Source organism: Ziziphus jujuba, chromosome 5, assembly GCF_031755915.1.
Source record: "Ziziphus jujuba cultivar Dongzao chromosome 5, ASM3175591v1".
Lineage (NCBI taxonomy): Eukaryota > Viridiplantae > Streptophyta > Magnoliopsida > Rosales > Rhamnaceae > Ziziphus > Ziziphus jujuba.
Window position 1 is genome coordinate 10,834,367 of NC_083383.1, and position 72,089 is coordinate 10,906,455.

General features: G+C 32.2%; 6 protein-coding genes across 8 annotated transcripts; 3 read left to right on the forward strand and 3 right to left on the reverse strand.

Moving 5' to 3' along the window:
* Positions 1-396: 396 nt before the first annotated feature.
* Positions 397-4,125, forward strand: LOC107420747 (protein DETOXIFICATION 27-like). Of its 3 annotated transcripts, none has more exons than XM_048474997.2 (8): positions 397-838; positions 978-1,515; positions 1,605-1,691; positions 1,818-1,874; positions 2,709-2,947; positions 3,033-3,151; positions 3,442-3,528; positions 3,603-4,125. In XM_048474997.2, the coding sequence occupies exons 1-8, from the start codon at positions 664-666 to the stop codon at positions 3,651-3,653; spliced, it is 1,353 nt and encodes a 450-aa protein (XP_048330954.1). In that variant the 5' UTR covers positions 397-663; the 3' UTR covers positions 3,654-4,125. The 3 variants fall into 3 exon arrangements, with proteins under 3 accessions (XP_048330954.1, XP_048330953.2, XP_015885270.2); XM_016029784.4 differs by having other exon boundaries at positions 398-838; positions 974-1,515; XM_048474996.2 differs by lacking the exon at positions 1,605-1,691 and having other exon boundaries at positions 974-1,515.
* Positions 4,126-7,916: 3,791 nt separating this feature from the next.
* On the forward strand, positions 7,917-12,610 carry LOC107420765 (protein DETOXIFICATION 27-like). The gene is made up of 8 exons (XM_016029812.4): positions 7,917-8,326; positions 8,642-9,183; positions 9,369-9,455; positions 9,715-9,771; positions 11,207-11,445; positions 11,678-11,796; positions 12,071-12,160; positions 12,312-12,610. The coding sequence occupies exons 1-8, from the start codon at positions 8,027-8,029 to the stop codon at positions 12,357-12,359; spliced, it is 1,482 nt and encodes a 493-aa protein (XP_015885298.2). The 5' UTR covers positions 7,917-8,026; the 3' UTR covers positions 12,360-12,610.
* A 2,098-nt stretch (positions 12,611-14,708) lies between these two features.
* On the reverse strand, positions 14,709-16,153 carry LOC107420727 (putative clathrin assembly protein At4g40080). Its single transcript, XM_016029762.4, has one exon. It carries the CDS (start codon positions 15,981-15,983, stop codon positions 14,964-14,966), a length of 1,020 nt encoding a protein of 339 aa, XP_015885248.3. The 5' UTR covers positions 15,984-16,153; the 3' UTR covers positions 14,709-14,963.
* Positions 16,154-31,862: 15,709 nt separating this feature from the next.
* Positions 31,863-34,193, reverse strand: LOC107420749 (2-oxoglutarate-dependent dioxygenase 19). The gene is made up of 4 exons (XM_048476149.2): positions 33,898-34,193; positions 33,467-33,708; positions 32,546-32,876; positions 31,863-32,456 (listed from the first exon to the last, which is right to left on the reverse strand). The coding sequence occupies exons 1-4, from the start codon at positions 34,114-34,116 to the stop codon at positions 32,211-32,213; spliced, it is 1,038 nt and encodes a 345-aa protein (XP_048332106.2). The 5' UTR covers positions 34,117-34,193; the 3' UTR covers positions 31,863-32,210.
* Positions 34,194-39,442: 5,249 nt separating this feature from the next.
* On the reverse strand, positions 39,443-41,476 carry LOC107420735 (RING-H2 finger protein ATL11). The gene has a single exon (XM_016029769.4). The coding sequence runs from the start codon at positions 40,937-40,939 to the stop codon at positions 39,695-39,697; it is 1,245 nt and encodes a 414-aa protein (XP_015885255.1). The 5' UTR covers positions 40,940-41,476; the 3' UTR covers positions 39,443-39,694.
* A 26,814-nt stretch (positions 41,477-68,290) lies between these two features.
* Positions 68,291-70,536, forward strand: LOC107420746 (transcription factor bHLH94). The gene is made up of 3 exons (XM_016029783.4): positions 68,291-69,346; positions 69,597-70,043; positions 70,209-70,536. Exons 1-3 carry the CDS (start codon positions 68,771-68,773, stop codon positions 70,302-70,304), a joined length of 1,119 nt encoding a protein of 372 aa, XP_015885269.1. The 5' UTR covers positions 68,291-68,770; the 3' UTR covers positions 70,305-70,536.
* The last annotated feature ends 1,553 nt before the right edge of the window (positions 70,537-72,089 follow it).

The following is a 72,089-nucleotide window of genomic DNA, read 5'->3' on the forward strand; positions in this document are numbered from 1 at the left end:
TCAAATTAAAGAAAACATACCAACTTATGAAAATATTCTTTGAATTTATATATCAAATCCTTCTTTCAACTTTTGATTTCATTGTTTAAAAGTAACAATGCATAAGCCCCTTTAGAGATAGGAGATTTGTACATGAGGATTGGACATGCATAAGCCCCTTAAATAAGTTTACTTTTTAAATAATATATTCCAATCTTTGATATATTAACATAGAAATTTATTATTTTATTATCATTGATGATTATCGATGATTTACGTAAATTATTTAATTTTGTCAATTTGTATATTACAATTTTAAAAATAAATTTTTTAATTCCTATTATTTAAATCACATGAATCCTATCTAAAATTATTCATAATAATAATAAATAATATTTTTCATTAATTCGTGTAGCATTTCAGTTTAAAAAAATAAATAAAAACTGTGGCCGCAGAGTAAGCATGTGATGGTTGTCTTGGGACCTAATCAAAATTCTCTCACGGGTCGCTGTTGCATTTCCAATTTTTTTGGAGCAGAAAAACAAGTCCACGCTTCCAAGAGACCAAGACTCTGTTGGAAAAATCAGCAATGATTCAAGAAGAAGAAAATGATCCTCTGTTAATCTCCCATCGTCCACAGAAGCAACAAGATGAATCAGAGACTGAGAGGCTCATCATTCGAACATGGTTGGAATCAAAGAAAATCTGGCAAATAGCCGGACCCTCCATTTTCAGCCGTCTTGCCATGTTTTTCGTCACCGTCATCGTTCAATCTTTTGCCGGCCACCTCTCCGACCTCGATCTCGCCGCCATATCCATCGGCACTACCGTCATCATCTCCCTTACTTTCGGATTCTTGGTAAAAACAATTTAAAACTCTAGATCCCCTTCTCGTCTTTTTTCTCCTTTTTTTTGGGTTAAATCTTCAAACACATTATCTGCATTCTCCAAACTGATCGATTTCCGACAATCGGGTTGGATTGAACTGGTCTAGTTAGGCATGGCGAGTGTGCTGGAGACTCTGTGTGGCCAAGCTTACGGAGCCAAACAGTACCACATGCTCGGCATTTACATGCAAAGATCTTGGATTGTTCTGTTTTTTTGCGCCGTATTGCTATTGCCATTGTTCATATTTGCTACACCAATATTGAAATTCATTGGACAGCCTGACGAAGTGGCCGAGAGGACTGGTTTAGTGGCTCTATGGTTGATTCCATTTCACTTGAGCTTCCCATTTCAGTTCTCGTTGCAGAGGTTCTTGCAAAGCCAGCTACAGACAGGGGTTATAGCTTGGATGTCTGCTCTGGTTCTTGGGCTCCATGCTTTTGTGAGTTGGGTCGTTGTGTATAAGATGAGGGCTGGAATTGTAGGGAGTGCACTCACTATAGCTTTCGCTTGGTGGGTCTCGGCTTTGGGAATGTTTGGGTACACTGTTTGTGGTGGGTGTCATCAAACCTGGACTGGTTTTTCCACACAAGCTTTTGTTGGCCTTTGGGAGTTTTTCAAGCTCTCAGTAGCTTCTGGAGTCATGCTTGCGTATGTGATTAATCGCTTTGTCTTTCTTTTTGTCCTTTTTTCTCTCTTTTGACTGTTGTATCATTATTTGTGGTTTGTAAATATCTCAGGTTAGAGAATATTTATTATAGAATGTTGGTCTTATTGTCTGGGTATTTGCAAAACACTAAAAGTTCAATTGATGCCCTCTCCATCTGGTAATTAGTTCCTGCCCATTACATTTTTAGCCCTCTTTGCATGTTCTTTTTATTATTATAAATTATTATCAATATTATTATTTCAATAGTTTACTAAATTTCACCACTTTTTTCTTTCTTATCTAGCATAACTATCTACGGTTGGGAATCCATGATTCCCCTTGGATTTTTGGCTGCAACAGGGTACGTTACTGGTTGTAAGCTTATATCTCCATCTTTATCAGTGATTCAATTCATCATATAATTGTGCAATCTTTCATTTGTCCCTATATTTAAGAACTTGATACATGTACGTTTATGATGCTTTGATAGTTGTAATGTCCCCTCTCTATCAATGCGATAATAACACCATTAGTTTTTCCGGACAGTCAAGGTGGCAAATGACATTTGTTTTAGTATGAATCTTAAGTTTGATCCATGCAAGGGATTAGACGAAACTTATCTTAGAAGGAAAAAGAAAATGCACCTTCAAAAACTTGGAAGGATTTGCCTTTTGGTTTGATTCAGTTATATACCTATTATAGTGGCTATGAACCTTTTCAGTTGCCATGTTTTTAGACACAATTTTCATTCGCCTGGCCTCAAATTGGATAAAATTTTCAAATTGCTTCAGTGTCAAACTTATGGAGGTATGTTTATAAATTTTGGGCCTGACTAGCCTTTTTAACTTGACTAGATTCTTCTGAATTTGTTTGACCTTTTTTTCCTGAAAACCTGAAAATGTTTCCTAGTTTTGTTGAGATTTCATAAATCTTTGGTAGTATGTTGGAATCAGTACGTTTCCCGTAGAGATACTTTGCCCTTTTAGCAAAGTAGATTACATGCAAGAAGATACTTTCATCATTTTAGCTAAGTAGTGGTAGTTGAATAATATTAAGAGCTGTTTTCCTTGCTTCCTCAGTATTCTTGTTGATTGTAAATCAATAAGGAAATTGCCTTATTTCGTGCCATGATGACAACCTGAAGAAGACTTGTCTTTCTTTTCTGTTATAATCAATTGATAATTTCTTCGCTTAGGGTACGTGTAGCCAATGAGCTTGGAGCAGGCAATGCTAAAGGTGCCAAATTTTCAATCACAGTCTCAGTCTTTACTTCTCTAGCAGTTGGATTTCTATTTTGGTTAATAGTTATGGTCTTTCATGAGAAGCTCGCTATGATATTCACCTCCAGCATTCCTGTTATATCAATGGTAAATGAATTAGCAGTCATGCTGGCATTTACCATCCTCTCCAGTTGCATTCAACCAGTTCTTTTAGGTGAGGAACTTAAAACAAAGCATAATTTGCCCGATGTGAATTGCCTGTCTCATGATAAACTTGCTGGTTTTTTGTTTATTTTCAGGTGTTGCAGTAGGATCTGGTTGGCAAGTGATAGCGGCTTTTGTAAACATTGGTAGCTATTACCTTGTTGGTGTTCCTTTGGGGTTACTTCTGGGATGGTTGCTATCATTTGGTGTAAAGGTATGCATGTTTATATTTTAGTTTCCTGAATATAATGGTATGCATGTTTATATTTTAGTTTCCTTAATATAATGGTATGCATGTTTGTATTTTAGTTTCCCGAATAGTCCATTTCATCTTGCTCCTACATTGTTGGTGTTACTCTGTTGTTGTTAGCTACACTGCCATTAATGTGCCTTTCAAACAGATATATGAGAATGAAGACTACAAATTATATGACGCTTCATTTAAGTGTAATGCGTTTCTTCCAATATTGCCACTTGATTCAACATGCTATTATATGTAAGCAGGGCACGTGGACTGGACTTCTCAGTGGCACTATTGTTCAAACTTTAATATTAGCAGCAATCACTCTAAGATGCGAATGGGACAAAGAGGTAAAAGTTTAACTGGGAATACTCCGAAATACAGTGGTTATGTTTCTTAAAAGTTGTTAAAATTTCATTCACAGGTGCAAAAAGCTCGGATAAATATAACCAGGGAGATGGCTTCAAACCAGTAATAGTAAGCTCAAGAAGTGCTTAATTTGGGCTGCTTGAGAGAGTTTTGCGGTCGAAATGTTATAGAGTTGATTTCATGATAAACAAATGAGAAAAGAACAGATTCAAAGCGATTAATTACAAATTGACAATTTGTTACTGGTTTTAGCCTGGAGTTTGTATTAAAGTTGGATAAGAAACAACTTTGGTTTTTTTACTAATTGTTTTTAGCATGTGTTTTATTGATTTTGTGACTCCTTACAATAATTGGGATCATGAAAACGGTGTCAAATTCTAGAACGCTCAGATAAGCCTTCTAGAATCTGCAATACGCACGATTTTATTTTTTTATTTTATTTAATCAACCGTTAATATGTAGCAAATATAAGTCGACGTGAAACATGTGGAATGGAGAATGGGAGTTAGGGATGAAATTATGTACTCTGTACAGTATTATTATTATTTTTTGGTACGGTTTTAATTGTTTATGAGCAATTTCAAGGGTACTACTTTTGTATTAATTCTCTATATACGGAAAAGATATATCATTATCCAGTTAATTCCTCTTCTTTTTTTCTTTTTTTTCCCCTGAAATCGACGTTATAAAGTATTAGACTGAGATTATTTAGAAGATTTTTTTTGTCTTGTTTTACATAATGGCGATTTGAGGCAGCACCTAGCACTTATATAACATGTATATGCTTTTCACATTATATTACTCCTTCCTTAGTGCATAAATTTACTACTCTCTAATTCAATAATTAAATAAATCAATCAATCAATCAAATAGTCTAAAGTCAATTCAAATCAACGTAGACGTGTGTTTCATATGATAGAAGACTTATTGTTTTTGTATTTTTTTCGGGTCCCATATCCTTATCGCCTTTTTTCTTTTTCTTTTTTTCTTTTTTCTTTTTTTTTTTTTTTTTTTTTTTGCTAATAAAAAATTCAGCATGTATTGATTTTTTTTTTTTTTTTAAATCGTTGGATGGCATAATAATTGAATCACCTTTATTTTAACATGAATTGAATAGTCATCTTTCTTCTATAATTTGGAATAGTCACAAAAAATGGAGGTTGCAATGTAAGATCGGTAGATAGTGTGAAACACACATTCAACTAACATTCAAATATTACAGAGATCAATATCTGTTTTCTGACAATTGCAAAAAGAGCTTCACATGTATTTTTTTCTTTTCCTTTTTTTTGGTTTCTCTGGTCTGCTTTTACTTTCTATCAAATTGATTGTTCTGTTTTTACTTTCCCATATGTATCATATAGACGGTCCCCCTTCACTACCAAAAAAGAAAAATGGTCCCGTTGGAAATTAAAAAATGGCTTCGAAGTTAAAAAAATATTAAATTGTAATAAATTAAAAAGTTGAGGATTTATATTTTTGAATTGAAAAATTAATGGTATGAATTGTAAAATTTTAAAAATTAAAAATATCAAAATGTAATTAATTCTTTATATTTTATTTTTCATGTTGGAAAAATAATCATTCCAAATTAGTCATGTGGTTTCTGATTTTGAAAACCATATATTCTAGTGTTCCTTGTAACAATTTATTCTATGATGTTGAACTATGATGACAACCCGGTTCAATATTTATGTTTTATATATTAAAAATAAATTGATGAATTTTATTAGTGCATTAATACTATATTTATTATCCTGCATTACTAATTATTCACCCAAAAATATAAACATCTATGTGAAATTTAAACCCAACTGAATTGAAGAAATACTTTAAACCAAAAAAAAAAAAAACAGAGGATATATATACCAGACGCCACTTTATTTATTATTATTTTTTAAATGTAAGGGTGTGAATATTTAAATTTATAATTATTATACGATAATGTGTCCACGTCAACACTCCTGCACGGAAAATTCTACATTCGAGTAGTTTTTTTTTTTTTAATTGATAAATGAAATAATTATTATACGATAATTGTTTCTAAAGATGACATCACTCTATTCGTAAATTTTGTTAAAAAAAAACATTGAGCATGGTATATTATTTGTAATTTGTAAAATTCAATTTTATTTAAGCTTTTTTTTCTTTATTATTATATTATTACTGTTATTTTCTTATTTATTATTATTTTTTTTAAGAGCCGTGGACCTGAATTTTGAGCCCACATGGACATCCGTACTTTCCCGAACTTGGTAGACATAGGTGTTTTAGTAGCCACATGGTCCTGTTCAGTAAGATCAATCGTACATATTATAATTCATGAAGATCATATAAAAAATAAAAAAAAAAACTATCGGTATAAGAATTATCATTGAATATTGAAGGGTACACTTTTTTTGTTATTAAATGAGGTGATCAGCGCATTGATTATAAAAAAACCAAAAGCCCTTCATTCTAATTACACACTAAACTCGAAGACCATTACAAAGTAATCATACCAATTAGCATACCTTCCAAAAAGGACAAAATGTCAAATACGAACTTTATGGGATAAGGATATTAAATTAAGCACTACCAATCTTGGATTTCAAATAAAAAATTTAGGATTGTACCAAAATAAAAAAATAAACAAATAAATAAAAAGTTTAGGAAACTGTTATGAATACGTTCAGGTGACATCTGTCTACAATTTGGCACCTCTTATTCATGATATGATCAACTTTCATGGACAGCAGACAAAAAAGCTTCCACGTATGTAAGATTTCTCTCATCCACGCGTCAAAAAAGCATGGAAACAAGCATCTTTGTCGTATCTGTCTCTCCACCATTCAAACGAAAACTCTAGTTTAACCCCCATTCGTTTGAATTTTGGGTGCCAATGGATGAGATGATGATTGCTATTATCTATATAGGGATTCTTTTATGAGGAAATTATTCCTTTAAGTAGATGAGGATGCTTATCTAGCAAAGATTAATCACTAAATAGAATAATAATATATAACAATTTTTAGTAAGTGGTAAATAAATTATTCACATATTATTCATCATATAATTTAATAAATAAATTCAATAAATATTTTAATAATTCTAAGTTAGAAAAATAATGAATTTTCATATGTTAAGCAAAATTATTGTTACTAGACTAAAAAAACTTGGTCTATAAATTATTTTAAGTTCTAGATGTTCATAATTTGTATGTTTAGCCTAGTTGGTAAAAAAATAGAACTTTAACTCTATGCTTCTTATGATAGATATTTTTAAATAATAACTTTTATTAAAAAAAATAATGGATATTTGGTTGTAAGTAAAAAAAAAATTGCATTAAAAGATCATTAGGTTTTCAACATTAGCTAATAAAGAGTTTTGTTAAAGAATTTTAAAATTTAAATTTCTCTAAAATAATTATAAAAAAAAAACTCTTTTTAAACCATCAATTTAACTTTATGTGAACTTGATTTTATATATATATATATATATATATGTATGCATATGTATGTATATAAAGAGAAAATAAGTCTTTTATTCGAAATTCTGACTCCTTAAATTAGTAGTGCTTACATGGAAATATATAACCTCCTAAAAGACAAATAACATTTGAATTCAAGTTTAATATTTTAAATGGAATTTTACAAATTTTAACACTTATTATATAATAATTCTTTATTTATTAAATTCAGTTTTTATAAACAATAAAGCTGATTAATAATTCATTAAAAAAGAAGAAGAATATTATACATATATATGGACATAATTAATAGTGAAGAAGTAAAAGTTTTCCAGCAAAATCCAAGGTGACTATCGTTGGATAATCATGTTTGGTATGGACTTATATGCGGAGTGCAACAAATTCCAAAACCCCACGCGTTATGTAAGAGGCCGAGATGGTTCTTATCGCTTCCTAGTAAAGTACAAATTGAATACTCCATTATTCGTAAAAAAAAAAAAAAAAAAAAAAAAAGGGAGTACAAATTGAATACTTTGTATCACCAATTGAAAAAGAAAGTATTGAAAACGGGTTATAAAAAGCAATATGAGGTAATTGGCTTCTCAGTCAGCGGAAAAAGGGAATTTTACTAGGGAGATTAATTATTATGTTTTGAACTTGAAGTTGAGATTTAATACGATAAAAAACAGAAAAAAATCTCCTTATGTTCCTCGATTAGAAATAAAGAACTTGAGCTAAAAAATCCCTCTTAGAAAAAGGAAAAGAAAAAATAAAAAATTTGTTAACCTACAAGGAAATAAGTGGCAAAGATATACACGCTAGCTTTATGTACATTGTATCCACATCCGCGGTGCGACTAAGGAGGCTGATGTGTCACTCTGTGTTTCATATTAATGACGTGAGGACTCCATAAGCTCAATCCCACTAGTCACAAAGTAGTGATAAAATCCCATATCTCTCTCTCTTTTTTTTTCATTTCCAGTTTCCACCGAACCCATTTTCTTTGGCCCAATTAAAAGACTATTTCTTTAATGGGGAGCCTCACGGACGATGAAAATCAGGATCTGAACCAAACCCTTTTACCACAAATATCGCCGAAACATGAAGATACTGGTATTAAAGACGACGAACACAACGACGACTTGATTTCAAGGGTCTGGATTGAATCCAAGAAGCTATGGATCATTGTGGGTCCCGCTATCTTCAGCCGTGTGGCTTCCTTCACCATGAACGTCATAACTCAAGCCTTCGCCGGCCACCTTGGAGACGTCCAACTCGCCGCCATTTCCATTGCTAACACTGTAATCGTCGGATTCAATTTTGGCCTTCTCGTACGTAATCAAATCAAATCCAACGTTCATGTGTCTCCTTTTTCTTTATTTTTAATTTTCTCTCTCTAGTATTTATAGCGGTCTTCTTATCAACGAATTCTAGATAAATTTTTATCTTATCGTTCATCTTATTATCGATAAGAGCATATTTTTCTGTTCATTATCGATAGTAAGATGAACAAAAATTTATTAAAGATTCCTAAATAAGAGAATTTTTGAATATATATATATATATATATACACACAAAATTTATTATAATAGGCTTGCAGGGTCAGTACAGCAAAACTGATATGTGCTTGGGTTTTATAAATTAGTTAGGTATGGCAAGTGCATTAGAGACCCTTTGCGGACAAGCATTTGGGGCTAAAAAATACAACATGTTGGGAGTCTATATGCAAAGATCGTGGATTGTGCTGTTTCTGTGTTGTTTCTTGATGTTGCCATTCTACGTCTTCGCGACGCCGCTGCTGAAGCTTCTGGGTCAGCCGGAGGATGTGGCGGAGCAGTCGGGGGTGGTGGCGGTTTGGATGATACCGTTGCATTTCAGCTTCGCGTTTCAGTTCCCGCTGCAGAGGTTCTTGCAGAGCCAGCTGAAGGCCTCGGTGATTGCTTGGGTTTCTTTGGCGGGTTTGGTGGTTAATGCAGTTACTAGTTGGCTTTTTGTGTATGTTTTTGATTTTGGATTGATTGGTGCTGCGATTGCTTTGGATATTTCCTGGTGGGTTTTGGTATTTGGGTTGTTTGGATACACTGTTTTGGGTGGCTGCCCTCATACTTGGTCAGGATTTTCCATGGAAGCATTTTCACAGCTTTGGGAATTTGTTAAACTCTCTGCAGCTTCTGGGGTCATGCTTTGGTATAAAATAATATATTATAAATTCGAATCTTCTTTCTTTCTTTCTTTCTTTCCTTTTAAATACAAATTCGAATCCTCTTTTTGTCTCCCTTTTTATTTTTTTCCTTTTCATTTTTTTTATATTTTATATTTTGTTTTTACTTTTTTTTTTTTTTTTTTTTTTTGGGTTCTGATCACTAATGCAGCTTGGAGAATTGGTATTATAGAATATTGATTTTGATGACTGGGTTTTTGAAGAATGCTACTCTTGCTGTGGATGCTTTGTCAGTCTGGTATGGAACTTTTACCCATTCCACTGTTTTTTTTAATATATATAATATATATTATTTTGTAATCGAATAATATTTGGTAAGAAATCCTATTTTTGGAATTTACCTTCTATATATGGTGAAGTAAATGTTGACAAACTAGGACCACATATTTTCTTAATCAAAATAATTAATGTAATGATTTTTTTTCCCCCATATTTTAGCTGTCAAGCACCAATTTTAGTATACAGATTTACATTTTGAGTTTTGGAATGTTATGCAGCATGACTATAAATGGTTGGGAGATGATGATTCCTCTTGCATTCTTTGCCGGTGCCGGGTACATTTCTTAGCTAATATCTCTTTCTATTTTTATTTTTATTTTTACTATATATATACACACAAACACACACACACATATCAAAAGAGCTAGTGAAATTCGGATAACATGGAATCTGAGATTAAAGGACTAAAACCAATAAAATTCTACCAAAAAAAAGAAAGGAAAAAGGGACTAAGGATCCTTTGTATAACTGATGAAAATAATGTTTTAATATGAAGAATTTTGGTATAGTACATTTTTTTAAAAAATAACTATTAATAAATATTTTATTGTAAATAAAAAATTTATATTAAATGCTCAATGAGTTTCTATATAAGCTAAAAAATGTATACTAAATACTTATTGAGTTTCCATATAAACTAAAAAAATGAACTTTTCTAAAAAAGTATAAAATTTGATATTTTCTAAAACAGCTCAAAAAATTTTTTTTTTTTTTTATTAATAAGTACTTGTTGATTTTTGTCAAAAATTATTATTTTTAACAAAAGAGTTTTTAACCTTTAAATAAAACTTTTGACACAAAAAAAAATTCTATCAAACAGACACTAAACAGCAATTAAATTGAATATGCATAATATGTGAACGGACAAGGAATGTTATAGAAGCTAAGCATTGGATGCCTTAATTGACAAATGGAATTCTCTCCCATCTTTTACTTAATTAACCTTAATGTGCTGTAAACAGAATTAATTAATTTATTACTTATTTATTTTAATTATATTTACAATAGTTTTTCCTTCTATTTTGGTATTTTAAACCCACATCCTTCAAAATTGGATGTGAATTATATAACTAAATCAGTTTTACGTTACATTCATTAATTAAATCAAAAATGAAAAAGCAAACGTAAAATTTTCAAGCCTAGTGTTAAAATAAAAATGTTATTCACATTGAAAATGGATTTCACTTTCAATGTGAAACGAGAGCATCGAAGTTTTTCTTCTTAAACAGAATAATTTATGCTCATACTTTAATACCTAAAATTCAATGTGAAAATCCATAATGTTGTAAAGGAACGATAATAGTAAGTGATATCCAGTAATAATTTGATCCCCGACAACGATAATTTTCTATTTGTGCTAAAAGACATAATGATTAAATAAAGCTAGGTGTATTTTGGCATTACTTGGCCATTAATTTATGGCTTATCACATTTAATATTGGGTTGAAAACTTGCAACTAGTGGATTTGGGATGGATGAGTTTAATGAAGCTTTTGAATGAGGGTTAGGAAGTATAAAAATTTAGGCATGCGTGGATGCCTACATTATAGAAAATGATCAGGACAAAATTGATGTAAAACATGCTTAAAATTATCAATGTATAAGAGATAATATTACACATGAATGACGAGATTTGACGTACAAAAAGCAGTCTCCTAAAAGGCTAAATCTGATATAATCATGATTTCCATTTTTATTTATGTTTTACAGAGTAAGGGTAGCGAATGAGCTGGGAGCTGGAAACGGTAAAGGAGCAAAATTTGCTACTATAGTCTCGGTGGCGGAATCAACTGTGATCGGACTCATCTTCTGCACTCTCATCATGATTTTTCACAACAAGATCGCCTTCATTTTCTCCTCCAGCACCGACGTACTCGGTGCTGTTGATAAACTTGCTTTTCTATTGGCCATCACTATTCTCCTTAACAGTGTTCAACCTGTTTTATCAGGTTCATTTTCTTTCCTTTCCTTTCTTTTCATAATTAAAGCTTCTTTTTCTTCTCCTTTTTTTTTTTTTTTTTTTTTTTGTTTGAACCTGTTTTATCAGGTCAATTTTCTTTTTCTTTCCTTTCTTTTCATAAACAAAGCTTTCTTTTTTCCTTTTTTTTTAAAAAAAAAAAAAAACCAAAAAAATTATTTACATACATAGGAACTAAAACTTTCTAAATTTATGGTGGACAGGAGTTGCTGTTGGATCAGGATGGCAAGGATTAGTTGCGTACATAAACATAGGCTGCTATTACGTTATTGGGCTCCCACTTGGAATCGCAATGGGCTGGCTCTTCCACTTTGGTGTTTCGGTAATGTCAAACTTTTTCATTTGGGCTTTATTGAGCCATATTTGTTTAGAGTCCCATGATGATCTAAAGGGGATAGGGATAGTAGAAATTTGAAGATGTGTTTGGATAATTCAGAAAAATTATGCTCTATTTGCTAATCTGTTTATTGGAAAGAAGGCCAAGATGTCACTTCCTTTTTATTTTTATTTCATTTTAATAATTTAATGATGGATTTTTCTTCTTTTTTTTTTTTTTTTTTTTTTTGGGCTAAGAAGAACTGAAATTGTGGTTGCAGGGTGTCTGGGGTGGGATGATCTTTGGTGGGACCGCAACTCAGACAGTGATATTGGCCATCATAACAGTGCGATGCAATTGGGACAAAGAGGTATTTATATATATATATATATATAAAATGCTTATTTTCTTCATGAAACTTTTTCGTATATTTAAAAACTAACAATTACTGTTCCTCGGATAATAATTCCTATCTCAAAATCTCTAATGTGTTCCAAATCCACATGAATCTGTATATGCAGGCGGAGATTGCAAGCATGCGTGTAAACAAGTGGTCCAACGACAACTAATTAAAGAGTGCAAATAGCAGAGGATCAGCTTCATCCAGGAGATATGGTATAATTTTTACCATCCCAGCTTCGAAGTCAAATTTTTTTTATTTTATTTTATTATTAAACAACGTTGGAATTGGATGAGTTTAGAAGCAGCTGAAATCAGCAAACATTACAAAATTCTGTAGAAAAATAGGAACAATTGTTTTGACCGACATTATTGTTTTTGGCTGATATTTATTATTTCTCCGGTACTGTTGATTGTCTAATATTGTAATTTGTTCAATGCCCGTGATTATGCAAAAATTTCATTTGCTATGATCAATATGGTCATGAAGCAATGAAATAAAGGTAAGGTGATCGATTTATGACCAATTAGTGAGAGTTTAGTTATAAAAAATTGAAGAGAGAAGAGATAAGAAGCATTCAAATTTTAATAGCTTGATTAATACAGTTAAACTAACACGTCTGCTTTTTTGCCTTTCTCATTATTGCATTAAGATTAGACGGGTGTTTGTTTCAATCGAAAACGACAATGACTTTGCTAATATGGATTTTCTTAACATTTTTGGGACACGTACAAGTAAATACAAAAAAGAAAGCACACATTAATTTCTCGTTTAAGAATTTGGGCAAGGGCTTATGTCAGCCTAACCTATAAAATAATTGATAATTCATTGTTATAATTGTTATTATTATTACCATGGTCTAAGAAAGTAATTAGAAACTTAATCTATTAATAGATGCTCGTACATGCCACTGGTTCAATTAATTTATTTAATTAAAATGGTACGATTGAATATTATTTCTTCTTCCATAAGAAAAATGTTATTTCTTGTTGGTTTCCTTTCAAAAATAAAGAATATCAATGACGTTCACATCCAAAGAAAAAAGACATTATCCACGGCATTAATACAATGGTGGTATGCAAGGAATACTTCCAGTTCACACAACATTCAAAACAAAATTACTAAGTTGAACCACCAAAAAGTAATTAACAGGAAAAAAAAAAAAAAAAACCGACTCAATTTTTACTTTAATTTCTGTTGCATATTGGATAGGATTTTAGCCTAATGCCTATTACATTCGAAGTGCATTTTTTTAATTATAAAAATAAAAAAATAGAAAAATTATAAAATAAGATTAGTAAACCTGGGCCAGCTCTGGAGAGGGGCCTAGTGATTGGCTCCTAAGTCTTGGCTTGTATTTTGTTGCCCTTTTTTTGTTTATCATCGTTTGAATTAGAGAAAAAAAAAAAAAATCTTTAACACAAGATTAGTTAAAAAAAAATAAAATAAAAATAAATTAGCATCTACCATAAGACTAGTAAAAAGTTGGGTTAGATGCTATCTTTTAATTTGGGTAAAATTCATTTGAGGTATTTAAGATACTTTTTTTTTTGGCATTTGATAATAATTTTAAAAGTTGCATATTAATGATAAAACCATTAAATGCATTTATGACCCTAAATTTTCTTTTTTATAGTGAGTTTTACTATTATTATTACTTATTATTTGAGACAAGTTTATGATAAAAATAAATAAATAAAAACTGGATTTATAATTGAAAATGGACGAACCTTTAAGAGGAAACGATAACCAAGGAAGCACACTGGAAGCAGCAAAAACAAAATTGAAGGCCTACAAAATTGTGAGAAGCTTCTATAGAATTATTAAGGGGAAACCATTTAGCAAAACCGGCGGCTTTACAGGTTCACCAAGTAATGACGTCGATTTAAGAAGGCTCTGCGTGATTTACAAAATCTTGACTTCAATTTTAATTTCTTATGCATTAAGGACTCGATATTCACCGAGTCATAAAATTCAGCCATTTATTATTTTATATGAAAACATGATATATACCAAGTAATAAAATTCAGCCATTTATTATTTTATATAAAAACATTAGAAAAATTCAAAAAGTGATTGCGCGCAATGCCTCAATCACATCAATTGGTCAAAGATGACATTTTCAAATATGGGATTTTTTTTTTTTTTTTTTTTTTTTTTTTTTTTTTTTTTTTTTTTTGGTTTTAGGGGTAAGAATGCCCACAGCCAGGATCCAACCTGGTCTAAGGCAATTTATGGGAATGACGTTTGAGATCCCTCCAGTCGGACCGCGCCTAAGGGGCTTAAGCCTCCTCCATTAGTCTCTAAATTAAAATTTTCATACTTCCTTTGTCAATCATAATTGGGGTACACAGTCTATACCAAAATGTAAAAGAGTGGTAATTTAGCGGAATTTGAAGTTTGATAAATTCGTAAAAGGGTGGTAATTTAGGGGAATTTGAAGTTTGATAAATTTCGTTAGATGGTTTCATACCATAATAATGCATAACGAATAACGAATGACTATGATCTAATGCTGTGATACCGACGGGAGAAATTTTTTTTCATGGCAAAAAATAAAATTATAAAATTTACATTAATAATAATTACAATCTTGGAAATTCACAGATTAATCAAATATGCGCACACAAAAATATTTGGCCAGACTAATTGAAACTATCCTATAAATTTTGGAGTTCTATTAAATCTGGATAAAATTCCCCTCGCCCTATAAAATTCCTTAAAAAAAAAAAAAAAAAAAATCATAGATAACCGCATTGTTACAAAGCCCAGCTCAGGCCCAACCATGCGCCATCACATTTCCAACGGAAACAGATACAATGGGTCCCGACTCAACGAACGGGTTCCAAAACCGATTCGACTCGTTCGTCGATTTCTTCCACTCCAACTTCTTCTGCTCTCTTTTCTCTTTCATCTCCACGAGCTTCGTCGTCATCTGCCTTATCAAATCCCAAAACACAACGTTTTTTCTCCTATTCACAAACAAAGCCACCAACTTCTCTCTGCACTCTTCCAATCTCTTCAACGCACTCAGCAGCCGAGTCAACTCACTCGAACTCAAGCTCTCCATTCTATCTTCGATTTCCTTTAACCGGACAAAAAGTTCGCGCTGGACCAGCCTGTAATCTTCACCCACCATAGTAACAACCTCGTACACCAAATTGTTTCTCTGGAGGTTCAAATTCTCCGGCGCGTCGCACGTACGCTCGACATGATCAACAAGAACATCGATCTCCCCCAACAACTCCGAGCTCAACAGCAGCGATAGCTTATTGTTATCGAACTCTTTCCCTCTGGGTGAATAGTAATAACCGAGAGATCTAGAAACGATCAGGTTTTGCTCCACTACGGCCGCGTACCATCGGACCCAGGACGAGAGCTCCCACGTGTCGGCGTCCGATTCGTCGCGGAAGTCGGAAAGGTTGAGGAAATTTTGGCCTCCGGAAGATGGGTAAAAGGAGAGCTGGTCTTTGAGAATGAAAGAGCCATTCGTGGCGATATTGTGAGCAGTGAAAAGGCATTTGAGAGCCACGGGTGCGCTGTGAGTGGCGTGTAGGCGGTCCATAAGAGCTACGATGCACGCGCAAGAGGTGGTTCGAGATGAATGGCCGAGTGCGAGGACTGCAGCGATGCAATTCTCCGATGGAGGTGACGACGGGTTGTGCGTCGTGGCACGCAGAACGGCGACGTTTATGGATGAGAGTTGACGGTTGATGGAAATAGCGGCTTTGATGAGGGAGGCTTTGTCTTTCAGAATTCCTAAGAGATTTCGGATTTTCTTTCGCCGACCCATTGTTTTTTGTTAATGGTTAGACCAAAAGAGGTTTGGAATTTGGTTTAAGAGGTTGAAGATGATATTGGGGGCATAAATGGACATGCAAACACGGTTTTGAACATTTTCGGTTTTTTCTTAACTTTTTTTTTTTTTTAGTAATCTTTTATTAGATTATTTTAGGATTTTTTATTATTATTAATAAATAATGAGGAAAATAATTGTGTTCCCTTGTTAGCTCCTTTCTATTTCACTTTTGAATGTTGTTTTGAAAGCGGTAGTCAAATTTCAAAATTAGAAAGTATGGAAATTTTTAGGTCCGCTTGAAGAGTTAAAAATTTGACGTATCCAAAGCGTGAATAGATTTGTGACTTGTCCCCACCACCTAAAAAAATGAAACACTAAAGGTAAATAAAGTCTGTCATGTCCCATTTATATCAACTCTATGATTTGATTTACTCAAAAATAAAAATAAAAATATATATATATATCTATGATTTCAAATTTGAATTACTTCAATTTTGGCAATTAATAATTGTCTACAGCTATCTATATAAAATAGACTGACTTGCACATTTCATATATATAACCTAATGCAATTATCCGGAATTCTTCTAGCTATACTATACATCATCAAGACTTCAATTACTTTTTCTCTGTAAATTTCTTTCTTCAAATCTATAAACTTCCGAGTGAATAAATTTTTATTAGTGAAAAGTCTCACCAAATTTTCTAGAAAGTTTAAAACGAATTTTCTTACTCATCAATCATAGCCCTTTATGGATTTGGCCATACATATGTTGCCGTTATTATTTTCTATGTACTTATACAACAACACTACGCTCCTAGCAAAAAAAATATTATATGTATATAAAAATTAATTATACAATTAGAATATTTTGATTTAAAAAAATTTAATATACATTATAAAAAAAATTATGTTAAAGTGAAAATAATCAATTTATCCTAATTATTCTAATTTTATAAAATAAAAATATATATTTTAATATTATAAAATCGGGATATACTGACTTAACTGTGTATATATATATATATAATAGTAATTAAAATAAAGAAATGGAGGGACAACTGTGTACATATACATAAAATAGTAATTAAAATAAAGAAATAGAGGGACAACCAAGTGTTTTTTGTATGATAGAATATTAGTTACAATATAGGAAGAAATAATTCACTTCTTGTTACACCGAAAAACAGTTTCCTGTTTGCTTGCTTCAGAAAAACTAAGCAAATGTAACATTTCTTTTTCTTTGATACTTATATATATATATCATGAATCTATTTCATATATCCTTTTACCAATAAGCTTCCCTTTCTTTTCTCTCCATCTAAACATTTAGAAAATATATATATATATATATATATTAATTGAAAGAGAAAAATAAGAAGTATTATTTGAAAGAATTTTTTTTTACAAAGTCTCAAATAAAATTTGGCAAAATTTTTTAATTAATTTTTACAATATTGCAGATGATGACTTTCTATTTCTATTTTCATCTGATTAATGATAAAATTTTATTGCATTTTAAAAAAAGTATTTTTTCCACTAAATTTATTTTATTTCTTTATTAATGGTTTTAAATTAGGTAGCTTCAATCATGAACCAGCAATATACTAAGTAATGTGGGCCATGTGGCAAAGTAAGATGTAATTATTTTATTGGCTTATATTAAATTTCACTTATTCATTTAAAATTTAGTATTGTTTATGTCTAAATTATATTACTTTTTCAATTAATAAAATAATATCCATCATCTTTGACACCTCTTTGGTATCAAAGGGTGTATATGAAACATTGTAATGATTGTGTGGTTTAGGTAGATGAGGGACCATTTTAGCTTTCTAACACTCTTTTCGCATTATGTATGTACTTCCTTCTTCTTCTTCTTGATAAATGACTCTTTTTCTGAAAAAAAAAAAAAATTTATATATATATATATATAATATTTTAAAAATTATTATAAGTCATTTATATAAAATGTTATTTATAATTCAACAAATTAAAATAGTTTCCAAATCATGAAGCAAATAAAACATAAATTTTTTTGTGGAATGGACTAAAAGCATTTTTAATAGAGATGGGAATTGTGAAAACAAATATGTTCTAAGTTATATAGAAATTGTTTTAAAAAAATTATTTTTTGATGGTAATTTTAAAAATGAATGTTAAGGTGAATGTTTCTTCTATTGTGAAGTTTTTTTAAAATTATTTTTTTTAAAATCATTTTTTAAAAAAATTGATAAAATATATATAATTAATTATTAATTATAAATATTTTTTTTCACCTTATTATTAAAAAATAATTTTAAAATTATTTATGCTATCTAAATTTATATAATATTAAATTATATATTATATATAACTATCCGTATTCACTAATTGAACATGCTTATATAAATAAATAAAAAGTTAGAATTTTTTAAAAATAAAAAAAAATTCCGTAAACACGGTACTTGCTGGCTTTTAGTCTTTAACACGTTCCTACACTTATTGATTGCCACTTGTTGCGTTATGGAAAAAGTAAGAATTGCACATCATTTGATCAACAAAAACAAACGAAGGCAGTAGAGTTGCCGACAATATTTAACTTATAATTATTTTCTGTAGTCGTCCCCAAAAAAAAAAAAAATTTTTTTTCTTATGAAAATAAAAATAAAAATAGGCAGATCAAATGGTACAGAATAAAACCAAAAAACTAACAAAATCAAATAACAAATACCAAAATGACAGTCAAATAAACCAATTAATGAACGTGATTTAATTTTTTTTCTCCACCAAATTGTTGAGTGCCTCAAATCGAATTAGTCCCTCAACCTTTTTTTATTTTTTTGGGTATATTTTGTTTATCTGTTACTCTTATAATTAATGTTGTTTTTTGTGACTCTAGATCAATGACAAACATGAGAAGTCGATGGGATGATATTTGGTGATGAAGTGAAGAGGGGAAAAAAAACAAAAAAGCCCAAAATTATGGTTTTACCCCTTTTTAATGAGATGTTAGCCTAGGAATTTGGGCCAAATAGTAAGAAGAGTGTTTTCTACCTAGTTTTAGAGAGAGAAACAGTGGATTCTTCAAAATCCCATCAATGGTTGCCATGTTCTTGGTGATTAAGTTTGTAATTTCTTCAAGATAATAAAAATCATCATCTCCTTGTTTGTCCATGGATGTAGATAACCTTGATCTAACCACGTAAAACCTTTGTGTGTTTTTCTCTCACTCTCTCTCTCCTTTTATATTTATGTGCTTATCTTTCTCTCTCTAGATTTTTTATATGGGTTTGTTATGAGATCTTCAATTTCATCTATATTTGCTTGTTTGTGGACTTTTGTGGGTTATGTGCCGCTTGTGGATATTTATATATATATATATATATTGCTTACTATACATAGGTTGAATCTTTAAAAATTGGTATCAGAGCCTAAGTTGGTGAAAATCTAGGGATTGTAGTTTGGAGATTTGGGGGTTTTGTTTATCTTGTTGTTGTTAGCTTCTTGTAGTGGAATTGGAGGTTCCTTTGGTTGAAGCTAGGCTGATTATAGTGTTCCCAAGCAAATTTGACCATGTCTACTAAGTTTGAGGTGGAAAAATTCACGGGCTCAAATAATTTTGGCATTTGAAAGATGAAAATGAAGGCGGTGTTAGTCAAGGAAAGGTTAGATGTGGCTTTAGAAGGTGAGGAACATTTACCGAAAACAATAGATGTTAGAGAGAAGAGGGAATTATTGAAAAAGGCATATAGTTCAATAATTCTTGGTCTTAGAGACAAAGTGTTGAGAGAGGCGTCAAAAGAAACAATGGCGGAGGATGTTTGGAGAGTTTTGGAAGAAAGGTACATGGCTAAATTGGTACCAAAACGCATCAATTTGAAGCAACGGCTATACAGATTCAAAATGAAAGAGGGAAGGTCTTTGAGTGATAATTTTGATGACTTCATTAAATTGATTCAAGACATAGAGAGTATGCAAATCTCAATTGAGGGTGAGGACCAAGCGGTGATTTTGCTTAATTCTTTGCCTCGAGGAAATGAGCACTTTGTGGATACTCTCAAGTATGGACGACAAACCTTGAATGTGAAGGAAATTATAGCAGAGATAGTTGCTAAAGATGCAGAGAAGAGCTTGACTGGCCAGAGTAGTGATGGTTTGGGACTCACGGTGAGAGGTAGAACCTCGAATCGGCCTAGTGGTAGAAATTGGTGAGGTAAAAGTTAGGGTAGATTGAAATCAAAGGACAAAATGAGATGTTTCCATTGTAATCAATTGGAACATGTCAAGAAGGATTGTTTGGAGAGGCTTGGAAAGGGGAAGGAGAAGCAATCCGATGGAGATGCAAGTGTTGCCTCGGAAGGTTATGAAATCTCCAAAGTATTGCTTGTAACCGACCGAGACAATGGTGTTGAGTGGATTCTTGACTCGGATTGTACTTTCCATATGAGTCCGATGAGGAGTTATTTTGATACATTTGAGGTACTAGATGGAGGACGTGTTCTTATAGGGAACAATGCGGTTTGCAATGTTGAGGGGATTGGTATGATAAAGTTGAAGCTTCATGATGGAGTTGTGAGAACTTTGTCGGATGTGCGGTATATTCCCGGGTTGAAGAGGAATTTGATTTCTCTTGGTACATTGGATAAGCATGGATATAGTCATAAGGCTGAGAGAGGCACTTTGAAGGTCTTGAAGGGTTCAATGGTAGCGATGAAGGCTTCTAAGAAGAATGGCTTGTATGTGCTAGATGGAAGTGTGGTTCAAGGTGAAGCTTCGGTCTCGGTGAATGAGAAAGTGAGCGACACCATACTTTGGCATAGAAGGTTAGGCCATATTAGCAAGAAAAGGGCTAATTGAGCTTAATAAACAAGGGTTTTTATGTGGGCACAAGGCGGAGAAACTTGTCTTTTGTGAGCATTGTATCTATGGCAAGCAAGCTAGGGTGAAGTTCAAAATCATGGTGCATCAAACTAAAAGTATCTTGGATTATGTTCATCCCGATGTACGGTGTCATGACCCGTCCAAAGTTCCCCACCAGAACCCTAGACAAGCCCTGATCCCAGGGAAACCCTACCGGACCCTCCTATGGAAAATCTGGCAGAACCTCCCCTAAGGGATGGACTTACCATGAAATTCCCTGCACTGAAAATGCACTTCTATAAATGTCCCCTTATTCCTCCCACAGTACTACAAGTTGGTTCCACAAATTTCAGCACTTCAAAATAAATACAGTAATCCAGTGCAAAATAAATACATAAGTGTCCCATACAGTATACAGAGCTTTATGAAGTACTACTAAGTAGAATACAGCAAGAGTAAAAGAAATATTACAACTGCAATAAAAGAAGAACAGGGTGCTGCACGAACTAAAACAGCGGGGAAGATTAAGTCCGCTCCAAATGAACACCGACAACCTGGTACCTAGAGGAACAGAATTTAAGAGTGTGAGATGCTAATCATCTCAGTGAGTGACCTTATCTACTATACAATATAATACCATGGTAATAAGTAGATAGATAATAATTATTTGGAAATAATAATTTCTCTCAAAACCCTTACAATTCTCTCAGTTTGAAAAGTTCCCCTTTTAAAACCTTTTCACAAAACCCTTGTTCGTAATCCCCGAAAACCAAGACATCAAATAAATACCAGAACAGTAATAATTATATTTTTCGTTCCAATACAATTTCAAAACATTTTATTTTTAAAACACAGTTCTGAAAATCATTTGATGCACCCACTATATACCAGTGGCGCCAACAGTACCCAGCGTCCCGAGGTACCGCCAGACAGGAGGTTATAGAAAGAAACCGGCATACGGTCGCGTGGCGTCCCACTGCGCCACTGCTAACCTGGTGTACCGGCCATGGGGGGTGGCCTACCCTCATCCGATGGCAACCACAGGACAACCTCATAATATCAACCGCGCGCTACTCACACCCACCTGCGAGCTAATCACAACCGTGTGCACACTAACCATATCACATATAAACAAAACACCAGTACGTGCACGGTGCATCTAAAAATCATAAAATTCACAAATTTAAATTATATATCAAATTTCACCTTTTGCATAAACATAGCGGGCATAGTCCATCCACTTGAACCCGAAATTTCTCCGTAATTTCTTTATAATTAATACCATAAATTCCATGATTTTCAAATCCACCAACTCCCAAATCCATCAGTTCAAATATCCACATTTCCCAATAGCATAAATAATTCTCGAAATATAATAATCAAATCTCACAATATTCCATGGGCATATTTTATAAAAATTGAAATCACCAACATAATCAAATATTTTTTTTGAAATATTTGAAAATCAAATCATGCCCAATTTAATATTAAAACCACAAGAATTCCAAAATTCTCAAATCCATAAAATAATTTCACATGGCATAAATTTGTAAAATGCACATTTTCTTAAATCCAATAATTTCACAAATAATTCCTCAATAAATCAAATATTTACTTGGCACATAGAATTTAAATTCCAATATTTAAATCACACATAATATGCACCAATTAAATTCCCAAAATTAATTTGAAGGTGGGTCACTCACCTGGAGCACGCAATTAAACTATGATCCACCATGGGATCAATTTCACAACTCACCGGTGCTCCTAGAACAAAATTCACAGACAGTCAAATAAATTAATATTTTATTCGGATAAATAATACCCGGTACCCGGGGGTCAAACACAAACGTTATCCAAAATTGACAAATTATATGTCTATGGAAAGCTTGTGAAATGAGGATCACATTACCGACCTCCATTGAGTTCAATTCGACCGGCGGTGGCCGGAATTTGGTCGGAAAGATTCGGCCGGTTTTAATCCCTTCGTATCTCGCAAACCGCTTCGAATTTTTGAGATTGGAGGCCATATTTGGACTTAGAGGATCCAAAATAGGGGGAGAGGAGGTTTAATTCAAACTGGGCTGGCCGGAAAACACAAGAAAAGAGGAGAGAAAAATTTTGCCGGCCGGCGGCTTCTCCAGCCCGATCGGAGTGCGTCCGGCGGCCGGTGACCGTGAAAATTGGCGGCTGAGCTCGCCTCCTCCCTCCGCTCATCACTGGCCGGCGCGTGTACTGTATGGGTGTCCAGAAAAGTCAAACACGGGAGAGAGAGAGAGACGACAAGTGGGAGAAAAAAAATAAAAAAATTTCTGTGTTTTGATGGCTCGGGGAAGAAGAAGAAGGGAAGGAAAGGAAAAGAAAAAAAGAAAGAAAAAAAAGAAAGTGTTTTCCCACGTGGGGAAAAGAAAAGAAAAAGAAAAAAGAAAAGAAAAAGAAAAAGGAAAATAAAAAGAAATGATTTAAAATTAACTAAATAATATTAATAATAATAATATTATTTAAAATAATAATAAAAATAATTTGATTTTACACATGGTTGACATGTGGCTTCTCCACATGGTGACACATGGTCACCTTCATTAAGTCACACGTGGCACATCGTTACGCGTTTTAAAAATAATATTAAAATAATACGATATTTGAAAAACTCTACAGGTCCATAACTTTCAAACTACATGTCCAAATCGGACGTGCCGCCAGTCTACGGACTCGTATCGACGAGCACTTCACAACCATGCATGAGTCAACGCTCAACTTTGCATGAACAAAAAGTCAACTCTGGCACCCCTTGGACAGTTTGGACCTCAACTTGTTTTGCTCATAATTTTCAAACCGTAGCTCCGTTTTCAACGTGCTACCAGTCTACGAACTCGTGCCAATGTGTACTCCGTAACAGTACCTCAGTCAACCTAGAATTCCAACCGAAACAAAAAGTCAACTTTTGACCCCCTCAGTCAACAGTCAACTATTAAAGTCAACAGTCAACAGTCAACCTCGGTCAACGTGCAAAAATTCCGACATGGTTCGGGACGGGGTGTTACATACGGGGCCCCACGAGAACAAATTCAATGGGTGGTTGTAGGTATTTCATGACCCTCATTGATGATTACTCAAGGAGAGTATAGGTTTACATGTTGAAAACCAAGGATGAGGCTTTCATTAAGTTCATGGAATGGAAGGTTATGATTGAGAACCAAACCGAAATGAAGATGACAATGCTCCAAATGGATAATGGGCTCGAGTATTGTAATGAGGAGTTCAATTCCTATTGAAATGAGCATGGAATTGTGAGACACAAGGCCGTGCAGATGACTTCTCAACAAAATGGTCTTGCCAAACATATGAATAGGACCATTTTGGAAAGAGTGAGAAGTATGCTTTCCAATGCTAAGCTACCTACAAGTTTTTGGGCAGAGGCGGTGAATGCCGCGGTGTACTTGATCAATCAGTGTCCGTCAAGTGCTATTGATTTTAAGACTCCAATGGAGAAGTGGTCCAAGCACGCACTGGATTTAAGTAATATCAAGGTCTTTGGTTGCACTTCGTATGTTCATGTAAACGAAGGTCTTTGGTTGCACTTCGTATGTTCATGCATTTTCTGTAGACTTTGGAATTCGGATACAAAAAAGTGTGTGATTAGTAGGGATGTGGTGTTTAAGGAGAGTGAGATGCTTGGGTTGGCGAAGGATGGAGAATCTTCAAGTGGAGGTGAAGTTGACAAGGAGACATTTGATCTTGGTATTGAGGATAATCTAAGAAAGAAAGTGACTCATGAGGAGCACCGTGATACACAAGTGGCTCAAAAACAAGTTGATCAGGTAGTTGATTATACCGATGAGGAGGTGGTTGATGTTGATAACCTCCATGATTACAATTTGGCTCGCAATAGAGAATGGAGACAATCCAAGGCACCGATGAGATATGATTTTACGGATTGTATTGCATATGCTCTTGAAGTTGCGAAAGAAATGGATTCGGAGCCTAACACTTTTGAGGAAGCTTTAGCTTTAAAAGATTCGATAAAGTAGAAGGCGGTCATGGATGAGGAGATGGATTCCTTGCATAGGAATGAAACTTGGAAATTAGTAGATAAGCCTAAAGGTGGAAGGGTTGTAGGTTGCAAGTGGGTGTTCAAGAAGAAGGAAGGTGTAGCCGGAGTTGAGACACCAAGCTTCAAAGCTCGATTGGTTGCAAAGGGTTATACTCAAAAGGAGGGAGTGGATTTTAATGAAATATTTTCTCCGGTAGTGAGACACAATTCTATTTGGAACTTGTTATCACTTGTGGTTCACAAGGGTCTTGAGTTTCATCAATTGGATATCAAGAAGGCATTCTTGCATGGAGACCTCGAGGGAAAGATTTACATGGCTCAACCCAAAGGATATGCAAAAGGTGTCAAGGTATGCTTGCTTCAAAATCCCTTTATGGCTTGAGACAATCTCCTAGGCAGTGGTATAAGAAATTTGACAAGTTTATGCTTGGTATTGGCTTCAAGAGGAGCATGTTTGATCTTTGTGTGTATTACAAAGAGTTGTCGAATGAGGAGTTCATTTATCTCTTGTTGTATATTGATGATATGTTGATTGTGTGCAAAAATTTCGATGTACTTTGGGACGGGATGTTACACAAATATCTCTCGATTCTCTTTATCCCAAAATATATTGATCCCCAAAATTTTCTTGGCTTCTCCAAGGTCTTTCATCTCAAACTTAAAACTCATCAACTTCTTCAAATTATCAATGGATGGAATGTCGCATTGCCTGAGGCACCATTGAGGAGTATACATCGACCCGAGTCTGTACACTAGTAGCATGTTGAAAACAGAGCTACAGTTTGAAAGTTATGAGCAAAACAAGTTGAGGTCTAAACTATCCAAGGGTGTCCGAGTTGACTTTTTATTTTTGTAAAATTGAGCTTTGACTCATGCATGATTGTGAAGTACTCATTGATACGAGTTCATAAACTAGCGGCATGCCTGATTTGGACACATGGTTTGAAAGTTATGGACCTGCAAAGATTTTCGAATACCGTAGTATTTTAATATATTTTGACTTGAGTGAACAGTGTGTGCCACGTGTCATGTTTTCAACCAATCCCGTCAGTGAACAGTGTCACCCAAGGGTGGTTTTTTATTTTGGCCAAAACACATGTAGGTCGGGGGGGAAAAGAGAGAAAGAGGGGAGAGAAGCCACCACCACCGGCTACCACCGTTGACCATCATTCGATCATTTCTAAGCCACACGCGCCACTCCAGCTTGAAGCCCATCTGAAAACCGACAGGCCAGCCAAAAATCACAGCCAGATCGTCGACAACACGCCCGGATCAGGACATTTTTCGGTGAGTGGTCGATTTCTTTTTCTAGCTACTATCTCCCAAACCAGAGCTCCGTTTACCTCACCGCCGATCCCATTGAGTTACCCATCACCGGATCTACCACTTCATCAAGTTTCATGACTAATGACCGCCGGACGCGCCACCGAAGGTGGTGGATTCTGGTGACCAAGGCGGCTCAACGGAAAACCCAATGCCGATGAGTTTCCGATCACCCCACCTATCCTTTGCCACTAATTTGACCTCCCTAAACCCAAATCTGAGGTCGCTTTCTTCCAATTCGCGACGGGTTGAGAGAATCGAGGACTTGAATTCTGAGAGCTTTCCGACGAGATTTCGGCCATCGCCGGTCCGATCTCCGGGAGGTAAGCCTCAATCTGTGATCTTCGTTCCATAAGCTTCGTTTCGGTATATTATTCACAAATTTTGGTTAACGTTTATGTTGAATCTTCTGAGTAACCGTGTATAATTTATCCGATTAAAATATTAATTTAATCGTTTTGTGTATTGTCAATGTTCTAGGAATACGTATGAATTGTAGAATTGATCCTATGGAGAATCTTAGTTTAATTGCATGCTCGAGGTGAGTGACCCATCTTCAAATTTATTTTGGGTTGATAAATTGTATATATTTTTGTATTGGATATATATTTGGAAACTATATTTCATGCATTAAATATTTAGTAAATTTATATTTGAAATTTTGATGCCGAAATTGAATGAATTATAATTATTTGTGCATTAAGAAATATTTTGATTTCAAGAATTTTATGGATATGGGATTTTGTTAATAATTGTAAATTTTATTGTTGGAATATTGTGTAATTAGTAAGTTTTCATGTAAATTTTAATATATGTTTAATATTTGAAGGAATTTCCATTTAATTTTACAATGCCAATTTATGATGGTTTTAATATATGTGTTGTTGCCAAAAATGTATTTAGGATTTTAAAAGAATTATAGTTTAAGGTTTTTAATAAATTATTGTTGAGTTTGATGTTGATTTTATGATTCATGATAAATGCGTTTACATGATTTTAAGGATATATAAATTTTATGTGGTTTTAATATTATTTTGGCATGATTTGATTTTAAAGATTTCAAGAAAAATATTGATTTAAGTTATGATGCTTTCAAATTATATAATTATGCCCTTGAAATATTCTTTGATTGATTTTATGATTTGGGAAAAGTTATATGTATATTATTATTGATGATTTATGCTGGAGATATTAAAGAAAAATATGGGATTGTGAATTTGAAAAATGATGTGATTCACACGGTGAGTTTTGGGAAAATTGTTATTTTTAAAATAATATGGTTATTTGTTCTAGACGCACTCATATAGTACTGGTATTCTGTACTATATGTGTGGTTGAGTGTGCAAGTTATAATGTCTCCTGTGAGTTGCAATTAGATTGAGGGCGGGCAAGTTTAATATTGGCCATAGCCGCCCCTCTCCATGGCCGGGATGACGGTTTAAGCAACGGCGCTGTCGGGATGCCGAAACGACCGTATGCAAGTTTCTCTCTTTAACCTCCTGCCAGATGGTGCTCGGGACGCTGGGTATCATAGGGCATCACTAGTATATAGTGTGGTGCGTCAAGTATTATTTTTCAGATATAAATTTCAAATCCAAAAGTTTTAAAGTAATATTTGAATTAAATGTATTTAACTTGTTTTATCACCTATTTCCAATTAGTATTTTCTAAAATGTATTTATTCATATTTTATGTCACTTATTTTAAATCAATATTTTTAAAATGCATCTTGCTATATTTTTATTATATAGGTTGGTTGAATATTTCAAAATGAATTTTATAATATTTTTTAGCACTTATTTTACATAATTGTTTGTAATTATTTAAATTATATTTTTGACATTGTTTATTTTTATTTATTAAATCGAATTTTACGAATTATATATTGAATTTCACTTTTATGTTATATTTCTTTAATGCAAGTATTTTAAAATTATTTTATTGTATTTTATTCGTATTTGGATTATTTAATTATTTATTAAATTAATTATTTCTTGATTTTTGGGGCATAAAATATTGAGTTTTGTGAAAATTTTTTAAAAGGGAAACTTTTCCAACGGAGTAAATAGTGAGGGTTTTAAGAGAAAATATTATTTTTTCAATTAATTATTATTTATTTACTTATTTATTCTTAATTATTCAAGTGTATTATGATTATCGTTACTATTATGGTTGTATAGTAGATAGGGTCACTCACCGAAATGATTAGCATCTCATATTTTTAAATCCATTTCCCTAAGTACAAGGATTGGTAGGTGTTCGTCTAGAGCGAGCTTGACCTTCGTTGCTGTCGTGTTTCAAGGAGTTCTTTTTTTTTTTCATTTATTTCTATTTGTAATATTTCTTTCCATCCTTCATTGTATAACTTTCATACTTAATTATACCCTATGATGCTCTGTATACTGTATTGGATATATTTTATTAAATATTGCATTAGTTCCCTGTTTAATTTATAGAAGTGATGATTATTGTGGAATTAAATTATAGTAAGGTAGAAAAATAAGACGGTATATATAGAAGTGTGTTTTCAGTGCAAGGAATTTGTAATAAGTCCAACCCTTAGGGGAGGTTCTGCCAGATTTTCCATTGGAAGGTCCGGTAGGGTTTCCCTGGCATCAGGGCTTGTCTAGGGTTCCGGTAAGGGATCTTGAATAGGTCATGACATTTGTCTTTCAAAGGAAGTATATCGAGAAGGTCTTGGAAAGGTTCAACATGGGCGGTGCAAATTCCGTGATCACGCCTTTAGCATCCCACTTCAAATTGTCATCCAAGCAATGCCCAAAAAGCGAATAAGAGAGGGAGAGCATGGTTAAGATGCTATATGCAAGTGCCGTAGGTTGCATTATATATTTGATGGTGTGTACTAGACCTGACATTGCTTATGCGATTAGTGTGGTGAGTAGATTTATAAATAATCCAGAAAAACTACACTGGAAGGCTTTGCAACTGATTCTAAGGTATTTGAAGGGATCCATGGATGTTGGCTTATTGTATTGGAAAGAGAACAATGGTAATGCTGATTGTGTTGTCGGATATTATGATGTGGACCTTGGTGGTGATGAGGACAAGAGAAAGTCCTTGACGGGTTATATATTTTTGGCTTAGGGTAATACAATTAGTTGGAGAGCATTGTTACAACCGATAGTTGCACTCTCAAGTACTGAAGCTGAATATATGGCGGCCATGGAAGCAACAAGGGAGGCATTATGGTTAAAATGGTTGGTAAATGAGCTTGGTGTTCCCGAAAACCAAGTCGTTTTGCATTGTGACAACCAAAATGCAATCTTCTTAGCAAAGAATCAAGCCTTCTCGGACCGTAGAAAGCATATTAGAAAGAAGTACCACTTTGTTCGAGAATTGATCGACAAAGGTGACGTGCATTTGGTGAAGATTGCAGGTGCAAAGAATCCAGCAGATATTTTGATCAAAGTAGTACCAACGGAGAAGCTTAGGCTCTGTATGAGTCTAAGCAATGTGCAAAGCAAGTGATAAGGATGTGTGTGCAAGCAAGGAGTGATAGGAAGTGATTTGAAGAGTTTGTGAATTTAGAGTTAAGGTGAAGAAATGTTGTTTTTTTAACTCTAAATTAATGATAAACATGAGGAGTTGATGGGATGATGTTTGGTGATAAAGTGAAGAGGAAGGAAGCAAGAGAAAAGAGAAGGGAAAAAGAAAATTACAGTTTTGCCCCTCTTTAATGATTCCTAGGAATTCATGCCAAACAGTAAGAAAAGTGTTTTCTACCTGGTTTTAGAGAGAGAAATAGTGGGTTCTTCAAAATCCCATCAATGGTGCCGTGATCTTCGTGATTAAGCTTGTAATATCTTTAAGATAATAAAAATCATCATCTCTTTGCTTGCCCGTGGACATAGATCACCTTGATCGAACCACGTAAAATCATTGTGTGTTTCTCTCTCTCTCTCCTCTTATATTTATGTGCTTGTCTTTCTCTCTCTAGATTTTTCTTGTGAGTTTGTTCTAAGATCTTCTATTTCATCTGTATTTGCTTGTTTGTGGACTTTTGAGGGTTGTATGCTGCTTGTGGATATATATATTGCTTATTATACAAAGGTTGAATCTCTACAATTAAAATGTCTATCTTTTGCATAAATTTGTAGGTTGTTTTGATCTCGTTTTCGATCTTTATATGTAGTTGTTTTCCTTTTTCTCATCTACCACCTCCGATCTGGTTTATGTGATTAGTTTCTGGGTTGCTTGTCTCTTTCTTCTTTTTTCCCCTCAAATGTAACTATAAATCCCTTCCTTTTCTTTAGTGAGGATGAAGTGGGAGCTAATTAGGTTATTGATACAAATATTAAAATGTTTATCAAATGATATATGTTAATATATTATTAATTAATATATTTATATAAATAAAATATTAATAAATAAATTTTCAAATGAAAAAGTGAATAAGAAAACAAATCAATTAAATATTTTAGTATCATATTTTAGTAATTTTAGTATATTATTAAACTTCTATCTTGAAAGAAACTTTGCTAAATTAGGTTAGCAAGTTCATGGTCTATTTTAGACTACTTGTTTAATATTCTCCTTTTCTCGATTGCAGTTGGGTTCTTGTGAGATCCCACATCAGTTGGAAAGAGGATTCCCCCTAACCATGTGATTGGGCTTGGAAACTCGTGTAGTGGGACTGGTAGGTAGGGGTTGGAAGAAGATTCCTCCTAACCATTGCGAAGTCTTTTAAAACCTTGAGGGTTGGGTTGTAAGAGGATTCTCCAGACTTAAAAAGGACAATATCGCATGCGGATGGTCGTTCTTGTCAAGGTTAACATTCCTCCATCATGGAAGATGTCATGCACTAACTTCTGTTAATGAAATTTGTGTGGTGGATGCGATCGATCAGGTGACATCTCATATGTTGGATTGATAGTGATTTCAAAAGTAGTTTGGCGGACCAAGTTAAATATATCATGTATGGATATAAGCATGCATATTATTGTTATTTGCAACAATAAATATAATTAAGCGCATTATAATTTTTATGTAAGAAAAACTATTAAAAATTATATATTTGAAAGCTGGATAAGTTCATTAATTATGTTAGTAGTTGACAAATTATTTTTCAAAATAGTTGAAATTATTACTAATTAATTAAAGAAGGAAATTGTTGATACTCAAAAATCTCCATCTTCATACCTTGAAAATGTGCTCTTTTAAGCTTTAAAAATGGCCTACAAAATAAGCAAAACAAGTTAACGGACCTCGCTGGGGCATTGGCGTTTCTCCTCCGACATTGAAGTAAATAACCATCCTTAAGCTCTCTCTCCCTCAATAAATTGTCTAGAAACGGTGTTTTTCCAAGGTTCTATGAAGAAAATCGGTGCTGGAATCTTTTAAGGGAAGAAGTAGAAGAAAGAGAGAGAAAAAAAAGTAAAAGTTGGGGGCTAGGGATTGGTGCTGGCTTTTTTTGGAATGTATTCTTACATTTATACATGTTGAATGGCGGCTGTAAATTATCTTGCTTATAACCCTAATTCACGGATATTTGACGCTTGCCAAGCAATTAAAATGAGGTTATACATGCAAGGTGATATGAAAAAATGGAAAAATATTGTGAATGAAAAAAAAAGAAAAAAAATAGGAGGTTTTTTATTGGTCAGACCTTCATCATCCATGGGTCTTTACCCAATAATTAAAAATATGGGCTTGTTTTACCCTTTGGGTATTAAGATAATTATGGATTTTAGCCATTAGTACATAAAAAAATACACACAACATTAAGATAATTATGGATTTTGGCCATTAGTACATAAAAAATACACACAACAGAAATTATGCGCCTTACTGACATACAACATTTTCTTTCCCAATGAAGTAGTAGAAACATCATTGTGTACGTAACTTTTTTTATTTTTTATTTTTTTATATATTACTTTTAGGATAATCTTTTTTTTTTTTTTGTGAATAATACTTTTAGGATAATCAAACATATTATATAAATAGAAATTATTATTATTATTATTATTATTATTATTTATCAAATGCGAATACGGTCCAAACAAGATTTTCCATTAAGCTGATTGGATTGCTGAAGCTGCATGTAATCCCTATATTTGATTCCACGGTATAGAGGTGGATGAGTCTTATAATCCACAAACTCCGGTGCGGGGCTTACTACGGTATCCAGCGTTGGTCCATGTGCTGTTCCTATTGATATTCTCGTTGCTTTATTATTTACCAAGGCCCTGTGCACCACGCTCTTGTGCTTTCCATTCGTCAATATCTGAAATACGTACACACTCATTATTATATATATATATATATATATATGTTTTTTAAAATAAATAAGAATTTGTTAAAGGATATACGTACCTCCATGTGGTCACCGATGTTGACTAGAAAGGAGTTGGGAAAGGGATTGATAGAAACCCAGTTACCATTATAGAGCACTTGAAGGCCACACAGCTCATTCTGCATCAGGAGGGTTATGAAGCCGTGGTCAGTATGAGGAGGCAGACCCATAGCCACATCTGGTTGTGGACAAGGTGGGTATAGGTTTATAGCCATCAGCTCATGAGGCCCACTTTCTTTGTTCATTTTCTTTTCTATGTAGATTTCTTCTAATCCCAAGCTTTTTGATATCCCTCTCAGCAATTCGCCAGCCAATTCTCGGGTTTGTTTGCAATATTCTTGTATAACCTCACTGTTAATTACCATGAGAATTTGAACTATTAATTACACATGACATTGATAATAGATATAGCGATCTGTTTCATTTGGATTATCTATTTAAGAGAATTAATAAGTCGGACAGATAGATAAGAGTTATCTCTGTTACAAAAAGTCAAATTTTGAAATTCCAAGTAGAATATTTCACCAAATAAAAAAACAGTACAGTATTTCAAAACTATTTTGTAATTTCTATAGGCTTTCTGTTCTTTACGCGACTTATACATGTTATCATAAATAATAAAAAAGAATTGAAAGAGATTGGCATATATCCTTGCAACCTAGTATATAATTTTATAGGTAGATGGAGTCTTCAATTCAAAAAATAACAATACTTAAATTATATATTCTAGTTAAAAATATTATGAATTCGAAATTTTATAATTTTCATTTACAAAAATAAACCACGTATAGATTTGTAGATCCCATATGTTTTTATGAGTGTGAGGATGATATAGTCTCAGATTATGTGATTTTTTATAAGACCTTCTTAAAGTTCAAGTGCATTATCAACACGCAAATCATGAAGTTTCAAAAAGTAATAATTATTTACTATGTAGGTACCTGAAGCCGGCAGGTTTTGTAAGAGCATTGACATTGAAGTGAGGATGAACATGGATCTTTAGATAATCCCTCCAAAAGAATGTCTCGTCCGCTGTCGCATTGAAGCTTGTTCCCCACCTTATGGGATCGAACAGTGCTTTCCCTGCATATTCTTGCTTTTCTTCCTCTCTTAAATCAAAGAAACTCTGACTCCCACTTATCATATCTTTCATTAGCTTTTCAGGCACATTGTGGTTTATGATCTGAAAAAATCCCACACCAAAAACAAAATTGTACACAAATAGGTTAATGTCACATATTTGCAAAATACATATACATATAGTCTCCAAAATCATGTCTTAGTAATATTTCTAACACAATTATTCGAGTTTGAATTCTCACAAAACGATACATGAAAAAAAAAAAAAAAATGAAAATAGAGAGATCTATACCATGAAGAACCCCCATTCACGGCATGCCTTGCCAAGATCCTTGATGGCCTTGGTCCGTTGCTCGGCATTACCGGAAGTGAGCAGCGAGAAGTCGATGACGGGGATTATTGCTTCTGGTTGAGGCAATGTAGGAGTCTCATCCAAGCTTCTGGTGAAAACATACTTAGAGGGAATAGATGCGATACAACCTGACTCAACAAGTTGTTTCACAGACGACATTTTTGCTCCTTATTTTTAAACTTTTTTGAATCTATTATTCTAAATTCTAATATTGTTGATTCTTTATGATATCTTAGTAACAAATTTAATGGTTTAAATAGGCTGCAGCTAACAAGAAGTGAGTGGCAATGTTTAAACTAAGGACAACAAAGAATCTTGGACGGAACAGCAAGGACGTTTTTGGTTTTTTCTTTATGTGGCATAGATTCATTTATAAATCAAAATTATATGTCAAACCTGTCAGTATCTATAGCGAAAGTCTATGATTCATTGCGTCCCTAACAACGTAGGACGACGTCGGCAATAGTTCAATTCACAGGCAAGAATATTAAACCCCCCCACCCCAAAAAAAAAAAAAAAAAAAAAAAGAAAAGAAGTAGCTAATTAACTTTTTTGCTTTGGTACTACGGAGGAAGTAAAGCGAGTTTAAATTGCATCCCAACGATTTGTGGCTATTAATAGCTACACGTCTTCTTGATGGATAAGCCCCCACCTAATATCATTTTCTCATCTAAGTTGTTCACACAACCTTTTAACAGATCCGTTTGCTATAAGTTAATTCACAACTATACCCATTTTTAAAAATTAATAAAAGTTTATTAATTTTTTTTAAATGAAAATCTATGAAAAAGTAAATGAAAGTCTTTGTAATTTTGTAAAATCTATAAAAAAAAAAATTAATATGAAAATTCAAAAAAATATGTCATAATTTTTATAAATTTTACAAAAGCTTATAAAAGTTTATAAATTCTATAAACTCTATAAAAATCAATAATTTAAAATAGTCCATAAAAGTCTTCTAAAATTTATATTAAATACATCCTACCTAGTACATCTATTATAAAAACCTGAAACTATTTTTTAATCTAATTTTAGGAAGTAGACATTCAGAACACTTGCTATAAAAGAGAACAACAAAATTAGAAAATCAAATAACCCACAAAATCTCTACATCTTCTACAAGTATATTGGACATTTCAAAACTATTAAAAAATAGACAAAAAATGGTTTAAGAATCAAAATGCATAAAAAATTAAAGTTTAAAGATGAAAATGCAAAAAAAAAAAAAAAAACTCAACAAGCAAAGGGCAACAATAGGTATAATTCAGGGCTAAATGTCCAGTATATATGTATATATACACGCACACTATACAGTTTACTTTTTTTGGTCACACGTTAGAGGCTGCTTGTGTGGCTAGTTTAGTTTCTATTCACATTGAGAAATTATTAGACTCTTTTAAATAATTTTTTTTATTTAAAAACAAACATATCAACCCTATTAATAACAACCATGCATCAGAGAAACAAATGACTAAAGGTCGTAGATGTGTCAACTGCATAATTTTCCTTTATTTTTTTTTATTTTTTATTTTTTTACTCCAATGCAAATGAAAACGAACATGCTGCACGTGTTTTTTTAGCTAAAACAAACATGTTGCACGTTGAGTAGAAGTTCAAGGTTGAATTTATGTATGATTTGATAGTCTTACCTAAAATATTCGTATTTATTTAGCTGTTGAGGACGCAATGACAAGATGAACAGTATTTTCTGTCCGATCGAATTAATTTACTCTTCTATTTTGCACGACGTTAATGACCTTTGGTGTTTAATATTGATGAAGGAGATATCTCAGGGTTAATAGAAGAAAATAAGACAATCAAGAAAGAAGGAGAAAAAGCAGGAGAGATGGACGTTCATCACAGTATGGCAACACAAGATCAAATAAAAAATGGATCCTTTCAGCATTAAACCATAACCAATGACTCCTTTCTTACAGAAACTTTATAAGGAAAATATATACTAATTTTCTCTAAATATTATTTGACCTTTTTTTTTTTTTTTTTTTTTTTGAAATTATGCAATTGGTTGGCCTTCCTTTGTTATGTCTATAATCATGGATCCTTAATAATGGACCAGATCACACTGTAATACTATAAGTATCTGAATAGCATCTTGTATGCATAATTACCTTCAATATATACAAAAACAATTTCTCAAAAATTTTCAGATATCTGAATTACTGAGTATAACATCCCTCCTCCGCTAATTAAACATTTGTTCCAAAAAAAAAAATGTCATTCTTCTATTTATTTTATTTAATATAGAAAATAGGGGAAAGAGAAGTATCCAAATTATCTCAAATTTGATATAATTATAAAAATCAATCTTTCATTTAAATTTTCATCAATCTCTCCTTATGACTAACATAATTCTTATCTTGAGTTGCATCATTTCAAATCCGTCTGCCCCTTTAGGTTGTTTACTAACGTGGATGGTTTTTAATTTTTCGTTGTTTACTAACGTGGATGGTTTTTAATTTTTCTTTTTTACCTAATTATTTGTTTATTCCACGTATTATAAGTGGTGATTAAAGTTTATTATGCATCTAAGTTCGCGAAAAAGTTAATGAAATATATATATATATATATATATATATATAAACATCTAATTGAACACAATTTGAAATTGTGTTAGTTTTGGATTTCTTTTCTAATTTATTTAATTTAAATGTCTAAAAAATTATCAAGTACCATTCAACTAAAACTTGAAATAAGCAAACTACACATAATTAAGCAAAAAAAAAAAAAAAAACTAAAATTAAAAACCAACCTTAGTAACAAACAAAACTAATTAACCATAAGAAAATAAATATAAAAAACAATGGGTAAATTACAAAAGTTCCTTTTTAAGCTAGTCATAAGTTTCAATTTTCATCTTAAATTTTAATTGTTATCTTAAATTTTAATTGTTGCAATGTTCTCCCTCAACTATGATATAATTTAAAATTGTCCATTTAATAAAAGATTTTTTGGTTAAATTTGAAGAAATTGACCACAAAACATTTAGGAAAATATTAATGCTAGATTATTAAAATACTCACCAAATTTGTTTACAAAATGATATAATGAACAATGTGGTCATTTTTAATTGATTTTTTATTTATTATTATTCATTTAAGAGTTCACTTATACATATTTATATTACATTTATGAATATGTTAATCAATAATATATTGATCTATGTCAATTAGAAAATATTTTTGATAATTTTAATGCCTATAGCACCACCACAGACAGAAAAAGCCTTAATAGACAATATATATTAAATACAACATTTTTCTTAAACCAAATAAGGCAATATGAAAATGAAATAAATTGCTTTTACTATATATTTATCATCACTTCTGTTCAAAAACAAGTAATTATAATTTACAAGCTACTTATTTAAAAAGTATTTAGCAAAAAAAATACTTATTTAAAATGTTTAAATTGATTTTATCAATTATATATGAGTATTAAAAAAAGAACTTGGTAGAGCAGGCTAATTTGAAATTATATATGCCATAGTTGAGGAAAAGACTGTAACAATTAAAAATTTAGGGTCTGAGAAGGTGAAACTTCTGGTAAAAATTCAGCAAACAACTGGGGGAAACTTGATTAGGGACTTTTTAAAATATTCACCCAAAAAAGTAATATTTTAGATTAATAATATGTATAATTTCGTAATAATTAAGTGCCATCTCAAGTGTAGCCTTCAAGTGGAGAGTACAAAATACTTTTGCTACTCATTTTCTAGCTATAGCTATTTGCCAACACGCATGTATCTTCCTCCTTTTTTCGTTTATTTTTACAAATCGTTTTATGGTTTAATTTCCGAGTTTTTGCAAGTTGAACCAAGAAGATATAGGTTAAGTACTTTATTTATTTGGTAAGGTATCTAGATTTTTAAGATTCAAGTGCCACTGTGGTTTAAATTTGAAACTCTGTTATACATTCTAGAACTATACAAATGGAGACTATCCCATATTAGACAGATGGATTCATTATTGCTCACATATACAATTAGGTGATTGTAAATATCAGATGAAAGAGAAAAATATTATAATGATAAAATAATAATAATAATAATAACAATAATAATAATAATAATAACGGATGGTCGGCAAAGACTTGAAAGGCCCAACCCAATGTACTTGAACCTAAAAGTTGGACTTTTGTTGGAGCTTAGAAAGCTCCATCACTCTTTGATTTATTTATTTATTTATTATTTAAGAATATTTATACACAGTGAAACTGTACGGAAAATGGAACTCTAGTAGATTTCTACAATCTTAGCCATGTTTAGAGTTAAAACTCAATAAATACCGAGTTACAACAGGTCAAGAGCTTTTCACCAAACAAAAAAATAAATAAATAAAAGAAAAAAAGAAAGGTCAAGAGCTCAAGGTTCATATTTTGGGTTCCCTATGACATGTTTGTTTAGCACGAGGTGTCTCTCAAGAAAAGGCTAGCAGATAATACAAACTAACGGAAAATAATGATGCTTAACTTATTCTAAAATTTTAACCAATTGTAAGGTTATTAATATTGCTTATTAAAATATTATAGCAGTTAGGAAACAGCCCAGTTTTATAGTTTGTTTATGTAATTTTGGTTTCTGTGAAGTTAATTCCTCAAAAACATATCCTGTATCTCTTTCTGGATATTTGTGTTGCAAGGAAGCATATATAATCCAAAACAACCATTTATGGCGTATCATTATTGAAAATTGATCTTCAACCAGAATGAGGATGACTTGGTCCAGATTGGAATTCAGACACGTATTTAGTATCTTATTTAATTAGGCAGATTATTATTTGGAACATGCTCCTCACATTTCACCTTGAATAATTTCGTAAAATTTGACTTTTGAACAAATTCGCACGGACTTTTTTTGATGATAAGCTTGTCTGTTTCTGTATTATGGACAAATTATATAAGCCACTAGTTTCATATGCCATCATCAACGCCCCTCTGATTGATTGACCCGCATCAAGTCATTTTTTTAGTTTTGTAGGTAAAAAGGTAATTATAATACAGTCCTTTTCCCTTGAGTTCGACTCCGTGTAAACTTTTTTCAAATCGCAATTTCCAATTTTTTCAGCAATATATCTTTTTAAAAACAAATATTATATACGAAAATTATAAACGAAACATAAAGTTTCTAGTCACACTCACACCTCATATTCTTTGCCAGTTCCCATTTCCCATTCTGTCTAGGATGTTAAAATTATGAATTATGGTACCAAATTAAAATATGATTTTTGTACTGTGTTTCCATGAAGGAAACTAGTTTCTCATCGCATATTTGTCGGTAATGCTTGTTTTACTTATTTTAATTTGATTTGACATGCCCATTGCATTGTTATCCAAGTATATAATTTGGTGCCCTGAAAAATGAAATAAAAAAATTGAAACAAAATTTCACCAATACTAGGAATAATGAGTTTTTTTTTTTTTTTTTTTACCAATATATATTATAAAAGAAAAACAAGATACAAAAATATTCCAGGAATTGCTGCGTCCATTTTATATTACATCGAAAGTATACAGATATTCTATAATTTCCCCAATTCTGTTTGGTTTATGACTCACACAATTTTTAAATTTTAAATTTAACAAATTCTAAATCTTTTTTTTTTCCCAATAAATAACTCTTCTAAATTAAAAGCGGAAAAAAAAAATTGGAAAAAAAAATGCTATGTACAAAAAACCTCACATGCGTAAATTCCGGTGCCAAATCACCAAACCGTAGTTTCTAAACCAAATCTTCGGGTCGGAGCTGATCCGTTGACCGCTCACCACCTTCGTGCTTACGTATACGTTTACGATCCAACGGTGGTCTGTTAGACTCAGGCACATCGGATTGCTGACGACTTTCCACGACATCACCTCCCGTCGTCGAAGACCTAACCGAAGAGCTACGAAAAATAAAAGGCGGGGCCATCGAGAATTGCCACCGGTCGGACTGGGCGTTCCCCTCGAACCGGTCGTAGTGAGTGCTATTGCCGTTTTGGCGGCCGGTTCGTACACTTTGACTCCTATAACCTCTCCTGGAGCTCCCAACCCGAGGAAACGCTGTGCTGCCACTTCTCGTCCGGTTCAAAGCCGAGGTCAGTAGCTTATTCCGTACCTCATCCGGTAACTTAAGCGTGTACTTCTCGATATTCTCGCCGGGTCTAACAAGCGAGTGTCCCGTTGACTGAGACCGAGGAAATAATCCACTGAATCGCCAACCCGACGATGTCGATCTTGGTGGTCCAAATCCCGTTGATCTTGATCTAGGTGGAAGCCCCTGATTGACCGCCTCCATATTGTCTGTACGCTGATCGTCAACGGCGACACGAACCGACACTTGACGCCTCGGTGGTGGTGATGGTTCATCGCTGTCGGTTTTCAGATCGGGTTGATCCGCTTCGTTTTCCAGCTTCTCCAATAATTCATCGGGAATAGCATAGGGCGATTCACCCGGGTTGGGGACCAAGTTCGTTCGACAAACCGGACACGTGGAATTGGTTATCAACCACATGTCGATGCAATCGGGGTGGAACACGTGGTCGCACTTGGGGATCAAACGCAGCGTTTCGTCGTCCTGGAACTCGTTGAGGCAGACCGCACATTCCAGAGCACCACTGCCGATCTTGTGCTCTTTGACGGTGGAGTACACGAAAGTCGGGAAGGTCTCGATGACATCGGGGTCGAGCCCACGCGCCATGCCACCGCGTGCGAGGTCAGCGCGGCCTCGTAGACGGTTCTGGGTACACTGGCGGGTGTAGACGGAGACGAAGCCGAGGATGAAGAAGATGGTGACGAGGAGGACCATGACGATGGCCATTTTGAGGTTGAATTTGGGCGCGTTGCTCTCTTCGGTTACTCTGGGCGGCGGTATTGCGGTCTGCTGCCCGGTGGCCTGAAGTGACATGTGAGACACAAAGAGAAACAAGAAGCAGAGAACCCAGCCGCCATGATTGCTGAAGATAGAGTTTTGGTTGTGGGTCGTCATAATTGAATCGAATGAAAGGCGATCTTCATGAACGTGGTTACTAAAACAAAAGGGAAAAAGCTAAGAAAAGTTGCTATATTTATCAGAGAGCTGGCACGGTAACAACGCCAATAAGAAACTATATACGCATATTTGAAACGAAGGTTGTTGGACGCGCGAGTGAAAAGTTATTCATCTATCTGCCTTTTCTTTTTTCTTTTTTTTTGGGAAGAGAAAATGGGGGATGGAGATGAGTAAATGAAGAAGCAGATCGCAGTTTGGAGTATGATTCTTTTGTAGGAGTCGTGGGCTTGTAGCCCAAGGTGTTTAGAAAAGGATTGACTTTGGAATGATCAGGGCAGTGAGGCCCACGAAGGGGCTTAATTCTTCGGACAGACTCTTTGATTTATCCGTGTTGCTATTTTTACTGCTGTTGTTATAGTGGTGGTTCAGACATCGTGTGGTTGCAATATAGGAATTGGAGAAAATGGCTGCCGCATCAATTGGTCGGAGAGATGCTTACGAGGGTGTTTGAATTTTATTATTATTATTATTTTTTACAATTTTATTTTTTGAAAAGCGCAGTCAATACGATTAGATCGAGAACAATTGAAGCTTTAATTATTGTTTGATTTTTCAGGTCATTGCATTTGTGCATTTCCCATAACTTTAGCCGCCTTTTTTTTGTTTTGCAACTCTTGTACACCAACAAAGCAAAGAAATATTCGAATTTTGATCCTATCACAATATCCAAATTATTAATCTATTTAACCTTATATCTTAATTTTATATAATCATAGTATTTTCATGTGATTGGAATTGTTGCGAATATTGTTAGCTGAATTGGATTAACACCCCCCCCCCCCCAAAAAAAAAAATGTAAAATAAAATAATACTTTTTTTTTTTTTTTTCCACTTAGAACAAATATCCCTTCAAACTCGAATCTCTCATCAATTTTTTAACATCCAAGAACTTGTACATCCGAATAAATCCCAACCTATTAACTGTGCAATCAAACGTGTTTGTGTGTGATACATAAAAAGGTCATAATTAACAATAAAGGTTTTGTAATTTTTATCCCTAAATAAGATATAAAGATTATTAATTGGTGGATCTTTTTGCACTTTGGAATTTCATTGCAGCTTAGAATTATAATTGCTGGTCCCTTTCTGTCTCGTCAAGTTCCAAGTACGATTACGGTATTGAAAGACATCCAGCACTCGTGCTGAGGAAGTTTCATGGTACGGTTCTTGCAGATTAGACGAATTTCTGGTTGAAATTCATGAATCTCAACCGTAATGAAGAATTGTTTCTGACTGGCAGCCAAAAGGGACTTTAGTTATGTAATATGTACCATTCTTTGTTAATTATAGGTCTAATTTGACTGCCCAATCAAGAAATTATAGAACCAAATTTGGGATTATCAATTAAGGAAGATGTGAATGGAAAGCTCAATTGCTGACACAAACATTTGTCATATTATTCGATCGTCAAATAAATATCAATATTCAAATTGGAATTTCACCAAACATAACATCCAAGTATAATTAATTTATCCATCCATCTCACTGTCTCTCAAATTGGGCCTCAATAAAAATATATACTATCGATCGTGACCCGATTTCCTAATTTTTAATGCATTTTTTAAAAAATTTATTAATCTTAAATTCATCAAGTGGTATAAGAAAGTCTTAATTTTTATAAGTGAAATATCATAAGCTATTATTTTATTCTTTTAATGGATAAGCACGCATGTTTGACTAACCAGCCAAAAGTCTTCCCAATTGAAGTTTTTACTCATCAACGTTCGAGAAACGTTATCTTTATAATTGGTTGCTCTTTTTAATAATTTTAAAATCTTGAATCTTGAATAATTTCCATGCTTCACACGTGCTAAATTTTACTAGCACACTGCATTCAAAGTAAGATAAATACATTTTCATTGAAGATGACAAAAGTATAATATAAGTTGATATTGTTTGAAACTAAAAAAACTTATTTTTAAGTATTATGTTAAGCTTCAAATTGTTACAGTGGGCTGAAAACATATTAAACACCAATTGAGTTATACTAGACATGGTTTGATATGACTACTAATTTTATCACCCAAAAAAATATATATATATACATATATATATATATATATATATATCTATATAACTAATGTCGTTAACAATATCTAAATTCTGAGGGCTGAAAATCAACTAATGTTCCTATTAACTGAAAGTTTCTAATATATATTTCCCAAATTTATAAGAGTCTAAAACATGCCAAACTTTCTATCAAAGCAAAGTTTTCATTTAGAGTGAATGGAGCTCAGTGGTTAGAGCACCACAGCCCCGGCCCGTGGACGCTGGGTCGAGTCTTAAAGAGGGGTCGGGAATGCTTGGGGGCGTAGCAAAAAACAAAAAAAAGAATCTTTTTCTTTTAAACGGCCCGTGAACAAGAGCTAGGTTGGCTGCCGTGGTCTTCAACAAGCAAAAGTGGGATTTAGTACCCTAGCCCATAAACGTCATCTGCATTCTCAATGGGTTTGGGCTTTTCATACGTATTTGACAAGGCCTATATTCTTAACCAGATCTTGCGGCCCATTTTCACTTACTAGGAACCTGCCAAATATCAACGTTTCAATTAGAATTTTACGGCTCAAGGTTATCCACAAATAAAATATAATAAAATACCTTTTTCCTTTTTTCCTCCCTTTTTTTTTTTTTTTTTTTTTTTTTTTATTTATAATTTTAGTATGCAACTCTTAAGTGAAATAAATTAATAAATTATAGTGTACAACTCGAACGTAGTTTCCCTCTTGCTTTTTGGAATTTGCAATCCAATACAACATAAATGCATCATTGTGTCGACGAAGAGTTCCAGATTTCTTCCACGAAATGTATCTTCAATTTGTTCACCATGTCTTTAGTATTAAGTTATTATGAGATTGATTAGTATTTGCATATAATATAAAGACATTAGCTGATATGTACCCATTTGGCACATGGCTCCTAGTCGCTGTGTGTATGTGTGTCGTGGATCTCTACTTACTTTACATGCAAAAGGATCCAGCGTAGGTTTCTTCGTAGAAGAAGTTGATAGTAGCATTTAATAATTTCTTTATGTTCTCTTTATTTTCTTTCAAGTACCAGTAGTTACTTATGGGTAGGGAAGTGAGTTTAGCTTATAAGTATTATGTTGACTGTAGAAGAACTTATAAATGAAGGAAGTTTATCCCTAATCAAACTTTATCTTTATTTCTTTATCTATTTCTCTTCTACCTTTCTTTCTTTTTTTTCTTTTTTTTTTTTTTTTTAATCTCAAACTGTGTTTTTTTAATTTTTTCGATAAAAATGAACATATCATTTGGTATTAGAGCATCTTTCCATGGATACCTATGGGAAAACGGATGCTGAATTCTAAAATGAAATTCTGGACATTTTGGTAAGGCATGAAACCAAATTTGAATGAGTCCATATGACTTTATAGACGACTCTTACCAATTTGCAAGGTCTGCCCATCCATCTAGTGCAGCAACCAATGGAACATGACCTTAATTCCTTCCATAAAGGTGATTCTTCACAAGTTTGTCCTACTCCTTGCTATGATTGCACCTCTGTACCTTCTATAATGGACAACAACTCCAGGACTTCAAACCTTCACTTAAAAAGTCTCGTCTATAAAATTTCATTATTTGAAGTAGTTTATGGGATTCCACCGCCCTCCATGACTTCCTATGTTTCTGGCACAATTAACTGTAACGTTTTTAAACGTTTTCTTTATTGAATGATTTGGGTTAGTGGGGTTAGTGGGGAGTTAATGGGCTTTAAGTGGTTTTTACGTTTTGAAAAAAGTGAAAAAGAAAAAGAAAAAAAAGGGTTTTTATTTTTTAATTAATTTTTGAAAAACCTCTCACGCTCCCTCATGTTTTTTGAGAAAAAATAAGAAAAAGGTGTTTTTTCTTGCATATTGTTTTTTCCTGGCATATTTTACATAGGAAGAGTGGAAAAGTTCTAGTACACTAAAAGGTTCGAAGAGAAAGCTTCGGAGGTGCTAAATCCGAGAGTTTTTCGATTCCGTTGTATCCTGGGAGACAACCATTGGGAAAACATTTGCACCGGTGGAACGGAAATTGTCTTAAGGACACTGTGGTACCACACAGGCCTTGGATCAATTTATTCTTCATACACAGATCAAAGCTAAAGGACTTTCAGGTTGTATTTGTATTTATTTTGTTAATTTTTCATACTTTATTTGTGTTTTATTCCACACATATATTCATATATTATGCATATTCTAATATTTTTGTATTACATTCTTAAGACAATTTCCAGTTTAATATATATGTTTATATATGTGGAATTGTGAATAATTGAATATTTTTGTTTTGATGATGCTTGTTGATGGAAATATATATATATATATATATATATATATGTTTTTATTCTTTTTGCCTTCAAACCCGTATACTTTTTGTTGATCGGTTTTTATTTTTAATTTATAATTATTTTGTATTTAGTTCTATGTTTAAAAAAAAAAATATATATATATATATATATATGTATATAATGTATATAGATATATATATATATATATATATATATTTGTTTGGTCCCATGGGTTTGAGAATTCTTGGGTAATTCTTTATTATTGTTTAAACTATTTTTTTTTCTAAAATCGAATTACCCATAAATTTCTAAATTTTTTGATAATTTTCTGGTATTTTTTGGGTACTGGAATAGTGCAGAAAGTAAGAAAAATGGTGAACTGGGTCAAAAAACCCGTTTACCAATGAAACGGGCTGAAAAAACCCAGTTGGAGGTTGAAGACGGGTCAGAAAACAGGCTACTGGATCGGAAAAACGAGTTTGGATAGGTTTTTGGGTCAGTGGGCTTGAATTTTAAATTCTAATGGATCTAGCCCAGCTACACAGCCCAGCCTGCGGTTATAACAGATTACTGTTCAGCAAAGGCCCAAGCACAAACAAAACAAGGCCCAAGAGAATTCAGCCCATTTTGCTCGCCACGTGTCTCATCCAGAGACAGCCATGTGTCGCAGGCAAGTGAGGCCACATGTCTATCTGATTCAGATGACACATGTCAGACTCAGATGCCGCCGTGTGTCACAAAAAGAAAGAGCCACGTGTCGACCTGTTACAGGTGACACGTGGCAAACACACATGGTAGTGAACAGTAAATGTACGGATGAACAGACTCGTGAATAGTAACCATGAACAGTACATTTGTGGTGTATACAGAAATTACATTTTTTGTGTATTTTCCTTTTGGAAATTGGTTATAATTTGTTTGTTAAAGATTGAATATAACGGCTAATTGAATTTCTGGGTTATTTTTAGATTCAGAAATGGCTAGTGGAGATGTGCCTGCTGCACAAGTGCCTTCACAGACTCCTATTTTTCAGGTGCCTCCTCCGGTAGGTCATGTAGAGAGACCGGAGAAGTTTGATGGAGCAAACTTTAAGAGGTGGCAGCAGAAAATGCTGTTCTACTTGACTACACTGGGCCTTGCGAGGTTCCTGACTGAGGACGCACCACCAAGCAATGACAGGAGTGATAAGTAGACCTGGCAATTTGGATCATGACACGGAATAAATGGGTTTGGGTTTATTATAAATGGATTCGGGTCATAATCGGGTCAACCCGTTTAACACGATTATTAATCGTGTCATTTTCGGGTTGACCTGTTTAACTCAAAATTGACCCGTTACGACCCATTTATTAAACGTGTCAGTTTCAACCCGACACGATTATATACCTATTACAACCCATTTAAATTTAATTTTAAATTAATATTTTATCACTAATATAATATTTAATAACTAAAAAATATTATAAATTAAAAATTTTATAAAAATAATTTTCTATTACTAATTTTTTAAAAACAAAAAATACATCTTTAATAAAACAAAAACATAAAAATAAAAATAAAATAAAAAAATTTTTCGGGTTAACGGGTTAATAGGTTAGTTTTCGGGTTAATGGATCAATTTCAGGTTAACGGGTTAATAGGTCAACACGATCCGTTAAAATAATCGTGTTAAACGGGTCGTGTCGTGTTGACCTGTTTATAAACAGGTCGAGTTAGTGTTTTAGGTACCTGACACGATTAATAAATGGGTCGTGTTCGGGTTAGGCATTTTTGACACGATTATTAAACAGGTTGACACGAACACGACCCACCAACCCGAATTGCCAGGTATAGTGATAAGGAGACTCTACTGGCGGTGAATGTGTGGAAGAATTCCAATTATTTATGTCGGAATTATGTCCTGAATGGCTTATCCGATGCGTTGTACGGAGTGTACTGCAGCACGAATTCAGCAAAAGAGTTGTGGGAAACTTTGGACCGAAAGTACAAGACTGAAAATGCAGGGTCCGGAAAGTTTATGGTAGGCCTATTTTTGGACTACATGATGGTGGATACCAAGCCACTGATGAGTCAAGTACATGAGCTGCAAGTGCTCATCCAAGAACTTCTTGCAGAAGGGATGTTCATTAATGAAGCCTTTCAAGTTGCTGCAATGATTGAGAAGTTACCTCCTAGTTGGGGAGATTTTAGGAACTATCTCAAGCACAAGAGGAAGGAAATGGATATGGAGGCTTTTATCGGAAAGCTTCAAATTGAAAATGACAATAGGAGGTCTGACAGAAGAGCCATGAAGGTCGGGATGAAGGCTAATTTCGTAGAGCATGGAAGTAGCTCCAAGAACAAGAAGAAACCTGAAAAAAATTCCAAGGTGGGGCCTAAAGGAGGCATCTCCAAGAAGTCTAAATTCCAAGGGAAATGTTTCAATTGTGACAAGATTGGTCATAGAGCGACAGATTGTAGACTGCCGAAGAAAAAGAGGAACATGGAGGCAACGATGATGGAGCACATCATAAGAGAGGTTGATGAGATTGACCTAAGCGCTGTTGTCTCTGAGGTGAATATGGTGGGATCTAATCCAAAAGAGTGGTGGATAGATACAGGTGCAACTCGCCACATATGTGCAAATAAGAGCATATTCACCTCCTTCGAACCAAAGACAAATGGGGAGAAGTTGTTCATGGGTAACTCTGCCACATCCGAAATCCAAGGGGAGGGCAAGATTGTACTGAAGATGACATCTGGAAAAGATCTGACTCTTAATAATGTATTGTATGTTCCAGATATTCGCAAGAATTTGGTATCTGGATCATTGCTAAGCAAACATGGTTTTCGCTTAGTGTTTGAGTCAGACAAAGTAATCTTGTCCAAATGTGGAATGTTTGTGGGAAAGGGCTATGTAGTCAATGGGATGTTCAAATTAAATGTAATGACAGTAAAGCCAAAGAACATGAATAATAAAGCTAGTACTTCTTCTGTTTACTTGCTTGAGTCTTCTATTTTATGGCATGGTAGACTAGGTCATGTTAATTTTAATTCTCTGCGGAGATTAATTAACTTGAATCATATTCCCACTTTTGATATCGATAACAAACATAAGTGTGAAACTTGTGTAGAAACAAAATTAACGAGATTATCATATCAAACAATTGAAAGAAATAATGAACCTTTGGATTTAATACATAGTGATGTATGTGATTTAAAGTTTGCACCGACTAGAGGTGGTAATAAATATTTTATCACCTTTATTGATGATAGCATGGAATATTGCTATGTGTACTTGCTTAAGAGTAAAGATGAGGCTATAGAGAAATTTATTCTCTATAAAACGGAAGTTGAGAATCAATTCACCCGCAAAATTAAAGTGATCAGAAGTGATCGTGGTGGAGAGTATGTAACTCCATTTGGAGAGTATTGTGCTCAACATGGCATAATACATGAAGTTACTCCACCATGTTCACCACAATCGAATGGTGTGGCTGAATGGAAAAATAGAACTTTGAAAGAAATGATGAATGCAATGCTGTTAAGTTCTAGAGTACCTCAGAACTTGTGGGGGGAAGCCGTTTTGTTAGCAAATGACATTTTAAATAAGGTGCCCCGTAAAGATCAGGTGAAAACACCGTATGAACTTTGGAAAGGAAGACAACCTACCTATAAATATTTACGAGTGTGGGGGTGTCTTGCTAAAGTTATGGTACCTACTCCTAAAAATGTAAAGATAGGTCCCAAGACAGTAGATTGCATCTTCATAGGATATGCACAAAATAGTAGTGCATATCGGTTTCTCGTGTATAAGTCAGAGATTCCTAATATACACAAGAATACAATAATGGAATCGAGAAATGCATCATTTTTCGAACATATTTTTCCGTATAAAATTGAAGTAAGACCGAGTACATCTAAATGAACTTATGATGCTATCAGTGATGATGATCATGATAGTGATCAAGATCAGGAGACCGAAGTTGAAGTTGAGGTTGAATTAAGACGAAGCAAAAGAGTAAGAACCGAAAAATCCTACGGTCCAGATTCTCTTACTTATATGCTAGAAAGTGAACCTCAAAGCTTCCAAGAAGCTGTTAGTTCTCCTGAAGGAAATTTATGGAAAGAAGCCATAAAAAGTGAAATTGATTCCATCTTGCAAAATCATACCTGGGAACTAGTAGATATTTCTCCAGGTTGTAAACCTTAGGTTACAAATGGATATTTAAAAAGAAGATGAAAGCAGATGGAAAAATAGATAAGTACAAGGCAAGACTTGTAATTAAAAGATACAAGCAACAAGAAAGCCTTGATTATTTTGATACTTATTCTCCGGTAACGAGAATAAATTCCATAAGGATGGTACTAGCTATTGCTGCATTGCGGAATCTTGAAGTACATCAAATGAATGTGAAAACAGCCTTTCTTAATGGAGATCTCGATGAAGAGATCTACATAGAGTAACTTAAGGGTTTCTCCGCACCAGGACAAGAAAAGAAAGTCTGTAGATTGGTAAAGTCCTTGTATGGACTTAAACAAGCTCCAAAGTAATAGCATCAAAAATTTGATAGTGCCATGCTTAGTGATGGATCTAAGATAAATGAGTGTGATAAGTGTATCTATGTAAAAGATACAGAGAATGGATATGTCATTCTTTGTCTGTATGTAGATGGCATACTCATAGTAGGTAGTGATGACAATATGGTCCAAACTACAAAAGCGATGTTGAAATTCAAATTTGATATGAAAGATATGGGGCTTGCAGATGTGTTTTTAGGGATGAAAATTACGAGGACTTCGAATGGTATCATTCTTAGTCAAACACATTATGTAGATAAAATACTAGCTAATTTTAGTAAAGATGATACTAATATAGCCAGAACACCCATTGATGTGAGTTTACATTTATCTAAGAATAAAGGAGAGAGTGTAGCTCAAGTGGAATATGCAAGGGTGATTGGAAGTCTGATGTACTTAATGAATTATACAAGACCAGACTTAGTCTATGCTATAAGTAGACTAAGTAGATACATAGATACACGAGTAATCCAAATGATGAACAATGGAAAGGAATCGTTAGAATATTAAGATACTTACGATATACTCGTGAATATGGACTAGACTATACGGGATATCCTACTGTATTAGAAGGATACAGTGATGCTAACTGGATATCAGATATAAAGGATTCAAAATCCACTAGTGGCTATGTATTTACATTAGCGGGTGCAGCTGTAACGTGGAAGTCCTCAAAACAAATAGTGATAGCTCGATCCACGATGGAATCAGAGTTCATTGCATTAGATAAATGTGGAGAAGAGGCAGCATGGCTATGCCAATTCTTAGAGGACATTCCAAGGTGGCCTAAACCTGTGCCAGCTATAAGTATACATTGTGATAGTCAATCTGCGATTGGCAGGGCACAGAATATTATGTATAATGGAAAGTCTAAACATATTCGTTGTAGACACAATTCTATTAGACAGTTAATCTTAACTGGAGTTATCTCAATAGATTATGTAAAGTCAAAGGATAACATTGTGGATCCGCTAACCAAAGGGTTAAATAGAGAACTAGTTGAGAAGTCATCGAGGGGAATGGGATTGAAGCCCGTGAGTAAAGTCGATACGATGAAAACCCAACCTAGTTGACTGGAGATCCCAAGATCTAGGTTCAATGGGACAACGCAATTGTAAAGACTGGTATGAATCACTGTGGGGGGTTAATCCTCTGCACATTCCTATGATGAAACAGTGATAGATAGAGGTTAAGCATGAAGTATGCTTTTAATGATTCCTAAAAGTGTGTGTTTAGTAATCTATGCATAGTTATGCTGATTACATTGGAAATAGGAATCACCTATGTGAGAGAGAAGAGTTGCCGCTTCAAAGGAGAATTGTTAAGGGCGCAATTCTTTAGAAACTCTCGCAGAACCAGGCAGGTGTTCAAAGCCAAAATGAACACAACAGTGAGAACTGAAGTGTACCAGGAAGGAATCTGTGTGAACTATGTTGTCATTTACACAAACGATAAAATGGTTCAAAGATATCGCATCTACCATTAGTCAGTAAAGAAAATGTAGTCTCATAAGGGCAGGTTCAAAGAATAACATCTACTTATCCTATGCAGGTTCCAACTGCAGAACTTTACCATAAGAGTCTTGTTTACTAGTCAAATCATTCATATGGGGGATTGTAATGTTTTTAAACATTTTCTTTATTGAATGATTTGAGTTAGTGGGGTTAGTGGGGAGTTAATGGGCTTTAAGTGATTTTTACGTTTTGGAAAAAGTGAAAAAGAAAAAGAAAACAAAGGGTTTTTATTTTTTAATTAATTTTTGAAAAACCTCTCACGCTCCCTCATGTTTTTTGAGAAAAAATAAGAAAAAGGTGTTTTTTCTTGCATATTATTTTTTCCTGGCATATTTTACATAGGAAGAGTGGAAAAGTTCTAGTACACTAAAAGGTTCGAAGAGAAAGCTTCGAAGGTGCTAAATCCGAGAGTTTTTCGATTCCGTTGTATTATGGAAGACAACCGTCGGGAAAACATCTGCACTGGTGGGACGGAAATTGTCTTAAAGACACTATGGTACCACACAGGCTTCGGATCAATTTATTCTTTATACACAGATCAAAGCTAAAGGACTTTCAGGTTGTATTTGTATTTATTTTGTTAATTTTTCATACTTTATTTGTGTTTTATTCCACACATATGTTCATATATTATGCATATTCTAATATTTTTGTATTACACTAACATCCAAGCGATGGATGGCCTCCTTCGCAATCGACACCAACTTCCAAAGGATTTACAACACAATCTCACCATTATGGGGTTTTTGGAGTTTTGTACGAGCTCACTGATTTACAATGCTTTCCATATGAGTTTACTTAATAAACAAGAATTTCCAATTCATGTTGTATCTCTAAGCTTGCCCCTCGATTTCTTATCCTGTCACCATCCTTGAAGACAAGGATGAACTGAGGAGGGTGGGATGATATGTACCCAATTTGGCATACGGGTCCTAGTCTTTATCTGTATGTGTGTCTTGTATCTCTAGTTACTTTCCATACAAAAGGGTTCAACATCGGTTTCTTTGTAGAAGCAGTTGATAGTAGTAGCTAATAGTTTCTTTATGTGCTCTTATTTTCTTCCAAGTATATATTGACTGTAGAAAAACTTATGAATGAATGAAGTTTATTTCTAATCAAACTCTATTTTTATCTCTTTAGCTTCACCTTTTTCTTCTTTTCTTTTCTATCTAAAGCCGTTGTTTTCCTTTTGGTAAAAAGGAACTATCATTAGCTTACATATTTTCTACACTATTCAAAGACTTCCAATCATCTGTTTGTTTTGGCCCATCAAGTATTAGTTTCAAGAGACTCAACACAAAACAGTGATATTGACTAGTTTCTTTTCTTGCCTATTTATTCCCCCCCCAAAAAAAAAAAAAAAAAGAAAGAAAGAAAAAGAAGAAAAGACTAATTTCTTGTTTACAGCACTATTATTATGTTACTGCTAATTATAGTTTAAGTTTATTATATGAGAAAAAACTGCATGTGAAACAGTGAATGAAAAATTATAGGTATATTTCATATGCAGCCTTGATGTTTGGGGGTAATTTCCAAAATATTTTTTAGGTTTTATAACAACTAACCATGTCCCTTATTTTATAACAGTATCACTCTTTCTCCTACATGGTTATTTAATTTACTATTATGCCATTAAAAGTTAAATTTTAAAATTAAATAAAAATTTAAAATATAATTTTATTGTATTTATTTATTTTGTTTAAGTTTTTTCCCCTTAATTTTCTCTCCTCTCATGTTTTTTTTTTTTTTTTTTTTTTTTTTTTTGGTTTCTTCCTCTCTTCTTTTTTATTACCAAATCTTACCAGAATTCCATATATTTATATATGTTAATTTTTCTCTCTTCATCCATTTTTTTTCTTTTAATCTTTATATATTTCTTTTGCAATGTCCCATTTATACAGAATGATATAGCTAGGTGTGAGACTATAAAGCCGTGGAAGATCTGTACCAAGGAGTTCTAAGAAATGGAAGGGGTTTAAGGAGATAGAGTTTTGTAAAGATTTGATGATGTATTTGAGGAAGACGATGAGGAAGGAATTGTGCTTGACTTGGAGGAGATGACAAAGTGAATCTTTAGGAGGAACAATTCCAATGGTTTGACACCAAATTAAGGTTATGATTGAGACTGAGTTGAAGATCAGGACTAGTTCATTAGATTTAGCTAGGTTTAATGGTTTTCTTTATTTTTTTTATAAATAGGTTTAATGGTTTGTTGCGGAGATTTAATGAGATATATTTACATTTGTGAGAATCGTGATTGGAGAAAATATTGAGAGAGAGCTCTGTTGGATTTTGTTTCTTTTTTTTTTTTTTTTTTCTTGTTTTTGTAATAACTATGGTAAATGAAGTTATTTTTTTGAATCTTTTATTGGTCAAATTTTGGTTTTTGGTTAAAGGAGATTTCTTCGGTTGATAAGCCATTCAATCCTATATTTAAGAGATTGTGAGTTGACACATTGGAAAAAGGGAAATTGTTATCAATGGTATGGTAAAAGCAATAAGAATTAGAGAAGAAAAAGCTAGGAAATTCCTTCTTTTCATTTTTCTTTTTTTCTTTTTTTTTACGTTTCATGATTTTTTGAAGTTTTTGTTGCACATTTTTCAATATATATTAAATTATATTTTAACCATAATTAGTGTACAATTACAGAAATATCCTCTATCTGTTAAATTTAATAGATTGTAATTCAATATAGATGTGTGATTGTTTTTTGTAAAATCTAAGGGATGCTTTTGGAATTACCCCAAGCATAAGGGATGTAAATGAAATATTCCCAAAATCACATCTAGTGTATAAATATAGAAGTGTGATTTGGTGTATCTAAGTGTGATTTGGTATATATCTGATTTTGTCCCTGCTTGATATGTATGTGATAATATATTTGGAACTTCCACGAAAAAATAAAATACAATTCATAAAAATCTTCACTATAATTTTCTCTTGAATAATTTAAAAGAGTTTGTTCTTTATTTCAGAAAATTCAATTAAAAAATAAAAGTTGGACTTTCATATATATATGAATTGTTCATACCTAAAGAATATTGTGGACGTTGAAATTGGGTGGCAATTAGTAAAAGCTTTTGTGAACCAAAATTATTTGGAATTTTGGATTACTATAAAGCAAGCTAATTAAATTAGTTATAAGGTCCACCCAATTATAAGAATGAAAGTTTCACATGTACTCAATTATGGTGGCTCAAAAATCTAATCAAATTTGTTCAATAATTATCAACTTGCTACTAAATTCTGCAATATTCTTTTCTTTTATATTTTTTTTATTGGTGTTAATCAGTACTATATTTTCTTAGAGTACTTTATATATATATATATATATATAATATTATGAGAATTTGATTAATTAATTTCTAAAGAGTTACATATATAGTTACAGAGTGAAAATCAGAAAATCAATAGCAAATATATCATATATAAGACGTGAACAAGTGAAGCTAGGGGGGGGAAAAAAAATTTGGGTTATCTCACACATTCATGAGAATTTAGGCAGAAGAAGACGAAGAAGGACTGCATACACTGATAAAATTATATCTAAAACAATCATATTCGTACGATTTTGATTTATGGGTTACTGTCTCATCAAAATATACGATTGCGACTTTACGTTTTTGTAATGCACCAAAATCTTTACATGTGATAATCAGAGATATGTGATAATCAGAGATATAACATGTTTCCACGGTAGAGATGATTTATAAAATATATATAAAATTAAATAATCTCAAAGGTACAGAAATAATTTATTATTTTTTTGATAACAATAATTTAGAAAAGGAAAATAAGATAGAAGGAAGCACAGTGACGCTTCTTTCGATTATGCATATAATTATCAAAATATATTAATTTAAAAAACAATAAATAATAATTAAAGTATTTACATTCAAATGAAGTTTGTTCAATTATTACACCACTCACACTCACATTTAAAAGGTTTGAGAAAATGGGAGGACGCAAATTGTTAAAATGATTAAGAAAAAATATTTGTAGTATTGTGTTATTCTATTTATCCAAAAAAAATATATATTTAAGTATCTTTTTTTTTGTGGGAAAAACTGTATTTATGTAGTAATTTATAATTATTCAAAACCTTTATATTCTAAAAACTTTTTCACATAAAAATATTCATGAAATAAAATTTAATTCTAAAATAAATATTTAATTGTAGAAAACCAACAACTTAATTAAAGTAACTAATACCTTAATTTATTATAATAAAAACCCCAACCAATCATACAAAATCGTTTAATAAATCGTTAACTTTTTGTTTCTTTTTAATGAAAAAAATAAAGCCCTAACTTAACCATCCAGATTACAAAAAAATAAATAAATTAAATAAACTATGCTTAATAATCTCTAAAATCTTTAATTTCGCCACCCAAAATAATAGATCTAACTCAAAATTACTAATTTTAATATGAAACTAATTTAATCATTTTTCTTCTTCCTTCTTTTTCTATATTTTTTTTCTTATTCGTTTTGTTGTAACAGAATAAAAATACTAATACTAATTTTTTTTTAAAAAAAAAGAAGAAGAAGACGGACGTCTTGACCAGCTTCACGTGTCATATCCTGCAACCACTGTATTTCTTGTTTTTGTCAATATATCAGGTGAGATGTACTAATGACTTAATTTAATTTATAATTATAGTTATTGCAAAAAGAAAAAAATAATATGTAATAATTATTATTAGTATTTTGAAGAAAATTTGTTTTCATCTTAATTATTATTATGATGATAATTATTGTCGTTATTAATATTTTTTTATATGGAGGCAAAAACCAAAATTTGATGTAGTTATGATGGAAGAATAATAAGCCCATGGTTTTTGGATGGGCCGCGGTTTCATTGCGCTGCACCACCGCTGAGAGGCTTGGAACCACGTGTACGGCTGCTAATGGTCAAGTTGTTTCGTGTCTTATTGTATTGGACGAATCAAAATGTCCAAACCAAATCGAGTACACAATGCAACTGACTCTTCCCCCTCTAAAATTTTTGGCTTTTCATGTATTTATTTAATCATATTTTGATTTATTTGGTTATCTCGGTACTTTTAATTTGGCTACTTGTAATTCGGCTTTTTCTTTCTGCGCATGCTGACATTTTTGCATAATCTTGGCACCTTTCGGTTTACTGGAATTGCTTAGTTGGATTTTTATTTATCTTAATTTATTTAGTTTGTATATATATACATATGATACCCTAATCCGTTTTAATTAATTAATTAATTCTTGATTATATAACATGCTTCAAGCCCCAAAAGCAAAAAAAAAAAAAAGATGCCAAACATGATGAGGCATTAGAAAAGAATCACAATAAACTAATGCACACACGAAAAATAAAAAAAAAAAATTTGAGAGAGGCGATTAAAAGTAAGCTCGATTCAGAACAAAAAAATAGAGAATGCATTTGATCCCAGATAGTTGGCACCAAAATTCTGACAAAGCGAAAGTAATAATAAAATAAAACAAAGACGGTCACTACATTCTTGCTAATATTTTTAATTATATTCCAAATTGTTCTGCAATTCATTTCTTTACTTTAATTAAGCAAAAAATCAAAACTCACGAATATTTTTATTTCAAGTCTATAAATAAAATGCAAGAAATAGAGTACGTGAAAAGTTATACGATCTTATGTTAAGATTTGTATGCTAATAAATTAAATCCAAATTTGATGAAAAGCCGATTTAAGAAAATAAACGATACTGTAAAAATATAATCTAACTATATTTCATTGATGTTTTACAGAAAGGATACACAAGAAATTAAATATTACTATGGGCATATTCAATGAATGTATGGATTGATATTTATAAGGCACATAGATTGAAAGGACTTATAGTGTATGTGCAACATAAATGCGTAACTGATAGACATTCAATCCAAAAATTATTTTTTAATAATTTTATATTAATTTACGATATGTATATATATATATTACTTAATAATAATTTTTTTTTCTTTTGGAAAATATTTTATTAAAAGAATATTTGGATGAGTCACGCTCTTTAACAAACCATCGAAAATAGACGGTCTTCTTGATAATATCTATTTTACTTTTTGCTACATCAAATAAAGTCTATAGATAAAGTCATTAGAGGGATTTTTTTTTTTTTTAAATCTCTATGTATATTTTTGATATAGCAATAGAAATATAATAATTCATATAACTATTAGAGATGTTCTAAATGATACAAACAAATACATTTGGATTTCTCAAGTTAAGATCTTGTACTTGGTTTTTTGCATCATTGATTGTGTTTTTTTTAATCTTAACCACTGATATTCAAACCAATGGATAATAATAATAATAATATAACACTAGCTTATAATAAAAAATTCAAAAAAATAATATAATATTAGACATGATTTCTGGTATAGCTATATGAAAAAAAAAAAAAAAAAAAAAACAAGTATTAACAAGTATTGAAGAATAACAATCAGAGGATCAAAGTCCTTTAAAGATAATTGCTTAATCACAAGACTTCTTTTCTATCAAAATTGTTTCTGGTTTCTTACTCTATCACAATTTGTTAACGTGGACATGGACTAATCTGATATGGATTTATCACTTGATTTGTTACCTATGGGGTGGAAGATGTTAAATAAGGGCGGATACAAGGTGGACGGGTAGTGCAACGGCCACCAAAAATTTTCAAAACCTCCTTTTATGTATATATCTTTTTCTTAATGGCTTTTGTGAAAAAAAAATATACTTAGCATCCCAAAAAAAAAAATTACAAACTTTTAAGTTGATTTTTAATACGCTATTAACATTAAATGTTTATCATAATTAATTTTGTATTATGTTAATTTTACTTTTGCTTTATTCGAAAAAAAAAAAATCTTAAATGAGCACTTCTAACTTATGATATGTAATAGATTTAGAGTTTGATGTTTAAATTTGATGCGTGGAGGTCCATGTAGGAAACAAATAGTGGCAAAAACGTTATTTGGTTATACAATGATTTCAAATTTGAATCTCTCATTTTAAACATTTAAAAATAAAAAATAAAAAAAAGGAAGAAGAAGAATGATGTGTGGAGGCCCTTATGGGCCAACTCATAACAAAGATATTATTTTGTTATGCAATGATCTAGAATGGAATCCCCTACTTCCAATATCCAAAAAAAAAAAAAAAAAAAAAAAAAAGAAGGTGTGGAGTAAAATCTTCAACTTCTATTATAATATTTTTATCTTTATTCAAGTTAATATGTTCAAAATCCATTCCATCAGTAGCAAAGACTTTAAAAGTCGATTTCGCTAAAAAAAAATTAGCATTTTAAATCAGCCCCCTTTTTTTTCTAAAATTTTTGGATCCGCCCCTGCAATAGAATCCAATGCTCGAAACGAAAATTTTTAAATTGCAACCGTGCAAGTTGTTTTATGAAGATGTCAGCGACTCGCTTTGTGGCAGGAAGACATTGTGTAACTATTTTGCCCATTGCAACTTTATTCCTGACAAAATGGTATTCGATTTTATATGCTTGGCTTGGCCATGAAACATTTTGGATTTATATGTGAAGAGTAGATATGTTGTCACTAATGTTTTAAAAGACAAAAGCATAAACCGGGATGTTTATCTTACTATGAGGCGAGGCATTAAGACGTTAACGCGTAAGTTTTACTGATTTTGAAGTAAAATAAATATATATACACATATATGTAGTAAGATACTCTAAATAAAATTATAAATGACACTTTATTTTTTAAGGCTAGAGGCATTTTAAGAACACTTCGCCTTTGACCATGCCTAAAAAATGTTTTTAAAAACAATGGTTGTCACAGCATAATTGCATGAGTGTGTTATAGAAGATACTGATGTCAAACAAAAGATAAAAAATCCAAATGAGCTCCATAATGGCCAAGACCATAGCACGATATTCAGCCTCGGTATTTGATTGTTACACTAATGTTTGTTCTTTGAGGGCCAAAATAGATAGAAAAGAAAATGTTTTAATGGAATTTTTTGATATCTCAAAATTACCTTTATTATTATATCAAATATTGATTGTCTTTCATATTTTGTTCCCTTTCTTTCCATTTGCTAGTCGTCCAAATAACAAATATTAATAAGTATTTTCCTCGTTAAATTTATCATTTCATTTTGTTTCCTCTCTTCAATCCAAACATAGAGTAAATTTCCTATATAAAAAAGCATTTTTTTTTTAAATATCTAATTACGTAATTACCCAATTTTGACATATGGCAATAGACAGAACCAAGCAAATTGTGGTTGGCTTCACAATTGGACTGAATATTTCCTCAACTTATGTAAACCGTTTCTTGGCCAAATGTGCCTTGTATCTATCCAAGACTTCCATCCTTTTTCAATTTGGCGTGAAAGACACCACTCTGAACCAGCTACGTTCACATCTACAAGTCGAGTGACTACAAGCCAAGTTTGATATATTTTTTTGAAAAGCACGTAATTCTTCTTTCGTAACTTGTCCACTCGATCATTTGATTTGAAAACTATTTTATATGTTTTTGGTTCTGAAATAGTGAAAGACAAAGATAATAAGGAAGGATTATTTGATATGGTGAGAAGTTCACCAATGCAGCAATGATTAACATGAAGTTAATTGGCCACAGATTAAAATGGGATGTGACGCGTGTCTTGACGGTTCACAAGGCAGTATTTGGGAACACGACAGATGGTAATTGATAGTTTCTAGCTTGAGAGAGATAAGACTAAAGCACTTATGGAAAAACTGTATGGTGAGTTTTGGTTTGATTTATGAAGCAAACATTTAGGTTGAGTTTAGAAGAGGATCCATGCTACGATACCATGATGAAAAATGAATTAATTTTGATACAAAAGAATAATATATACTGTGAAAATATAATCTTTCGTATATTTTAATTGGACTTAGTGTCTATTTAAATACATAGATGTTTACAAAAACGATAAGTATATACAATAAGAAAAATGTTAATGCTAAGTGATACAAACAGATAGATCTAGGTTTACTTCTTTCCAAGATAATTGGTTAATCATAAGAGTTATTCTCTATCAAAACTGTTTCTGGTTTGTTCGCTTTATCACTTGATTTGTCACCGGTTTCAGTTTCTTGCAACACACGTATTCCATCAAAATTAACATTGAAAAAGAAAGGTCTAAATGTCCTAGTTAATTTATTTATTTTGAGAACTTAATAATTAGTTTCAACTCTATTAATGACCGTCTGACCAAAGAGGTCGTTGTTGCTGGGTTGTTTATATTTTATAACTTTATATACAAAATTAATTTCCAAGTGGCTTGATCACAGGTTGTATATGTACGGCCCTCAAAATTAAATTGTTTCTTACCTAACTTCTATATATTTTTGGGACAGAAAATACAACTGCTCTATGATTTTGTACAATATTGATTATTGCAACAAGAAGCTCGTGATGCATGGAAGACTATGCAATTTGCAGTATTTTTGAATTAAAATCATAAAGGAGACACGGCTCTACTTCGTAATAATTTTGCCAATTTGCGCTATAATATTATAGTTAAAGACAATTGTAAACATTTGGAAGTATTCCCCGAATAGCTTGATTATGTCAGTGCCAAATTGTACTTAAAATAATTACAAAAAGTTTTTTGGTGAATAAAATAATTGCAAAAATTTTCTTTCACGGTTTGGCGTGTCAATATATATATATATATAAATCTATATTAAGTAATCAAACATGATATGTTTCTTGAATTTATTCTAACAAAATGTATATAATAAAGCTTGGAATTCATCTCGCAATTTAATTTGAAATGATAATAAAATGTTCTATTTGTTGCTGACATAACTTTACAAAGTTTGTTCAAGCTTTGTTATGGATGAATATAGATGAGTGATTGGGAGCTGAACAGATTTGCAAAGCTAGTTATTTGATTAAACCTAAAAAGGAAATAGAGCTTACATAATCCAAAAATTAGTAGCAATCATCGATAGTATGATATTAGAAGAAAATATTATAAAAATTAGCGAAAGGTTTTGAAAGGATGTGTAAAAAGGTGTTTTCTGAATCACCAATTTTGTTGCATAATACAAGATTCCAAAAGAAGACAAAAAAATGACTTATTGTTTGGAAAATATTGTTTGATTTTGTTTTGCCTGTATGCGGTTTTCATTTTGGACCCCCCACCTAAAATTGAATTTTGTGACTGTCAGGTTTTTTAGGTTCAAGTTCAACGCATTTTGTGCGTTTCTTCCTGCCCCTTTTCGTGCGTTTAATGCAGTTAATATTATAAATAAATAAAAAGAAAAAAAGAAAAAAAGGTTCAACGTATTTTGCTCAAGTGCGTATATTATTTATCTCTTTTTTTCCTTATGCGAACAAAACACAAGTTGTCCCAAGAAAAAAACAAAAAAAAAAAAAAAATACAAGAACAAAAACAAAAGCCAAAGCAAGGTGCTTTGTGACATTGACATTAATTTTTGTCAAATTTATGTCGAAATTAGAATCCATCCGAAGTCTATTATTACTATATATAGATGAATAATGCTTTCATATTTGCAACGAAAATGGCATAGGAATGGACCCCCTTTTTTATTTTTTGGAGGAACATAAAGGTATGGATTTTTTTTTTTATTATTATTATTTTTTTTTCCCCCTTGAAAACAAAGAATATTGATTAATACTGAAGACAGGTTACATCAAAAATAAAGCTGAGGTAGAGTCCAATCCAGACCATCCTCAAGCCAAGAAAAACAATCTTCACAATTATTGGCATAACCTGCTAAACTACTAGCCGTCAAAAAATAAATAAATAAATAAATAAAGGTATGGACCTTGAAACAATATCAATATAAAATTTTCGGTAAAAGAAAAGAAAAAAACTCGAAGAAAATGAGTGTGAATGAATTGTTCTCACTTCATTTTGGATAAATTAATTTCACTGTTTATTATGTCGAAATCAAACTTCTGCTATTTTTATTTTCGGTTTAAGTCATATCCAAAACTTTTGCACATTGGAATCACAGCACTCTAGAAACTTTTAATTTTGTCATAATATGGTTTACGAAATTATTTATTATACGAGAAAATTAATTGCCGAATGCATTTTGTCATAAAATGCATTTTCTCATCTATATATACGAGAAATTTGGTACTAGAATTGCAGAATATACAAATTATATTACTTTCATTCTTGATCATACGTACATTCTGCATAGAAAATTAATCACCGACATCTGGGCCATACGAGAAAAACTATTATTATTTCTCATAACGTTGTCAAAAACTATTATTATTTCTCATAACGTTGTCTATTATATAAAAGAGCACAGTGCAAATATCAGATATATGAATGAATGAAGCATGACTGACTAACAGTTAACAAAAGATAAATAATAAAAAAAATGATGATGGGCTGTGAAATTATTGAAACAGTATACAAGGAACAATTTTATACAATTTGTAGGCATTTGATCTTCCCAGAATTATTCTGCCTGCTGTGTGCTTGCTTGCTAGTACATCTTATAATGGGGCTCCAGCTAGGCCCTCAAAACAGACCTCGGGACCAGCTACGTACATGCAGTGGGGCAGCTACTATGCCCCTGCGTATATATATATATATATATATATATCTTTATCTTTTACAATTAATGTGAGGAGGCTACATATTATACATATATATATATATATATATATGTAGTGTATTTCAGTAGGCTGCTGTGGAATTTGTCCTGTCTCCAATAATTAAGCAAAAAAGCATGCCATATTCTTTTGTAGATGTGCAGCTATATATATATGTATAGTTAGTAAGATAAGAAGCAACATCAAGTACCATAATGCATTTAATAATATATATATATATATATATATATATATATATGTATAAACGAAAAAAATAATAATAATCAGTCTTTTGTAAGGTATATTTTATAATATTATAAAATCTACCATATTATAACTTTTTATATATGTTGTTTTGTAGAGACAGTCTGTGGGGAAAAAAAAAAAAATTCAGTGGCCACGATATTTTTAACAAAATTTATCAAATAGGCCTAATTAAAAGGTTAATCGTGTATATATATATATAGATATATATAATTTTATTCTGCCAGGTGTCTTTCATTGAAGAGAGTGACAATTTATATATGGATTACAAACAATTGAGCGTCAATTAAACAACATACACGATTAGATATAATCCAGTAAAAAATTGCTATATATATTGTTTTGCTCTTACATTTACATTGCTCTCACAAATATTAACTAAGGGCCTATATATAGGTATCATGTAGATATGCATTGCTGGACATCATCTAGGTCGAGACACGTGAAAGCGACCACTCGACCTAAAAGCTCAGATTTATCATGTGTTTATTAAGATAGACTTGAGAAGATGGTATATATTATGGATAGGATAGAGAAGATGAAAAAATATTTACAATTAATTGCATTTTAGTATCATGTATTTTTTTTAATTGTGCAATTGGACCATAAATTTTAAAATTGTATGATTTGGACATTCAAATTTCAAATTTTATGTAAATTAGTCCAATTACTAACAAACTATTAATGAACCGTCCATGTGCATTGCATGTAACCCTTTTTAATTACATTTTGATAGTTTTAGGTTTGTCCGGTTTAAACTCTCAACTTCATTAACGTGTAATTTAGACTTTCAATTTTTTAAGTTGTGTAATTTAGAGTTTCGATTTTTTATAAATATAATTAATAAGTAAAATAGCATTTATTAAGAGATAATTAATAATCAATAGTACAAAATGTATAAATAGGCTTAAATTCTATTTAAAAAACATTTTAGCAAAAAAAAAAAATTGTTCGATAAAAAAATTAATTAATAATTTAAATCAGAAATTTTTTTTTTGGTGAACAAGTTTAAATTAATATTTTTATTTTCAATTAAAATTTTATAATATAACAAAATTAACCATAAAATTTAATAATAAAATTTTAAATTATGAATTTTTTTTTTAAAATATATTTTTTGTTACTAAAATGTTTTTAAATAGAATCTAAACCTAATTATACATTTTGTATTATCGATTATTAGTTATTTTTTAATAAATATTATTTTATTTATAAAATATATTATTTGAAAATTAAAGGCATAACTTGTACAATTTAAAAAAGTGAAAGCTTAAATTGTATATTATTGAAATTGATGACCTAAATTGCATAAATCTGAAAGTTGAGAATACCAAAATGCAGGTTAATGGATTTAAAGGTCTAAATTGTACAAAGCTAAAAATTAAGTGTATTAAAGTTCAAATAGAAAATGTCACATGCAATGCACGTGGATAATCAATTTATAATTGGATCAATTTACACAAAATTTGAAATATAAGGGTCAAATTACACAATTTTAAAATTTATGACCTAAATTGCACAACCTTAAAAATTCAATATACTAAAGTGCAATTAACTCAAATAGTTAAGAAAGAAAAATATTTTCATCCATATGCATCTTCTTATTTTACCTTATTTATTTTTTAAAATGTCAACTTGTCATATCTAGACTGATTCGATCAATAGATAGACTTTTGATTTTGCTTTCGATTTTCTTTTCCCTGATGTTGTTTTTTTATTTTTAAATTAAATTTGGTAATCTCAATTATATATGTAGTACATAATTTGTTGGTTTGTCTTCATCCGTAGATGTTGGTACGAATAAGTTTATTTATCCTACAAATTGTACATATATATATATAGAAATTTTTCTACAAGAAAAAAAAAAAATTATCATATTTGTGAATAGTCCTTTTCCTAGCTACCATAATAAGAAGAGCATGTCCTCCACCTACGCATCTCTGGAATCCGGAAATCCAATATATACGCAACTATAGCAAATTAAAAAGAAGAAAATGAAAACAGCTTTCCAGAATTTGAGGTTCCCTGGTCTATGCAACGGGCCAATGCTTATTGAACAAGTCAACATGCCCATATTTAATTTCTTATTCAACAAACCAACTGGGTTTGAATAATTTTACTAATTTAATTAGGACGTCACGCAGTGAATTAATATAATGTTTTTATATTTATGTATGTATATATTATAAGCCGACTCGTACATTGTGGCCGCATGATCAGATTAAGAGTTCGTGGTACGCGTGGTTCGCGCTTTAAGCACATGGTGTTGAGGATTAATTAAAGAACGTGATTAAGCTCTGGTGTTTTATTAGGTAATGAGTTGTAATAATATGGACCATCAATAGCTTCCACTGCATGCATTCCCTACCAGACAAAGTGAACCTAACTAATCAAATTACTTTAGACATCCAAGGTTAGGGTTTAGTGTTTCCATTTTCATAGACAACAGCTATATAAATATGCGTGTATATATATATATATATATATATAATATTTTAGGTCTCTCTAAGACATTTATCTGGATTTATTATAACTAGCTAGTCCTAAGGACCGAAAACTAAATTTGTCTTCAATCCCTTAAAACATTAATTTTTATTATTATTATTATTTTGGAGTTAGCTAGCTATTAAATTGGTAATAGAAAAATTAAATTGTCCACATTCTTCTTGACATATCAATATTTTCATTTTAGATTTGAAAGATATACTTCTTGCCCTTATAAATGGATATATAGAAGATCATCCATCCAAAAAAAAAAAAAAAAAAAGAGACCTATGATAATATATATATATATATATATATATATGTGCAGATTATTGGGAAAGAGTAGAAAGATAAGGCATTCAAGGAAGTATTTATACGTTATCAAACACGTAATGACCTTCAAACAGAAAAGCATACATAATGAATTATTAGCTAGGTTAGTTACACATGCGGTCCATAAAATTTCTACTGCTCGAAGTGTAATTGTGTGAAAGTGAAAGTACCATTTAGGGGATATTTTAAGGACACAAGTAGAGGTGTGCAATAACATTGATTAATTAATCAAACCAACTAATCCAATTTATTTGGATTAGTTATTTCATAATAATTTGATTGGATTTATTTCAAAATTTCAAAATCGATAAATGGTTGGATTTGAATTAGTATTAAAAGATAAAAACTGTTGAAACCAATCCTAACCAAATAGTTCGAAAATATATATAATTAAAAATTATATGTTTCATAAATAATTTGTAAATTATTTTTTTTTGTTATTTTATTTAATATTTTGTAAATTATTGTTGTTTATATTTTATTTAATATTTATATTGATTTGCATTATTTAATTATAAAATTAGTTATATTTGATATATTATTTTAAGTAATTTTGTTCTATTTATCTTATTCTAGAATAAAAATTTTATTTTTCAAAATGTTAATAGATTTCAATAAAAAATTTGATTATTTTACGTAAATTAAAACGGTTGAAATTCAGAATTTCAACTACCTAATATCTAAAATTAAAAAAAAAAAAAAAAAAAAAGGTTTACAGATCCAATTCAATTTGAACAGACTATTATGAAATTGGATTTGATATTAAAATCGATTTGAAATAGACTGAAAACTACTAAACCAATTTAATAACTGAATCAGATTTATTATTACCAAAATATATAGTTGTAAATGGATGAACACCCTGGACACAAGTCCGTATCCATTAAATTAATACATGTAGACACACTATTATTGATTGTTCACGTAAAAAGGAAAAAAATATATATAATTGAAATGGCTAGATATACTCAATAGACTTAGTTGGATAGAGTCTTTTCCAATTGGCCTAAAATCGATAATTAAAAAAAATATATTAATCGTTGATTTTTAAAATGAGCTTCGAATTGCTTATAATAGAGATCTTTCAAGTAACGGATTAAATTAAAGTAACGGGTAAGTTGCAATCTATATTGAAGGAATTAATTGGTCATCGAATCTTATAAACTACAATATTAGTGATACATTCAAAGGAATGCCAGTTGGGTAACGGATTTTCCTCATCAATTAAATTATTTTTTTCATTAAATAGATTAAATAATGGCAAGATGGTAATAAACCCATTTAACAACACTAGAAACTGCTCAGAAATCTATACGAACAACAAAAAAAAATTTATTTCTTCTGGCATTAGCATTATTCCATAATTCCGTGGAACGAGAACAACCAAGTAACAAGAGAACGAACCCTATAGAATGTCTTATTGAAATGGGGTCAATTAGTATTGAAGATATAACTATTGGATTGACCAAATATGCTTATAACTATTGGTAATATATATATATATATATATATTGGTGAATAATTGGTAAAAAACAATATACTTATTCTATATTATTTATAAAAATATATTAAAGTAATAACAAAGTGAAGCAAAAGAAAACAGGAATGGGGCTGAGTAGTAGTAGTACTGGGTCTTGGGAAAGGAGATGTATATTGCATATAGATATAGACATATAGTCTTCATTATAGATGATTGCAGAGTGGCTCTTTGTGAGGTCACATGGATTCCTCTGAACATGTCCGACACCTGAAGTAAGCTGTTTTGCTGTTTCTTTCTCTCTCTCTCTATTTCTCTGTTTTTATAGATCTTCATCAGAATCTCTGGGTAACCACCAGCTTTTCGTCATCTTTCTCATTTTCACGTCCAAGTGTCCGACCACATTATTGCCAAATGAACACATAGTCACATCTTCAATGAATAGAAAAGAAAAAAAAAAAACAAAACAAAACAAAAAAATAATAATAATAAAAAGTTTTGCCCAAATCAATTGACCCAATTACCCTTTACCATTATACAAATTTTCCAAGCGTTCAACGGGGATATGACTGTCCTCACAGTTTCCCTTTTTGGTTCATGAGATGATATTATGCCGTCGGGGCCTCAAGGGACCCCACACTCAACCAAACGTCTTCTGTATGGTCCCACTAATGGGTTTTATATATAATTACTTCAATTTTTTTTTTTTTGTAAAAAAAATATATTATATTGTTTTAAGAGTTTGTTCCTTGTTAATTCTGAGGACCATATACGAGAAAAATCAATATTGTATTACTAGTACTGCGTCGAGAGCCAAGAGAATCTCTCTATGTCTCTCTTTCTGTGGTCTGGTCTAGGACTATAGTGACTGGTCTACAATGAAATCTCACGTGTAGCACTTTGTAGATTTTTGTTGGTATGATAAAATTCTTATATAAAAGGTTCCTGGGCATTTTGGCTTTCTTATGGAAATAAAAAGGGGGAGTTTGTTTAGTCTCTTTGGGCTTCATGTATAAGTTCCTAATTCCAGTTTTGAATTTGGGTTTTTCTTTTGGAGAACAGAAAAAATAAAAGATCATTTCTTTCTCAATTTTCTTACAGGAATCTACAACGTATTCCTGACTCTACAACCCCTATACCTCTTCCCTTGCCTAACCCCCCTCTCTCTCTATACACATCTCTGAGAAAGAAACAGAGAAAATAGACCACACGATCTAAGAGAAGCAGAGAGAGAGAGAGAGAGAGCTTCTTGAGTTTTAATAATGGCATTAGAAACTGTGGTCTATCAGAATCCGAAAGACCCATTAATTAGTTATGGTTGCAGCAAGGATTTCTATTCCTTGGGAGGATCAGAAGGAGGAGGAGGAGGAGGAGGAGGTTCTTGGGATTATGATATTTGCTTGCAAGAAGAAGATAAAGCTCTTCTTCTTGGAATTCTCGATGACAATCATGATATAGATCATCACCAATCTGGTCATTTACATGCAAATTATTACTGGGATTCTTCTTCATCACCTCCTTCTGCATTGCAAACTGTGAAAGATCATCATCAATGTGATATTCCTAATTCCACTTCCTCACCTGAAGCCTGCTGCTCTGTCGATCAACCTCTTCCACCAGCATTCCAGCTTCCTCCTATGGAAACTCCGCCCCTGCCCGGCACCACCACCACTGCTAGCTGTCGGAGAAAACGACGTCGCACCAGAACCAGCAAGAACAAGGAAGAGATCGAGAACCAGAGGATGACCCACATTGTTGTCGAGCGCAACCGTCGCAAACAAATGAACGAGTACCTTGCCATCCTCCGCTCTTTGATGCCATCATCCTATGTTCAAAGGGTCAGCATATATAGTCTACAAACTTTTTAAATTTTGTTTTTTTTTTAACATTTTAATTAATATTACCAGTAATAAACCCTGACTCCCCAGCATAATCTGGACGACAACGCCCAATAGAAATGGACTGTATATATATATATATAGTGGTTTGAAATGATGCATACGTAGTTCATCAAATTCAAGCATTAATTAAATTTAGAAACAAAAACCCTAATGGGGGTGGTACTAATTATTAAATTATCGTTAACAGGGTGATCAAGCATCAATTATTGGAGGAGCCATTAATTTTGTGAAGGAGCTAGAGCAGTTCTTGCAGTCCATGGAGGGTAACAAGAACAAGACGACAAAGCAACAAGACAAGAGCTTCGCTACGACGTCGTCGCCTTTGGCGGAGTTCTTCACCTTCCCACAGTACTCGACACGTGCAACGCAGAGCGGAAACTCAGTAGCAGTAGTAGGGGCCCCAGAAGAAAATGAAACCACTAACATAGCCGCTAATCAGAACCAGAGGTGGGCAGCAGTGGCAGACATAGAAGTGACCATGATGGACTGCCATGCCAACCTTAAAATATTATCAAAGAAAAGACCAAGACAGCTCTTGAAGATGGTGACTGGCTTTCAAGCTCTTCGTCTCACCATTCTTCATCTCAATCTAACCACCGTTGATCATATGGTGCTCTACACTGTTAGCGTCAAGGTAATTTGTCTTTAATCTCTATTTTTCAATTCTCGAATATTCACCTCCTTCAAATTTTGTTTCATTACAAAATTAATTATTTTTTGGTGGTGATTGAAGAGGAAATTAAAGAGATTATATGTTTTTTATTCTTTTTTTTTTTTTTTTTTTTGGGGGTGGGGACAGATTGAAGAAGGTTGCCAACTGAGTACGGTGGATGAAATTGCAGCAGCTGTTAATCAAATGCTTCGCAAAATCCAAGAAGAAGCTGCTTTCAGCTGAAAGATGGGGGGGGGGGGGGGGGGTGTAATTTGCCTCTTAGATCAATGGTACTGGATACCAATTTTACCTGGTTTCTTTTGCTTTTGTTTTTAATTTTTGTTTTTTGTTTTTTTTGAAGAATATTGTGTACAATTTTTTTTCTTTTTTTACCCTCCCGGTTAATTCAGTACTGTAAGTTATCTATTGGGCAAGGAGTAATCAAATTCTCAACAGTAAAAAGCTGAGTAACTAATGTCTGTGTTATCATCTTTTTAATGATAAAACTATGAATCCGCATAAGACAAACATCTAACTTTAATAAGCAGCTTTTCTTTCGACATCAAGGCTTATTTTATGAACATGCTTTGGAATAGAGAAAACTTTATTACTTTATGAATAAGTGGTTGATTAAATTTTATATTAATATTATTATAATAGTTAGGTTGGAATTAATATATTTATTTATTTCACTTTGGGTCACATCGATCCTATGCATAAACAGAGGATAGTGTCTCATACTAGCTAATTTTAATCGGAATAAACAAAAGAATATATTATTGGTAATTAATTAATTTCCAACTTTTATAAAAAAGTGTATTTACTTTTTCCTTTATGATCCTACCGCTAACAGTGTAATGCATGCATTTTATGATCGGTCCATAAGGGCAAAAAACAAAAAAGTAACCATGGTAAAACTTGAAACGTGAAAGACAATAATTTAAGAAAAACGTGTGGAGACTTCCATTTAAAATCATATTATTATTTGAGACAAAAGGACTTGTACGTTTTTTGACAATATTAAACGAGAAGAGAATTTCACCCAATTAATGAAGGTTTGAACCTTTATTTTATTTTTTTTGTTTGGGGGGGGGGGGGGGGAGGAATATTTAAACCTTAAATATGGAGTGCATATCTTACCGGTGAGTCAAGTTTACGAGGCAAAAGAAATTTTGATTTTGATTTTTTTTTTTTTAAGTAAAACAAAAATGCATAAGTGTTTAGAAATTCTGCTTCGAAGTAGTCCAACTGCAAGTAAAAGTATTTTTGTTTTAACAATAAAATAAGGATAAAAAATGAAATAAAAGTGTACTTTTGTTATTCCCTAAGCCTCTTGAAAAACAATTCAGCTAACGAATAGTACAAAAGCAAACAAAAAGAAAAGAGGGATATATGCCATTATTTAGCAGTTTATTTGCTTTTCAACATAAGGGGGAAAAAATTAAAATTGATGTAATAATAAGGTATTTTACAATGGAATATGATATCTGACAAATATCTACCTGCATGTCTTTCAATTACTATTTATTATTACTGATAATCATCATGTATTGCTGTTAGAATCAGGATGTTTTATCTTTTTTTTTTTTTCCCTTGTCCATCAATGATAATAATATCATATTATTTTAAAATATAAGTAAAAAAGATGATTGAGGATTTTTTCTTGCTAATTAGAAATTCTGTTTGACAAATGGTCAAGTTAGCAATTCAATTTTGTTGGAAAAGTGATAACTTTTAAATATATTTAGGTTTTTCTATCTTTGATTTTTTATTATTATTCTTGAAATATATTGAATAGATGAGTTATGAAATTCAAATTTAGAGACATATAATTTTGATAAAATAATTAGAATGGTGCTTGAGACTTAAACCTGGAACTAGCTGGATGGAGTAGATAATTTACTTTGTATTTGGATAGTTATTTGGAGGTGGAAAATTGTAGACCCATATAATTATATTGTGAAAAATAAACTTATCTTTAATTCATTATATAAAATTTAATTTAGGTATTTACAAATTTTAACATTC

Bases quoted from the DNA above. Each gene is read 5' to 3' on its own strand.
- LOC107420747 (XM_016029784.4), top strand. From the start codon at position 569: ATGATTCAAGAAGAAGAAAATGATCCTCTGTTAATCTCCCATCGTCCA. The intron at 1,692-1,817 runs GTAATTAGTTCC...TTTCTTATCTAG, and splicing joins ATTGATGCCCTCTCCATCTG to CATAACTATCTACGGTTGGG. The intron at 2,948-3,032 runs GTGAGGAACTTA...GTTTATTTTCAG, and splicing joins CATTCAACCAGTTCTTTTAG to GTGTTGCAGTAGGATCTGGT.
- LOC107420765 (XM_016029812.4), top strand. From the start codon at position 8,027: ATGGGGAGCCTCACGGACGATGAAAATCAGGATCTGAACCAAACCCTT. The intron at 11,446-11,677 runs GTTCATTTTCTT...TATGGTGGACAG, and splicing joins TGTTCAACCTGTTTTATCAG to GAGTTGCTGTTGGATCAGGA. The intron at 11,797-12,070 runs GTAATGTCAAAC...TTGTGGTTGCAG, and splicing joins TCTTCCACTTTGGTGTTTCG to GGTGTCTGGGGTGGGATGAT.
- LOC107420727 (XM_016029762.4), bottom strand. From the start codon at position 15,983: ATGGGTCGGCGAAAGAAAATCCGAAATCTCTTAGGAATTCTGAAAGAC.
- LOC107420749 (XM_048476149.2), bottom strand. From the start codon at position 34,116: ATGTCGTCTGTGAAACAACTTGTTGAGTCAGGTTGTATCGCATCTATT. The intron at 32,877-33,466 runs GTACCTACATAG...GGTAATTAACAG, and splicing joins ACAAAACCTGCCGGCTTCAG to TGAGGTTATACAAGAATATT. The intron at 32,457-32,545 runs GTACGTATATCC...TACGTATTTCAG, and splicing joins ACATCGGTGACCACATGGAG to ATATTGACGAATGGAAAGCA.
- LOC107420735 (XM_016029769.4), bottom strand. From the start codon at position 40,939: ATGACGACCCACAACCAAAACTCTATCTTCAGCAATCATGGCGGCTGG.
- LOC107420746 (XM_016029783.4), top strand. From the start codon at position 68,771: ATGGCATTAGAAACTGTGGTCTATCAGAATCCGAAAGACCCATTAATT. The intron at 69,347-69,596 runs GTCAGCATATAT...TATCGTTAACAG, and splicing joins CATCATCCTATGTTCAAAGG to GGTGATCAAGCATCAATTAT. The intron at 70,044-70,208 runs GTAATTTGTCTT...GGGTGGGGACAG, and splicing joins TCTACACTGTTAGCGTCAAG to ATTGAAGAAGGTTGCCAACT.